We start from the raw sequence: 69,068 nt of genomic DNA, 5'->3' as shown, positions 1-69,068 counted from the left end.
AAGCCAGGTGACTTTATGCAGATTCTTTTTATTTCAATTATAACAAATTTGATTAATATATATATTGCATTCTTAGCCTTATTGGATCATTCTGTGATATTTTTACTTTATAATTATTTTTGATTGACTTATGTTTTGCCTTTCATTTCATCAGGCAAACAGTGTGACGAATTGGTGAATTCATCGAAACGACCACATTTTCCATTCCCAACCAATGACCAACATCAGGACTTGAATTGTCAGGTGACTTTAAGCCGATTTCTTTTATTTCAATTACAACAAGTTAGATGTATACAATTTTTGCATTCTCAATTTCTTAGCCTGTAGCGTATCATCTCAGAGACTTCGTTCCAGCTTCCAGCCAACGACTGGTATCAGGAGTTGAATTGCCAGGTAAAATTTTTCCCATTCCATTTATTTCCATTCGAACAAGTCCATAGTATGTTTCATAGCATGCTTTGAATTCAAAAGTAGTTGTTTTCGACAGTTTTCTAACGAAATATATCCTTCCTTACTGTAGTGATTAGTGTATTCAAATTCAAACATTCACGTTAATGGTTTGTGTCCCAACATGATATTAAGATTACTCCCAAACATCATTGTTAGTTATTCATCTGTTCATGTAAATTTTCTTAATTTTATTGATAAACGTAAGTTCGTATACGTGTATGTATTTTGCATTTTGCGTCAGCCTGTAATGTATCATCGAAGTGACTTTCGGCATTCGACTGGCATCAGGACTTTAATTGCCAGTTACACTTATTGTCAATTTATTTCATTTAAATCAAACACAGAACGATTTAAATATATTTTGAATTCAGTAGGCTGTAGTGTATAATCAAAAAGACTGAATTTCCCTCTACCAGCCTAAGACTGCCACCAGGGCTTTAATTGTCACGTAAGATATTTCTGATTCTATTTTTATCCATTAGAACAAGTCCGTATCAGGGTTTTAGGTCGCTTTGAACTTAATAGTGGTCGATTACAACGATTTTTCGGCGAAATATATCCTGGCTTTCGTAATGTTAGATTTGAGGTTCAAATCACGATCAAAACGGAATCTTATTTAATTTCTTTGATTAAGACTTCATAGTCCTTTCATTATTTATTTGTTATTTTTAACTATTAATCATGTACACTCTATATACACTCACTTTCTATACAAAAGATGAAATGTGACGTTTAGTTTGGCAGAACATAGCTTAATTTTAATAATAAAATTCCTGCCATCGAGAAGCAATAGTGAATAACTTGTGCTACGTGACTTGCGTCGACAGGCTACTCGTTTAACACGAGTAAGAGTTATCAGCTTCTGCTGATGTAAAGAGCATTTTACTTTAAAGCATTTTTTTATAAGCTCGATGTAGTTCAGAGCCTAAATATCTATAATTCACCATGGAATGACTTTGAAAGAAACTTATGAATTAATGTTTAGAAGAAAAATTTGGGGTTCAAAATACGTGAATCGATTTACTTATTTTCTTCTTTTATTTTATTCAATTAATCAAGTTTTTGAGGGGAGGAGGGGGGGGGGGGGGGGGTACAGGATAGAATTTATAACATTTTGTTAAATTTAAATTAGATGTTGAAATATTTTCCAAATTTTATAATTTATCATATTTCAATAAATTTTGAAAATAGTTCTAACGCTAAAAATGTCAATGTGATTTCAATTTTTCCTTCTCCTTGAGTTTTTCTAATATGACGTCTAGCTGTCGGTGGAGCGGCAAGGGAGAGGCACATTTAAACATAAGACGGCGGAAATGCAAATGTAAATGGACGGAGAAAACAGGCATTTCTTCATGGCCTTTATCGACCAGAGGTTGAGTCACGATGCCGTAAGCCACCGACGGCGGTTGTCAGCTAGATTTCCACTGTCACTCAACCTGAGCGAAAAGAATCCAGACTGACTGTTATTTCCAAAACAGGTCAAATCTGGAACAAAGTGCAAAAGTCATTGAATTCGGCATTCAATAGGTGTGGGGTTGTTCTTGTAAAGCCATAGCTACTCAATGGACTAGTTCAACAAATCAGAGTCCAAAAGTGACTCACCCCTCAGGCGATGGGCTCTCAAATGGACACCACCAACGACTATTGGAAATTCGTTGGGCGTTTATCAATACACCAATTTCCACGTAAATGGAGAATGAATAGAGAAAAAATAGGTGTGAGAAATCGTGGTGGCGTCATCGTAAAAAATGTCAAGGTTATCTGATAGGTTATAATTTCTGATAAACGGATTTAAGCAAAATGTTGCTGCTCGTAAATCTTTAGCTAATTTAATCATACATATATATGTTTAAAATCAATAGAAATTTTTAAAAAGTTATTTTGAAAATTGATACGAATTCTCGGTACGACGAATTCCAAATATCCGGCATGTTTGTTTGTTTTCGTTTTAAATTGTTGTTCTTCTTCATCACTTGAAAGCACTGATGTCCATTTGACCTTGAAAAAAGGAGGTAGGGACTGAGTAAACGAAAGCACGGGCGAGATTGGAAAGCTCAGGCTTGAACTAGTTCTGACATGCAAGTTTTGAAGGGAAATTTTTATCTTTACCCTAGTCGACTGGATGGACTAGCTCAGAAGTGATACTCCTACGTAACACAAAACAAAAAGTTTACAAACATGACAGAAGGGGCGAACTATATTTAAGAAATAACGTGTAGTAATGTCTGTCTCCCAGTTCATCTCCCTGAAAATTCGAAAGGCAACAACTGATATTACATTCTCCATTTGAATGACACAAGCGCCACTTTTGACATTAAAAACAAAACAAACAATCAGCACGACAATGCATTTGAGAAAAACTAGAACAGGATAGTGGCGAATAAAAATAAAAAAATGAAATAAAACAGAGGGGCCAGCTACTCTTGCAATTGAAGTCTTTACTTCTCTGGGAACAGAGACTCGAGATCGGCTGTCGGTTCGGCAGGATTTTCAGCTACATTCTCGCTTCCACCATGATCACCAGAAGGGTCCCGAGGAACGCTGCATCCAGGGGTGGTTACCAAACTCGCCGATACTCCAACTGAGGGAACCTCAGAACGCTGACTCACGAGCGCCGGACTAGTAAAAATACTTCTACAATGTTTTACTGCTAGCCCTGCACTAGTTCGGGAGGACAGGACAATTACCGACACACAATAGACGAATTCTATTGGACGATCCGGCCAAAGAAAGGGCCGGGAAAACGAACGAGGTGTCGACATTCTTCGGAATCATTGTCGACATGGAGAATTTCATCGTTACAGCCGGTTCACGACTAGCGTTGCGGAGGTGAGTCATTCGACTGCAATTAATCACCCGGCGATTTCTCCAGAACTCTATTCCGTCATCAGGAGCTTTTACGTAGGAGTTCGGTAGTTAACAAACAATTTTGACGCAACCCAAAAGCCACCTTTTTCCGAATTTTACTCGTACGCGTTGGTTTATAGACAGAATCGAATATGTTGACGAGCAGCAAAAACCGCCTTGGCGTTCCAATTTTTCTAAAACCTGAGCAACATCCCCGCTTCAGACGTTTTGATGCTTGAGGGACTCGGTGGCAAACGGCAAGCTCCCACCTAGGTTCCGGGACTGCAAAAGAACTGAAGGGGACGGGAAACCATTTCCCATTGGAGTGGATCGAATGGCACGCAAGGTGACCTGAAGTGAACGACCATCCTTAATGCACTTGATGAACGCACTTTGGACAGTCTGAACAACACGTTCAGTCATTCCCTTCAACTTTGGATAAAACGGGCTCGAGATGAGGTTTGCTGGCCGACATTTCAACCACGCAGGGCCCACCGCCAACAAAAAAAACCACCGCCAACAATTAATCCTTCCCCGCGAGCTGAACAAAATCGGTGGCGACACGTTGGAAGGGGTATTCCGGAATTTATGCTTGATACAATGATTGGGCCGGATTGTTATGACGTCGTTCCTGACAGATGGTGTAACCAGCAACTAAATTGCGGATTTGTTCGGTGTACCCTGGCCAATAGATAACCGATTTTGCTTTTTCTAAACACTTTATTTCTCCAAAATTACCGTCTTGAATCTGTTGCAGCATGTCCTGCATAAGGGTAAACGGAACAACACCTGTTAGCAGCGAAGGAGAAGGCCACCTGCAGTTGATAGATCCGCTTTCTCCGGCAAAAACGGTTTTGCAGGTACATGACAATCTCGTTTGTGTTCGGGCCAACCATTCTCTGTTAAACCGATCACTAATTGCAGAGTTGAATCTTCCTTCGTTGCTGCAGCATAATTTTCTTTAACTGTTGACCCCGGAAATGCATAGTTGACAACCGCGTGAACGTGTTCTTCTTCATGGCACGGTGACAAATCAGTAGAATACTCCCGTGGTTGCGGGGCTCTGCTTAACGTATCAGCAAGTAAAGTTCTTTCCTGTGCTTATACTGGAGCTATAATAACTATAGGTCTGAAGTTGCAGACGCATGCGCTGAATTTTCGGTGTACATAAGCCAATCGAATTATCAACAAGACCAACGAGAGGTTTGTGATCTGTCTCGACAATCACCCGGTTCCCATGCACGTAATGGTGAAAATTTTGCATCCCAAATTGCACCGCTAGCAACTCTTTTTCGATTTGAGCGTACCAGGGCTGCGTCTCCGGTATTGTCCTTGACGCAAATTCGACAGGTTGGCCTGCTTGAAGTAAGACTGCTCTTACTCCAAAAGGGGATGCGTCAACTGAAACTGTCACTGGCATAGCGGGATAAAATAATCGGTAAATATCCCACTAGATCCTTAACGGACTGAAAAATTTGAGCACTTCCGCTGTCCCTGACCCACTCCAATTTTTAAAAAGTCTACTAACGGCATAGTGACTGACGACAGATTTTTGCAGAATTTTGACAAATAGTTTGCCATCCCCAGTAAACGATGAAGATCTCCATACGGAACTGTAAGCCAGTTCTGTGCTAGAAATAGCTACGAAGTTAGGGGTATTTAGCTAGGAATTTTCAGTTCAAATTTTTAAATTCCACATTGGGAATTTTATGGTAGTTTTGGCTTTTTTTATAGGTAAAATTAGCTTAAAATCTTAGATTGGAGGTAGCATGAAATTTATTGGCTTTATGACCTTATTAAATAAAGAACTGAAAAAAATATATTTTCACACCAAATCATTGTATTTAAATTATACGCTTCTTAAGTAAAAAAGGAAGCAGAGCGCCGGTGGTGTATAGAAACGACACTAATTTTCCGGCCTACGCCAGCTGATAGAGGTTGTAAACCGTAAATGAAGTCTTCTGCAGTCTCTTATTTCAGAAACTCGGGAAACGAATAAATCTGGGAAAATTCGAAAATAATTCAGATCATCATGAAAAACTCACAGTTAATTTATGAAAGGGTATTGTATACACGGTTTGAAAATAAAAATTCCTTCTAGAAAATTAAATATATAAAAAGCAATATGAAAAACAAGTTTGGCCCATAAGATAACACGGTGGGCGTCGGAGTGATCCGATACTTTTGGAGCCATTTTTAGAGGCCTAACCCATGAACGAAAAAATCTGAAAAAAATTCAGACAAAACATAAGAGATTAAATGACATAAATTCTAAGTTTTGTGAATTTATGTCATTTTTTCACTTTTTGCCACCCGAAAAACCAACTAGGAAAATACACGCCACCTTATGGAACGGCGTGGGGTGATCCCATACTTATGGAGGAGACTGTATATAATAATTTAACTCATTTAATCGTTTCAGTGGCGCACTTGACCAAATTTTTCGAAGTCTCATTCTCTCTCAATCGTATTATATAAAGGTATAAATAGCATACAATATGTAATAATATGAAAACCTGAAATATAGCAATAAAGTTATATGATGCGTGCTAAGTAGGTTTACAGTGTAACTTGATCACTCTCATATTGTTGACCCTATACACAAATATATCGTGTACAAATTATTTAGCATTATTGATACATTTAGGTATACTATAGCGCAATCAGTTTATTTCAAATTGAATTGATCAAATTGATCACTATTTGATCATTGTCGAGTGTAGTTAAGTGTATTTTTGTACCTGTATTCAACTTTGGTTTTACTAAATTTAAAATTACCATAATTCGCCACATTCAAGTACTTTCATAAAAACGACTCGGGCCCATGACAAAATAAATGAAAAAGTCAAAGGAATGAAGAAATCAAGAAACAGAAAAAAACGAGGTCGGTAGATTCCTGACCTTTTCAGTTTTTCCTTTTCTTCTTTGTTTAAGTAAACGGACAGGGAGGTGCGACCCAGACAGGGTGATAGACTAAATATTTTCTCAAATTTTCAATCTTGCATAAGGGGTTGTAGGAATGAAAAACGTCTAGGTTGAAAGCTGACCTCGACCGGCCAAATGAAGCTTTTCCTACCCTACTTGTGTCCAGCGAGATTACAAACACGCTAAAGGCTAGCGGGATCAAAATTCTTTGTTAAGCCTTACATAGAAGACGTTTTCCAGATATATCGAGGGAAAAAATTGCCAAGCCCTAGAGCAATATACCCGTTTTCAAAACCCAGCCTTTCTTACAAAACTTTAACCCCCAACCCTAAAAAAAATCGAAGTAAAAGGCCGGTAATCTGCCAACCTCATTTTTTTGTTCGTTAGGTAAAGACACCTAACGCTAGAAATTGACTTTTCTGCTTTCTTTGTCGAAAAGCCCGAGTCGTTTTTATGAAAGGTACTGTACAATATCCTGCACGTTAACTGGGACAGCCGCTAGGTGGTTCTTACGAGTATCCTGCGTAAAACCCCTAGCGGCTGTCCCAGTTTCCGTGCAGGATTCTGTACATAGAGAAACTATAGTTTAATGGAATACGCATACTAAATTACAAATTACTGTAGTGAACTATAACAAATGAATAGTTCACTACAGTACTTTTTTATTAGGGTGCTTGGACACCTTCCTTGAAAAGGCAGGTTTTGCAGGATTATTTGTCTTATCAGTGGGTGCCTTCTTTCCGGTTAGGCTGTGTTTTGACATGAATTTCCTATCCCACAGCTCTTCCATGATAATATTTATCATTTTTCTCATCTCCCTGTGCACATATGTAACAACTAGAGTTATCCTTTATAAAACAAACAATCCTGTAAAAAACTCACCTTTTTTAACATGCCTTCCCATACGAAATCGCGGTTGTTAACGCATTTTGATGAATCGTTGTCTCTTAATCTTCGTGAAGCTTCACTAGGTTAGTTCTTCTACCACTTTCACTTCTTTTTAACTGAACACGTGATTGTTGAGCATTTACTTGACTAATTTTCAAGGTTTCCAAAATGGTGTGTACTAGAACCAACCCTTCATTAAGACCTAATATGATCGAAATAGTCAAGATAACAATAAAAGTGTGAAGAGTTTCAAAGAGAAAACTTACTTTTTGGCCAAGGCTGCAAATTCTATTCTTTCAGGGAGTTTTTTTCTTCTTATTGTAAGCGAAGAATAGTGTAGTGGTATCTTTTTCGAAAATTTTGCGATTGCAATCTTTCTCAATTTTTAGCTCAACGGTAGAATCTCGAATTTGCTCGATGAGGAACGAGATTTGATTTTGAAGCACATCGATTTTATCCTTGTATTCACAACCGCTATGCAACTGGCTCCGTCGCTTGTTCATCCTTAAACGGAAAATAAAAATAAATAAGCACATAATTCTTACAATCATGTTGTTTTTACCAGCACACGCTTTGAGTTTTCTTTTGTTGTGGAACTTGTGCTGGGGGGAGGGGGTGTCAAACATGTTGACGTCTAAAGAAGTCAGAATCTGAGAGTCAGAATTCTTTGCCAATGCTTTCTTGCTTCTTGTTGGTGTGACAAATTTTTCTTGCTGTGATTTGAATTTCTCTGAAAATAAAAATCAATGGTTATTGTAAGATACTATTAGATGTTTTTCCATAAAAAAATACCTTTGATGTGGTGTTACCCACTGATTCGACATACTGATTAGCACGTTTTCTCTTCGCTAGAGGAAAAGGTGGAGTAGGAGGAATCACATCTTCGTCCTCTGATTCTGAAGTTGAATTTCGTTTCTGGTCATCTTCATGATGAAGGCTACTGTCAGCTGATTCATCAGCGTTGTCTTCATCTCCCCCAGTGATAAACTGACAACCTAACCCCTCCATGTCTATTTCGAAGATGTTCATGGTCTTCCTAGTAACTGTGTAGCAGGTTAGAGTACGATGTATTAAATAATAAGAAAAACATTGGTACTACCTGTTGATGAGTTTTCAGCTGGCAAGTTAGGTGGTGGAGAGGTAGATTTCTGGCCAGTGCCATGTTTTTAAGTTGCAGATGATTTGGGAGCTGACTTTTTGGCTACTGTCTTTTGTACACTGATATGGGAGTTTTCATCATGGCATCTCTTACTGACACCACCACATATTTGTCCTCTGCACGACAAAATATTTATGAAAAAGAACACATGATGATGTAATATTAAGTTGTATTACCTGAACACGTGATAACTTTGCATGATCTAATTTCATGTTGAACTGGGGATCTAGATTTGGTAGTCAAGTCAACTGAGAGGCTCCAAACAGGATTGATGTGAAACTTAGGTCAACTAAATAGTTCATAGATATTTAGAACAATAAGAATAAGTAATAAAAAGCTATATGCTTATTTGATTCCGATAACTCTTTTTTTCCTAACAAAAACTCTTAATTTCTCGAGGTGATCCAGGAAACTCTGGCCACGGAAATGTTTTGGCACTGCTATGGCCTCCAATATATGTGCCAATGGACAATTCCTCATTTTGAGTGAAAGTTACAAGTATGTAAACCACAGCACTGTTAAAAAGGGTATCATTTAGTTGTGGTTGACAACCACCGAAAATAGGTGAATGTACGAAATTGTGAATCTTTTCGCCAATTTCGGGGTTTTACGCACCAATCTAATATTTTTCAAATTTAGTGCAAATATTTGGGGCAAATAACCCCGAACTTTTTGGGCATGGCCGGAAATTTTGGGAGTGCATACTTGGGTCATAGATTTTAGTTATTAGCAAGGCAATCCCGCCGGAAACCGGCAGAGACATGTTGACGAAGTTCGGTTTTTCTCTAAACAAGCGTAGGGTCAATCCACGCCGATCCGTCAGATCATGGGCGTGGGTAAGTCACCAATTTGTTTGTTTTTTTTTATTTGAATAGTGGATTCATATCTTTATGAAACACTTATTTCCAAAAATTCAGTGTTTTTGGACCAAATTGCGAGATATCGCAAAATAAAAATCGTTTTTTTTTTCATTTTGCCATAGAGGATTTTTACCGGTGTTTTTTTAATTTGTTTATTTTTTGTCCCTATCATTTCATTTTATAAGAAATATACAAGTTTTTAACCAATTTTTCACTAGCTTTCGTTTGGTTCTATTTATTTTAATAAAAAATCATTTCGAAGTATAGTAATTGAACTTTAAAGTGCATAAAAGCTTCATTGTTCAAAAATCGAAAGCAAAAATCTGCTACTTTCGGAGAGTAGGGGAGAGGGGGCTAGTACGCAGGTGGGGTAAGTTGGCATTTTGCTATTTAGACCCCTTACAGACCAAAACAAATCAAGCCTTTTACACCAAATATGAAAGACAACACCCAGATTGCTCCTACAACATTTCAAAAGTATAAGACTTCCCCAACAGGAGTTATAGCAAAAAGAAAGAAAAAAACGGCAAAAAGTTTTTTTTTTGCCTCTCAGCACTTTTTATTTTTCTAATAGTATAAAACTCTAAGAGTGCCAGAAAACCCAAGCAAAAAATAATTAATGTTTGTCTTATTTTTAAAAGAAACCCGACATTTCTACATTAAAAAGTTATTTCGTTATCAATTTATTTGTTCGAAAAGCACCCTGTGGGGTTAGTTGTCAGTAATTTTGAGGGGCATGTTGGCATACAGATTTCTCACGAGATGCTGAGTTGCAAGTTTTCAAAATTCGACCTAGAAATTTTGGAGCAATGGAGAATCGTCAGCTGCCAACTTACCCGTAGGTGGGGCAAGTTGGCAGACTTTTTTTGCAATTTTTCTCAATTTCACAATTTCTTTTACATTTAATTTATCGCATTATGATACTTTCGTGTGTACACGAAAGTTAATCGCAAATAAATCATTAGTGATATGCGTGCAAACATGGAGCTAGATCAAACGCGAAATATTTGACTTAATTATTTTTCGTGTTGCGAGCCGCCTAAAACAGCGGACGGGCGACGCTTAAATAGTGGACGTATCCGCGATAAGCGCTAAATAACGGACTGGCGAGCGCTAGTCGTCCGACCAGTCACAGCAATCGTTTTTTCTTGTCGCGCCCCTTAATTAAATTTAGTGTGATGCGCGTTAAGTAGCGTAAATTATTTACTTTAGCGGTTTCGTTTTTCGTAAATAATATTATGAAATGAATTGCCAAATTTAGCGTATCGTGCGCCCATATCCTCCGTTCGTAGTACGTTTCATTACATTTTCAATAGTAGTAGGAGCCGAGCTAGAACATCCCCACTTCTTCCAAGATGATAGTGATAGCGCTCCCGTTCCCTAGCTATAAGGGGGCGAGTGAATGAACAATTTATCAAGGTGGCTGCTTTTTTAACAGCTAAAATTCGAGATTAAATTTTAAATTTAAAAATGGAATTGGTAGAATTATTTATTAATTTTTCCCGTCGTCACGTTTGTGGTTCTTTTCCTCGTGTATTTTCGTTAAATTGGTTTGATTCTTGTTTGATATGAATTTTATCGATTTATAAATGTTTAGTTCATGATTGATAAGTATGTCATCGATTCAATTATGTTTAATCAATTAATAGAGGAAGTGACTGTCGCGAATCCCCCCCTCCCTGTTTTGTGAACACACTTTTTTTTTCACAAAACAGAGGGGGTACGCGTCAGTCACTTCTTCTATACGAATAACATGGTTGATTTCTTGATAAAAACGTGTGAATTGGTAGGTTTAATAGGGGAAAGAATTATAGATTTGCCGTATGAAAGCAAAGACGACAACCCATACCAGCCGGTACACGGCAACTTCATTTAAATTCCGGTTTGCATCTTATTTAACAGCCAAGGTCCGGTTTTCGAGCAACAGAACGATTATTTGAACTTTGTCACTAGATGGGTCTGGACATCGGACTCAATTTGACGCTTTAACTAGTCCTGATTCCAATAGGCGCGGCCTTTATTTATGGGGTTGTTCTTGACTTCTGGCAAAGCAGAACAAAACAGATTCGGCGGGAAACATATCAACTGTGACGATTAACACCGGACACGGTGAAATTACTAGGTACGTAGAACGGTAAAACAATAAAACATGAATAGATCAAAATATTACAGAAGTTATATTAATTGATCTTTGCTGTCCCTTTGAACTGGCCATTCTATTTCTCAGTTCTGAAAATGAATAGTCGATTTAAAAACGATATAGTTATGACCTTCAAACTGAACGGCCTGACAGTTAGATCGTGAGTAAATGTTATTTTTTAGTTTGTTGTTAAGAATACGAATTACTGTTACTGATGCTACATATTTGAAAAGATTAACCTAAAAGGCTCAATCAGTTAGTAGTTCTGAAATAGAAAAGCAAAAAGAACAGCTTAGCTAGCTTAAAAGTAAACAAAACAGTGTTAAATCTGCAATTTTTATTAAACTTCTATTTCAGTTATTTAGCTTACAGTTTACCATTTTGTTTTGTGTTATTTCAGGGAAGCTACCAAATATATTATTGGTTTGCTTACACCCTTACACAAAGATGAGCAAGTTCAATGGCTTGAGAAGTTGATTGATGTGATACAAAAACAAGGTCTGTTGAACAGCACAACTGTTGAAAAATCTCATGTTGAAAGAGCTGCTAAGGTATAATCTCTTGATTTTAAATAAATATTTGTTTTGCTTATTTTTATTTAATCCAACAGGAGTGTTGCCAAAATGAGTTTGATGAAACAACAGTTTTATTAAATGTAATATCTGCTTTTGATGTTCCCAAATTTGTCTACAACACTGAAAGAAAGAAGTACCTTTCTTTTGATGCACCTCATTCCATAAACTTGTTTGGTGATCCAAGAGATAAGTCTGAAATGTTTCGCCATCGATATGCCATTCTCCATCAAAGGTTGTAATTAATTATATTGAAACCATCCACTTAATAATAGTCACAAACTCTTTGTCATTCCAGGACTTCTCGTCATAGTCTTTTCACTCCATCTGTGTTAGGGTCAGGTTCAACTGCTTCTCAAAATAAATATCAACTGCAACCAATTGAATATTTGCTGGGAATGTCAACTAAACTTACCAATCTTGTGGTACTTGGAATGTTAACTTATTTAACAGAGGGCAAACTGCATTTAGAAGACATGACTGGATCTGTGCCTATCTCATTGAAAGATACTGTAACTATTGTTATTTATTTTTTTCTGTGAATGCATATTTGATATTCACAAAAAAATGTTTTTCCAATTGAAATATGAAATCCTCTATTCTTTAGAATTTCCATGGTGGACTCTTTACTGAAAACTGCTTTGTTCTGGGACAAGGCTATTTCCAAGATGGAGTATTTCACATTGAACATTTGGGGATGCCTCCACCTGAACCAGCTAAAATCACTAGGTACGTGCAGTTTAAAGTAAAAATCCTCACAGTATTAATATTCATTAATTCAACATTACAGAACTTATTTTGGAAACACAAACTTTTTTGGTGGTTCAAGTACATCAACTTTAAAAGTTTCTGTCAAACTAAAAGCGATAGAAGAACAAAATCCGGATGCTATGATGGTTTTTCTTTCTGATGTGTGGCTGGATCAAACTAGAGTATATAATTTTAGACAAGTCTAATTAACTTTAAAAATGACAACAGTTTTTTGTTTAAATAGGTTATGGAGAAGTTACGAATACTTTTCGCTGGGTACTGTGAAGATCCACCAATATGCTTTGTGTTAATGGGCAATTTTCTATCGGGCACTACGTGCAACACTTCTTCTGGTCACTTGCGCCAGTTATTTAAATCGCTCGCTGAAATGATAAAAGAATTTCCTAATCTCGTTGAGCAAACGCGCTTTATTTTTGTTCCGGGGCCATCTGATTCAGGATTTTGTAATATATTGCCCAGGTTAAAATTTATTTTAAATTGTAGTTATTTGTATTTTCAGATTTTTTCATTTACTGTTGCTGAAGATATTTACTTGTTATTTTTCGGTTTCGAAGTAATTTTAACTTTTCTTTTAGGCCTCCTCTTGCGGAAGTGATCCGGGCAGAATTTGTGCAAAGAATTCCAAGTGGTATATTTACTACCAATCCTTGTCGAATTCAATATGGAACAAAAGAAATTGTAGTTCTGCGCGAAGATATTTTGACTAAAATGTGTCGCAATGCTATTAATTTCCCTTCTGATGATATTCCCCAACAGGTATGACAAGGTTTTTGCTAGTTTAAACTACAAGTTACTAAATTTTCCTGTTTTTCTAGTTTGCGAAAACGTTGACATCGCAGGGACACTTGTGTCCTCTTCCTGGGGAGATCTGCCCTGTCTATTGGCCATACGATCATGCACTGTATCTGTATCCCTTACCTGATGTGGTGGTTGTTGGTGATCGTCTTGGTGGTTTCACAGCTCAAAATATGGATTGCGTCATTTTTAACCCAGTAAGATATTTGGTTTAGGAAAATTCAAAGTATTATGGATATTCTATAGATAGCTAACTGTAATATTAATAGGGACCATTTTCCCGCAACAACTTCAATTTCAAAGTGTACATCCCAATACGGTCCCAAGTGGAAGACAGTGAAATCGGTGATACTTAAATAAATATGCATTGCCTGAAATTCAAATGCTACGGATTTTTTCAAATAAAAATAGAAGGATATCTTTTACTTACGTCTCCCGATAATTTATTTACTTTTACCACACTCTTCCTTTATTCAAACAAATCATCATAATAAATTTAAAGTAAGCAAAATTGTAAACATACAGCCATAGTAATAATGAGGTTTATGTAGGACTGCAAAGAAATTCAACTGATGATTGTAATATTGGAACCAAGTAAATAATTCACCTTTACAATGTAATTGACGACCAAAACGAATAATTCTAGATTTTTTTTTATTAAGTTTAAAAACAAGGGCTTAATATGTAAGGGGGGAAAATGGCTGTACACGAGCCTCGCACCTCCGTATAGTGACAAGGAGAATCCATTTAACATGACGTTAAACCAGATTTCATCGTTTATGTTGACGTATATACTCTTGATCAAGGCGGCAAATCATTGCAAGCAATTTCATTCATTCACTTGGTTTCATTTTTTCTTACAGCGCCTTAAAAGTAATGCAACATGAATCACTGGGAAACGGTGGATGATATGGATAACTTACATTCCCGATTAAATCGTATTCTGGCTTCTTCTCTTTCTTTTGCATCAAAATACCAGACAGTTATGGCATATCGGGTTCGAAAGGCTGGTTGGACTTCGTGAGGATTGCGACGGTCTGACCAGAAGAAAACCATCCGATCAAGGATTGGTTCTATGTCCACTACTTGGTTAGCCCAACCTTGGGGGAAAATTCGCAGCAAACCACCAGTAGTCTGCAAAACAATTATTTAAAAATAAAAATTGCTGTTCTCAATTGCAACGTCAAAAAATGTATTACCTTCGCGTCCCAATCCTTGTTGCAATAGTAAGTTGTAGTAATACATCGACCATCACGGTTAGGATTGTCGACGTGTTTCACGTAGTGAGCGCCACTGCCTGGATAACACGCAATCATCGCCTGTACGTTGATTAATTACATAATTTTAAATTGAATTTACATTCTGTGTTAACTTTTACAGCAGCGACCAAGGACTAGCTGAAAAGAAACATCTACTTGTCAACGAAAAAACTAATGCAAACAATAAGCTTGTAGACCCGGATGAAATTTTACTCAAAAAGTAGCAAGTGACTCGCTTACCTTCGTTCTTCCTCCAATTGTCCGCTGCCCCAGCTGACCATTTCCTTTCATTCGGATCGAATTCATGATGATTGTGTCAACTGTAGATATCAGGTGTGCGATATTGACACAATTATTTTCTGATCCATCAACCCAAGTAATTTTATCACTACGGACCTTTTTCGAGGTATCAAGACTAGAGCTTACTGTTTCACCTTCCACAAAGACCCCAGAACTATACATGGATACGACCGAACGATAGATTGCTTCGGCGCGATCTTTACCCATGAAATTATCAACAACACAGATACCATACTTTTCTAGATCGCGAACCACATACTGACATATTTGCGACATCCACTCCACGGAAATACCTTGTAATTGTTCTTTGCATGATAAATTTATGTTTGACGAACGGTGAAGAAACGGAGGATTTTCTGATTGTTGGTGGGAGCTATTTTCATGAGGTGACTGCCACTGTGTTTCAGGGGTAAGACTGCACTCTGGTTCCAAAGTGACAGATCCCATATCAAATATAGTTTTTGCCAAGTTTTTGTTTTTTGGATAAGGGTTTTCAGGTTTCCCTAATATATCTTTTGGGTCTTCTATAGAGTATTGTTGACTACTGCTGCTACATATCTGATTTAACTCTGACTCCTTTTCCTGGTTAATCTCTTTCTTCAATGAAATACACTGAGATGTACCAGAAGCCACTGGCATACTGCAGGCTGCTACGTCAGACAACGACAACTTCTTAGTAGAGCTATTTTCGTCACAATTTACGTTTAACTTGGAAACAATCGACCAGTTTTCTCCACTTTCAATCGTCGACGATTTTTTCTTGTCATCGCTATTCACTATGTCGTTGGCCTTCTCCTTACTGACAGCCGAAGCACACACTAATTTGTGCACTTTCCAGTCCTGTCTTTGATGCTCTTTCGAACAATAAACTGCTGCTCGACACCTAACGCACCTGTAGAGGTGCTCGCCAAGACCACAGAGATTGCAAACCGAACTAGACGAGATGTTCATTTGGTTAGATCACGTACGCCATTCCACTTTCCAAATTCCAATTCATGTAATGTAAAGCAGGCGGGGGTGGGGTTGAGCTATTACAGGCCGTATACCAATTGGTTTTTGTTTCCCTAAACACACAAATTCAAATAATTTCTCGGTGATTATTCCGAGAGCCTGAAATGGTTTTTGAGTAACTTTTTTTTTAAAGAAAAAGACAGGGCTATGAAAGCATTTTAATATTCATATTTTCTCGGACAAAATGCAAGTCTACCGTGTCGTAGAGGGTTCTCCTGGGCGCTTCCGGCTCCCGAAGTCGGTGGGATGTCCAAATGAGCTTGTATACAAGGTGTAATAAATTTGATTGTCATTCTTAATATGTAGCGTATTAATTTGGTAATATTTTGTAAATTATTTAGGTTTAAAGAATTACTATTACTAATAGGCACAGTATTACATAAAAACATAACACTGAGGTTCGTCGATTTGTTAAAAAGGCGGATTTTAGCACAGAAATGTCGTTATGTAACGAAATGTCTTATGTAACGAAGTAAAAACCGAAAACAATGCATGGTAACGCACGTACGGCATATAAGTGACAAATAACTAATAAGTTATAATTTTTTAACTCTAGGTTCTCTGTTATTGCATTGGAAAATAATAAAGAATAGTTTATTAGCTAGCATCCTCCCCTCCTCCCCAGGAAATTTACGTAAGGATAAAGAAAAATGGCAAAGTTGCGGACCCTTTGCAGTAGCTTACCAAGCGCTGTTATTAGTACTTAGTCAATTCAAAGTTGTTTGAATTCAGAGTTTAATGTTATCAATATCTTAATTTTATCTTATATAAAAATCGCGTTTATCAACCGATGAATATCTCAACTTCCCTAAATTTGAATAGGAACCAGAACCCGAAAAAAGTGCTACGGTAAATTGTTTTAGTTCGCACGCTTTATTTAAAAAATTCGAAACTCTATCTTTTATGACGAAACCACTCTACAAGACACATACAACGCTGTTCGTCTATTCTACATTGTTGCAACAAGTCTTATTAAATAACGGATAACCCATTGTATTGACCGGTAATGTGACACGGAATTTTTCGGGGAATCCGTGATTTGGTTTACTTTACTCTTTTAAAAATCATCCAAGTGGGGTTGCAACTATTACGTCGAGAGGAAATAATAGCGAAATTCACAGAGGCAAAAAAAAACTCCATTTGTGTAGGCTAGTAAAATATTCTGTCGTAAAATGAAGTTGAAGACGGTTGAAGGGCGAGTTGCTGTCTGCTCATAGCCTCAGGCGGATATCAAATTTTAGCTCAAGATGAGAAAGCAGGGCCCACATTTGAATAAGAACTTCGATTATTTTTAGTTGTGCTTATTAGTCATTTTCGTAGTGATAAAACGGCGTTTGAGAGGCATTTGACACTTTTGACCGGGGAAAAACTGGTAAAATCCGTGTACACCCGCGTCTGGTTGTTGTAAAAACCAGATTTTTTTTCTTTAGGTTTGCGTGATCAAAGAATAACTTGCCGCACTATTTTGTGTGTAATCTTATATTCACGTTGAAAATTTGACCCATGCGGACTTACCAAATTTGGAAGCCGGTACCGCCCAGGGGAACCGGACCCTTTGCAGCATGGCAGACTTTCATTTTCGCTGACAACATGTTAAAATGCTAAAATATGCCCTCCCTTTTGTTTAAAAAATTACTCTAAATCGTCCCAGGCTCTTGGACTTAGAGGATAAACATTTTTGTCTCTTTACCTGCAGCCGGCAATAAAATTACAATTACCAACCGATTAACATGGTTGGCGATTATCAGAAATTTTTTTAGATTTCCCTGCTTATAAATGAGCTCAACAGTTAGTCATTTTTATTCTCTTGATTAAATAAAAATTCATTGAACTTAAAGGGGGACGAGTGTCAGTGTAGTTAATAGATAATTCACATTACCCTATTTCATTAAAAACGTCATTTTTATATAACGCTGCATATTGCGCACTTCAACACACTGTTTACAGTCAGGGAAACCAAACTCAAGCGATTATCAAAACATGACAAGCAGCTACTTGGAATTTAAGTTTTTCAACTTAGTTTTCCTCGTAAAAAATCAACCTTAATAAATTATTTGGGGTATTTTAGTGAAAAGAAAGCAGTACAAAGAGTACATGTTAATCCGATATATGGCAACAAGGGGATGAAAAAATAAGTTGGAAAAGGGACAATCAAGACCAATCTAGTTTCAATTTCCAATCGCAACTTTAACAACAGTGAATTATTTGTCAAGTATACGGCATAAATCGCTTCGGCATCAAGTGAGCGAAATGCTTCTCGGCTCTTTTCTCTTTTTCCAACAGTTAGGAGACTAGATTAACACTATGTTTAAGTAAATAAGCGACAAAGTTCAGAACATCTCAATTTAAAAAAAATAATAATAAGAAATTAATGCAATGAACATTGTTCAGAAAAACCCATTTATTTTTTTAAAACTCAAACCAAGAAATGTGATATTATTGAGTTTAATATAAAGGTTTCACACGTTAAGTTTAATAACTACGGCCAAATAGACAGTAGTATTTGGGTTTGTTAGAACACCCGGGGTAAACGCATTTTGCATCAACTTTCAATTCGGCTGGCTGCTTGAAAGGAATACAAAGACTTTTTGCCCCCATCGCCGGTGCCCCTGGATCTGCGCCATCATCACTAAAAATATTTAAAATTGTAATTTATAGATAAATTTCCCGAAAATGAATAATAAGTGAATAAAACTTACCGAGTAGATTCCTTCTTGATTTTCTCTTCGCATGAACCCTCCCCACAGAAAGGAGAAAGAATAATGTTTTTCTTGTCCAACTGAGAAATAAAATCGCCGAAATTTTCCACAACCACTGTGTGGCTTTCCAACTCTTGTGTAGCTCTATATAATAAATGATAGTTAAAAAGTCGCCTCAAATCAAAGAAACAAAAATACATACTTATCAAGAAGGGCTTTCTGAATGGTGTCCAGTAGTTGTTTAATATCTCCAGCGGCAGAAGCCATTGATTTAGTTAGTTTTTCACTTGTGTCACGACGAACTGCAACATATTCTCCTTGTTTTACATCACGAGGGCCGATTTCCACTCTAAGAGGAACACCTTTCAACTCCCAGTGATTAAATTTCCATCCTGGACTGTAGTTGTCTCGATAGTCCCCTGTGAATGATTAAAAATTTTATCATGAAAAAGTCCTGTCCTTTTACTGATAAGTCAATTTGTGCGCTATATACCTTTAACACGAATTCCAGCTGCACTCAAAACCTTTTCATACTCTTGGCAGGCCGTCATCAAGTTATTCTTTTCTTCTTCACTAACATTCACATTTATTCCGCAAGGGACAATGACAACCTAAGTTAATTAGAGAAATGGATAATGGAAAAACGATTGAAATGATAAATATGAACTAATACCTGAATTGAGGCAACATTTGGTGGAAGAACTAATCCTTTATCATCGCTGTGAACCATAACCATAACACCTACAACAAATCGGTTAATAAATGATTTTAAATGAATATTTTGAAATGTACCAATCGTGCGAGTGGTGAGTCCCCAAGAGTTTTGATAAATATGCTTTTTCTCTTTCGTTTCAGGATCTTCAATCACAATTTCAAACATTTTTGAAAAGTTTTGTCCTAAGTGATGAGACGTTGCACCCTAATTTTCAAAATCCGTTTTCGCAAGCATTAATATAATTTAAAAGCTTTAAAACAAGATTAGAAGCCCACTGTTAGAAAAACTTCCATAAATTACCTGGATTCCTCTCCCACTAGCGGCGATAAATGCTTCAACAGTGGTAGTAAAATCTCCACCTGCGAACTTTTCCTTCTCAGTTTTTCTTCCTTTGATTACGGGAATTGCCATCAGGTCTGTGTATACTTGGCTGTAAAGTTCCAAAATTTGAAAAACTTCTTCTTCAGCTTCCTTAGCGGTAGCAAAAGCTGTATGACCCTCTTGCCATAGGAATTCACGCGTGCGTAAAAAAGGTTGTGGATGTTTGAATTCCCAGCGCTAGGGGAAACAATAGATGAAAAAGTTTCCAAAACAATAAGTAAATTAAAATCGCAATTTTTGATTAATAACTTACAACGACGTTATTCCACTGATTCAACTTAAGAGGTAAATCGCGATGAGATTGAATCCACTTTGCATAAGCAGGATACATAACCGTTTCACTCGTGGGTCGGATAGCAATAGGTTCAGCAAGATCGCTGTTACCAGATTTGGTAACCCACGCTACTTCAGGAGCAAAGTCGGCAATGTGAGTCTTCTCTTTCTCTAGGGCATGATGAGAAACAAACATGGGGAAGTAGCAATTTTGAACACCAAGCTTCTTGATCTCGGCATCGAAAAAATCTTTAATAGATTCCCAAATGGCGTAAGCCCATGGTCGAAGAATGTAGCAACCGCTCACATCATAGTACTCGATCATTTCGGCTTTGGTGATAACCTGTTTGTTAAAAAATTAGGAACACGTTTTTACTCAAATTTATATTGGAAAATTCAAGTATATTGAATTACCTGTGAATACCATTCGGCAAGGTTTTCGTCTTTTTTAGCTTCTAAGCCCAAACGAGTCTGCTTTTTGAGTCCACTACTCGTTTCTTCACTATTCTTTGCTTCACTTTTCTTCTCTTTACTCTTTGGTTCTTGTTTCTTTTCCTTAAACAAATTATTTTATTTTTCAAAGTTAAAAAAAGGGAGCTATTGACCTGTTATAAGTATATACCTTTTCCATTTTCTTAACAGGTGCTTCTTTTTTAACAGCAGGATCTACAGCCGATTTATTTTCTGTTGTTGTAGTTGGTTTCCATTCCAATCCAGTAGTAGCTTTGTAGGTAGCCTTCAAGCTCAACAGTTCTTTGACAGCCGTGTCAATTTCACCCTTTCGAAAAAACGAACAAAAGTAATTGAATTTAGTCAACAGTGAATTCAGGAACATAAAGTTCATCTAGCGGTTTGCTAGAAGTGGCCGATTATGTAGTTTCGAGCAGAAGAAAGTTTATTCTACATTGGTTGTTCATTCATAAACTTGTGACCGTAAATAATAAAATAATATACCTTCGCAGCTTTATTGGCTTTCAAATCTCTCACTTTACTCCCACACTCGGTGATCTGCACACTGAGAGAATCACTCGTGCCCGAGGTTGCGACCGGGGTTGGGGCCAATTTATTTGCGGGCGCTGGTACCAAATTGGGATTCCATTCTACTCCGGTTAGTGCCTTATACGATGATTTTAGGGTCAGGAGAGCTTTTACTGCGGAGTCGATTTCGGCCTTAAAAATATAATCAGAAAAGTTTTATTATTTATTAGGAGAAAACTTTTGTTTCAATTTAGTAAGTGTACATACTTTTTCAGCTTTCTTAGCTTTCAAGTCTCTCACTTTATCACCACATTCTTTGATCTGAATGCTTAGAGAATCTTGGTTAGTAGATGTAGGAGTACTAATAGGTGCATTAGCTGGTGCAAGAGAGGAAGCCACATTTGGACCCCATTCCACACCAAAACTACTTTTGAAAGAAGCTTTGAGAGAGAGTAATTCTTTGACAGCTGCATCAATCTCACCCTGAATAAAGTCAAATAAAAAAAAATATTAGGTTAAGTTTTACCCATACACCAACTAATTATAGTACCTTGTCAGCTTTCTTTGCTTTCAAATCTCTCACTTTATCTCCACATGCTTTAATGGCAGCATCAAGTTTATCTACATTTAATGTTGAATCGTTGTCTTGTTTCTCCACTTGACTTGGGATTGCACTATCCGCCTTCCACTCCATGCCGGTTGCCAACTTAAACTTGCTTTTCAATGCAAGTAACTCCTTGACAGCAGTGTCAATTTGAGTCTAAAACAAAGTTGTATGAAGTATGAAGTTTTAACAAAGTTTTTTTTATAGAATACCTTGTCTGCCTTGTTTGCTTTCAAATCTCGAACCTTTTCCCCTTGAGTTTTCACTTGTTCATGTAGAGATTTAACATCAACTTCTTTAGTCTGAACAGCTGCTTTCTCAACTTCCTTGGGTTTGGAAATTTCTGAAATGACCTATAAATATCAGATTTCAGAAAATAATTTGAATTCATTCAACAATTGCATCAACACCTTAGAATACTAAAGATAATACCAGGTGAAAGATTATTTTAAAGCAATAAACTTCAAATTTAAATTATTACAAGACACTCAAACTTGGCAGTTCGTAACATAACAGACACCTGTTATATAGAGAGTGCATGGTAAGTGCATAATAATTGGAGGATTCGGACATTTAGTCACTAGCGCCACCTGGCCGACTGAATAATAACAACAAATTTTTTTAAACACAAACCATGAACTCTGCTTTAGACGTTAAAAAAAATTAGATATTAGATGCAATCCATAAAGAAATCAACAAACGTGGCGTAATGTAAACGAGTCTCTCAGTAAAAAAAATTACATAAAAAGGTACATTTACTAAATCATAAGTGATTTCTGCCAATAAACTTGAACTTTCTACCATTATTGTTAATTTTTAAAAAAATACGTATTTCTTTTAAATTAAATCACCTTAGAACAAATCATCAATCAAAAGGATCACGTTTTAATTTACTAGATGGGTAGGAAGAAAACATTTAAAAGTCCTCGGAAGAAAAATAGTTTTATCTTAAATCGCGGCCACTCCCCTAGATGACGTACCGGAAATGGGACTCGGACGTTATATGTGTACCATGTTTCTACTTGTACCTGATGACGCTACAACAGTTTTAAGACTCTTTTAGTGCCACCTTTTGCCTAACAGATACATCAGTTCTATAATATAGTCGCAGGATTCCAAATTTCAAAAAATGAATCCGAAATCTTGCGCAAAAGCGGACGATTTTCAAACTGGTTCAAAAATCAAAAGCTATTTTTTTTTACTTACTTATTTAACGATAAAAAAAAACAACAGAATTAATGCTAATTAACAAAATAGGTAAAAAAAACAAGAAATTATACATACGGCTTTTTTTGAAGATGCTACGGTAGTAGTTTTTGCTGGTTCAACAGGTTTCGAACCGTCTGGAATCGAGAACAGAATGATAGGTGCCTCACGACAACTATGAGTGCTAAAAAAATTGACAAGTAGTAAAATACAGTAAAAGTCAAATTACTATTATAAAGTTTTTACCTGATAGGCTCATAAGGAGAATCACAAATGAAAAATCCACGTCTCTGGAGCTGAATTATGTCACCTTTCTTCACCTTGATGAGTTCTGGATCGCCCAGCATCAACACCTCAGTCTGTATAAGGGAAAAAAAAATGAAGATCATTAAGATTAAACTGACAAATAACAAAAATTATTATTTAAAAAAAAATTATTTCTCACCCGTGTGTTCGTATTGATGTACTGTTTAAAGTCTTCATCTTTTGCAAGCACTGGTTTAGAAATGATGTGATCAAAAAATACTGAGACACAGGGAATTGGCCTAGCCTTCTCAGTATTGGAAATCCAAGTTAATTTCGGTGTTTTTTTGTAATCCTTGTCATCTAGGTTTGGTTCAGCTTCAACGGACACACCATCTTTGCCTCTGTAAATCAGTCAAAGAATGTATCTCAAATTACTTGTTAAAAATATTGGCATAAATTATAGTACTTGTTAATGCTGACAATTCGAAGATTTCCCCAATTGATAAAAGTGGCATTTTCTCCCACTCGAAGGCTTTCCACGTCTGCTAAATCAATTAATACCTCATCACTCATCCAGACTTCTTTGGAACCAACATCTGGATTCTTCGGGTGCAATGCGGCAGTAACACACGTCTCTTTAACGCCGCGAACATGTACTTTAACAGTGTTTCTTTCCAATGCCGTGTAGCGAGGGGCTATCGGGTCAATGATTTTTTTGTTAAATGACCAAATTTTGTCCCACTCCATTTGAACAACTGAGCGTGAAGATCCTTGAGCTATAATAAACTGTTTTAATCCTTCGACGGTCATTCCATGACGAAGAACGCCACGAACGGTTGGGAATCGAGGATCATCCCATCCATCAACATGGCCGTTTTGGACAAACCATGTCAGTTTGCGTTTAGAGAGAACAGTATTAATCATGCTAAGGCGAGCGTATTCCCAAATATAGGGCTTTCGTAAATTCAGGGCTTCAATGAACCAATAATATTGATCATCTCGATCGTGGTACTCGGTCGTTCTTAATGCATGTGTTACACCTTCAATGCTGTCGACGATAGGGCAAGCAAAGTCGTACGTTGGGTATACTCTAAGAAAATTTAAATAATTAATATCAGATAAAGATCATATTCTTCATATTACGATACTTACTTATATTTGTAACCGGTTCGGACATGGGGTTCTGGTTTGCAACGATACATTGTAGGGTCTCTCATACAACCGTTCACCGACTGCATGTCAATTTTGGCTCGGACACAACACTTCAGACCAATATCAGTTCCGTTTTTCATTTCCTTCCAAAGAGCAAAATTTTTATCGACACCTTTAAAATAAAATAAAATTATGATTAAAAATTTCATTATTCAATATTCGTGAGTTTTTAAACTTACTGTTTACGCGGTTTTTCGACTCCAATTTTTGATCTCTTTCTTGCTTCATGGTCTCAGGATCAGTATTATCGATATAAGCCTTGCCTTCTTTCAGCATTTGCTCGCAGTATCGTTCAATCAAATCGAAGTGATCAGAAGTGTGGGTCAATTTATCATACTTAATCTGCAACATTTCCAAATCTTCAAGGATAACTTTTTCGAACTCGGCATTTTCTTTGGCAGGATTAGTATCATCAAATCGCATAATAAGCGTTCCTTTGAAGAGTTGTTGATAGTACTGATTAAGCAACGCGGCTTTTGCGTGACCGATATGAAGATAGCTACAAAATAAAAGGGAAAATTTAAAAGAATTCATTAAAAAACTCGGATTCTAAATTACCCGCTAGCTTCAGGTGGGAAACGGACAACGACTTTGCCTTCTTCGGCTCCTGGAAGATCCACAAACTTTCCTTCTTCTTTTCGGGTTGAAGTAGAAGAACCGTGGTTAGGGGAAGTGCGACTTGTAACTTTGACATCTTCAGGAAGATTCTTCACGACTTTTTTCACCAATTCCTGACTTTCAATCAATTTATACCATCTTTTGATATTCACATACTGGTTAGAATCCTGATTTCTTAGATGACATTGACCAGAAACTATTTTAAAAATAAATTGTTTGAATTAGATTATTTACAAATATAAATCAACATAATTCAGTAATATTTAAAAATTAATAATTCAAGATCCTACCAAAAAGAGATCCCCAAAGAACTAAATCGGCAGCTGTAATATTCTCCCCAACGATAAATGTGGCCATGAATAATGCCTTTTCAATTTTTGAAAGATCTTCATCACTTCCTTTAAGTCCACTGGCAAAACTAATCCAATGATCAACCTGGAATGAAATATTATTACAATGTCATTTTTTTTAAGGTTTAAAAACCACATTACTTCAGTTCTTTCGAGAAGGGAAGATCCATATAAGTTAAGTGATCCAGAACATCTAGCAAAATAGCGATTACAACTTGATGGACAAGTCAAAACCAAATCATTGTTAATTTTCAAAGAAAAATCCTTTTCCCATATAAAGTTAACCGGTAACACGGGCCTCACATATTCAGTTAAGAGAAGTGTTCCTGTGAACGATTGAAAAATTGTTTAGATAAAAAATTAATGACAACATAAAATCATGTATACATACCAACGGGTGCACTAGTTTTCGAAACGCTTAACACGACAGCCATTTCTATTCGACTTTCTGTTTCTGATGAAATTGAGAATTGCAATCGGGACCATGCAACTTATCTATCCACCGTTGTTCCACGACCAGCAGAAGTCAAGTCAGAAATCAGAAGACTGCAGACTCGGCAGATATACAGAGAATGGAGCCACATACAAAATAGATTTTCGACCTATTCTCTGTTGAGCACTTGCGGCTGCTTGCGGCTGGGACCATGTGAGCGCTTAAAAATCGATCTTTTTGTTTCCTGTCACTTGGCGCCACCGCTGTCCGAGTCAAAGTCTCAAAGATTCCCTCTTGGTTACAAACAAGTCTAGAACGGAGATTAGCGCAATCCAGACTTGCTGTTTCATCATTTTTTTCATTCTGATTCTCACCATGTTCTCACTAACATTATTTTGAAATGAATTGATCGTGATCAAATTTTCTGCGAACACTTTTTCTTACTCCATCTGCCGTAAAAAAATAAAATGTAAAAACAATTAGTCAGTTTATCCTTTTTATGCAGCGTAAAAAAATATTGCGATTGCGATCAAAATGTTATATTTGATTCCGCGATCAATGTAAAAGATTTCTGTCCCGGTAAATCTGCCGCGATAAACCAAACAATTGTACATATCGATCAATTAAGTAAAATTTTGCTCGAGCAAGCAAATTTATTTTTTTGGTTTCTCATTTTTTAAAAGTAAACAGTTTAAAAAAATTTGTGTTGTTCTTTTTTATTTGACGAGAACTTATTTTTAAAACATTACTTGTGTTCGATTTTCATTTTCATTTTGAATTTTGTTGATTGATGATTGGTGAAACTGAGTTGATCATCCTCGAAGCCACCTAGCCTTCAATGGAACCAACTTTTTTATTTTTGACCTTTTTGACTCTTTGAAATTTGAAATTTTGCATTGCATTGAAATTGCAAACGTGCATTTTTCACGATTCACCATAAAAATGAATCTTTATTTCTTTTCTGCAAATGACTAGGCCTTAGGCTAAGGTTTCTTTCTTTAAACGCCAGGTGGCATGAAGAATGATGGCCGAAAAGTAAAAAACCAAAAATATTTCTGTAAAATTTAATTGTTAATATCTCGAGACTCAGAAGCCAGATGACGAAAAACGGTTGAAAACGAATGGCTGTAAGCTTAATTTATAATTAGTTTATTTTTAAATTGTCTAGTTTCCGAGAAAACTGCTACAAAAAAGATTTTTTTAGCTTTTTTAGTTATGTTATGTAAATATTTCGTAAACTAAAGAAGTAATGAGATTGCGATCGGTACTAAGTGATTGTCCGTAAAATTCTACGTTTTTTGATTCAACGACAGTCGTTCCAATTCACCGTGAAAAAAAATTAACATTTTAATTTAAAAAAGAACCCATCCGCAAAGCCCAACCATCTGCACTGTAGTCGTAGCGTTTTTCTTTATGAAATCGGAATGTGAAAGAATGAGGGAATTGGCTACTTATTTACTTATTTCGTGGTGAACAACCGTTTATCTTGCTGAATGCGCACTATTTTAGTTATGTCATACAGAAAACCTCGCTTATTGATAAATCGATTGATTTGTTACGGTATTCTAGTTATTGATATTCCTGTTGTGTATGGCAAATGTAGCTAAACGATCGCACTGCAAGTCTAGCCATCACGACACGCATCTTAAACTAAATATATGAGAAACCTAACCACATCAAATCTTCGCGTTTTAAAACTGGAAATCGTTTACACCTAAATGCTATTTACGATAGAGAGACCAGTCGTCAACATGATTTTTAGTGCTTAATAAAAAAATTGCTTTTTGTTATACTGTGTTAGATGCTGCTGCCCTTTCAAATTAATTTGCCGATTCCATTATTATATTATAATTTATAGGTAAGTAATAAATAAATAAATATACTTATTGAATCTATTTCCCAGAATGTATACGTAGATGTTTTTTTTTTTTAATTAGCGTCGTGCACTGGTCATACATCAAGTCGTTCAACCAATATTTCTTTGTACTGCACAATGTGAGTATATCGAAAAGTCGATATCCCATACCGCACATTCTTGGCACGGCGCTGTACTTCATTTTATATGCAGCGTAACGGGTGTGAGACGACTAAGTGAAATGTTTTTGAAAAATTTTATTATAACGTCCCCTTTTAGTTAAAAATGCGTATTGATATGAAAACAAAATTGTTCGATAACAAAATTGGAACCAAACAAAAATGTAATATAATATAAGCCAGTTTTTGAAAATTACACATGCAATGTAAATATCATCAGTCGTAAAATTTGATTTCATTAAAGTTTCTATGAAATGACTGAATGGATCGAAGAGCAAAAAAAAGAAATGTGGGTGGCAGAAATCTAATAGTAAAGGGAGAGAGGATAAAAGCTCGGATGAAAGTAGTGGGGTATATACGGAGAAGAGTCGAGGGGGGAAAGAATAAGTGAGAAGTGACGACCGTTATACAGTGTGTGTGTGTGTGTGTGATGGACGCTGGAAGCTTTTAACAAATCAGGGCTTCAGCTGCACAACGCAGCGTAGTATCTGTTTTCTTCATCACTTCCCCTGTGTGATAGACCATTTGGGGGTTGGCATATTGACGAAAATTGCAAATAACGTTCGAAACATTTATTAAATAAGATGCTTCGCTCGCAACAAAACGATTTTACGTGTAAAATTACGTCAAATTTTTGAGTTTGCTTCCATAGATAAGTAGATACTCTAGATAGGCCTTCTTTTGTAAACTTGTGATGCGGTTGTATACCGGTGATGCGCATCAATCGACAATCATCGACAGCATATCGTCGTGATACAAGAAAATCAATAAAATAGCTGTAGACACGATAGACTCATAACAAGTGTTATGTCACACATTGTAACGTAACATTTGGACAAATGTTAATATATTACACTGCGTTGTGTTGAAATTTCTCCCAGTACGCGATGAAGCCTCAAAAACAACTGTTTCATTTTGTTTCAAATAGGATGGCCTAGATGTGACAGCGTTAAACTTGAAGAACGAAATTAACCAAAAAATCTTTTTCTTCCTAGGGAAAAAAAGGTTTGTGATCGTGGTCGTACTCGGATGGCTATAATTTATTCTACAGTTAAGACATATCGATTTTTGTTATATACAGTCTATTTAAAAAAATGTCGTAATTAAAATAGCTAGTTTTGAAAGAGAATAGCCGAGTCTGATTTCCAGTTATAATCAAAGCGTAAATAAGTGAGCTGCATACAAAATCACCCAGGAGGAGGAGGAGGCAGCAGTCGCTGTTTTATTCCAAATATAAGAGAAAATGTAATCCAACTTTCTTTGTTGTTTCTGGGAGAGGAGGAGGGGGGGGGGGAGATACCCCGACTTGGCAAGTCGACTAAAGGAGAGGAGGAGGAGGAGGCATTGACATTGAAGAACGAGAGGAAAGGGGATTCCAAATTCCAAGTCCACCATTTGCCACCAGGGGCTCTCTTGTAGCCAGCCCGCCGCTCGCTGTCCCCTCCTTTCTCGTAGCTTTTGTCAGTCAGTATAGCCCCCGCTTGGCTCACAGCTAGTCGCACGTGGGAACGACGGTCGCCTTTGCCTAACTTGCACAAACCCCCCACCACTACCAAATTTGTTGGTTCTTTTTTTCATTTTTGCCCAGATTGAAAAGTGTGTTGTAGCATGTGTGCCAAATTAGAAACATGACCGGAAGAACATTGTTTTCATCATTTCACTTGTCATCTTTTTCGGATTAGCAATCAAACGTTCGTCGGATCTTCGATCGAATCAAACCTGGAAATTTCACTTCAACTTTTTCCAAGGTAATTTTCTTTTTGTTTCGGCTGATCTTTTGGTAGTCGTCGGTTTCATTTTTTTGTTTCAAGTTAAAACGATCGTCAGTGTCAAGTTCGGGTCTTTTTTTCTGGGTGACTTGGTGAAAACAAATTTGGCAGCTCTGAAATGAAAAAGCTTGTAGTCCACTAGTAAAGTATTGGCGAAATTCGAAACAAAAGATTTGTCACATTTCCTAGGCTTTTTCTCCCCTCCTCATGGGCCCGCCATTCCCTGTAGACGCCCATAATTCCATATGGCGTTTTTGGAGCATTTCGGTGAATCGCTCGTCAATTCAGCAAAAGCATCTCGACAGACTGGATAGAAAGAATAATATTACAAATCACTTGTCTCTCGACCAAGGAATCGCTACCGTTGCACCTTTTTATTTGTCATTTGAGCGAGAGATGGAAAACATCTGCCCCACTTAACTGCTGCTGCTCGTCCATGACGGGCAAAAGTCTTTTTTAGCCGACCATGTTTTTTAAACTACCACGATTGTTTTTGGTGGGCCGGAGAAACGTGATTGATTGACTAAAAAATGGTTCTATTGACTCTCGAATCTGTTTGAAATAAAAGTGCAGCTTCAGAAAAATGGGGGGGGGGGGGAAGTTCATTTTTTAATCTCGGCGTGGTCGTTTTGTGAGCGCCGTTCTTCTCTGCTGCTCTCCCATATTATTTTTTTAGTTGGCCCGTTTTTCCCCATTGAAGAAAGGTTGATGGTTGTTCCAGTACACACACACACACACATTTTCTATTCTTTAGCCTTCCCCCCTCCTCTCTCTCTCTCTGGAACATAGGTCTCCTCCTGTCCAAATGGTGCCCTCGAGGGATTCTTGTACTCTCACCAGAGGCGCACTTGAGAAAATTCCTATCTATCAAATGTTTCTATATCCATGCTAACCAATATATATACGTATATATATGTACTATATACTAGACACACCCAGCGTGATAACAGCCCGTCTCATTAATATCGATCGTTCATAGTTGAGAATCTCCAAGGCGTCTCCCTCCCTCCACCCTGATTGTTCTTTGAATGATGTACAGCAGTTGGCAATCAATTGCCTTTTTCTCTTTCTCTCTTTCTTTCTCTTGTAACATATGGCAGATTAGTTGCAGGAGAAAAACATGTGTGAACTTTACGCCGAAACCGTTTTCCCGTAATCAACTGGCTGCATTCTTACGTCTTTTAACGACTTTTTGTGTTTTTGTGTTTCGGCCTTTGTTTCTATTCCTCCATTTTTATCAACAAACGACACAGCTGTTTTGTGTTCATTTGCAGATCAGCAGAGTTTACTTTTATTTCAGACCCAAAGTGTTGTAATCTCAAGTGGACGATAAATGTCGCACAATCTCTCGTCGTCGTTATGAAATATCGACTCGCCATTAGTTACGATGGCTGTGTAAACTGTAAAGGGATCAAAGTAGGGGGCGTAGTGCATGTTATTCAATTGTTCTGTGTCCTGAGGGGGGGGGGGGTGTTCTAGAAAAAGGGGGGCCCCTCAACCCTTCAAGCCGCCAGAAGCGATTTCAGCTTTTTTTTTTTCGTATGAACGTCACGTCAGTCACTCGGTCGCCTGTGTTACATTAGCATCATTATCTACTGACACTCGGATCGACGCATAAAAATAAGATTTCTTTTCTTTTTTTCTTCTTTTGGGGTTGAATAGAATTCTTAGCCTTTTAAGAACATTTTTCGTTGGTTTGGCGGCCGATAATTATAGAATTATGTCGTAACTTGGATGGTTGGTTTCAAGGCGAGTAATGCAACCCAACCAAAATGGCTTAGTTGTATTAATGAAAATGGCTACGGGTAGTACACCTTATCGGATATTTCTAACGGGATTCTACTACCGGTTTCCTTGATCAACACTGTCAAGAGTCTACAAGCAATGGGCTTTTTTTGGCCGTTCGACTTGTACGTATGTGATGGTCTCCGAATTTTGTAGAGATCCCCCCCGTTGAAAGCGGAAAAGGGTGGGCGAGCGTGAGGAATCGTAGATAAATAAAAGATAAGTCTTTTCTAACAAGTTTTTCGCCCAGGAATGTTTTCAACTTCTACAAGGGATTTTAGACATCCTGGATAGAAAATGTTGTCTCCACTTCCGCTGTCGTGTTGACTTGGAAATTTTACTTCCTGTTCTCACCACTTTCGTCTCATTTCTTGACTCGGATTAGAAGCTCTTTTCACGCATACTATATTCGTTTTCCTCGGGCAAATTTGTAACCTTCATTAACTTTTTGTTGGCTGTTTACGCCCGAGATAACGTGTACGTCGAACAAATCTTATTATCTTGGCCATCAAATATTAAAAAGTAGTGGCTGTTGGCGAGTGAACGCGATCGATAATCGTCGTGTCCTTTGTTTTGTTTTCCCCAATCGAAATAGTTGACTCTAACTCGACGACAACTACAGTGATATGTCAGTTGTTATCCTTAATTCAGTGTAGCAACCAAAGCAACAAAACTTTACATAGTTTGGTTTATACTGTGACGAATGTGGGGGGTTCCAGGAAAAACAAAAAAAGAAAAAACCGCGTTTCTTTTTTTCCTTGTTATTGTCCAAAGTCTCGCTCATTGAATCAGAAGAAATAAAGATGCCAAAGGCCAGCTGTTGCGGTTATTCTCTCCTGGCAATGGTCACTTTCTCACATGTTTAGATTTTATCAATTGGTCTCTCTTGGCAAATGATTTGTAGAAAGTCTTTGCAGCCTTGCTCTATCTTCATCCTACTCTAATCATAAATAGCCTTCTCAGAAATCGATCCCAACTAGCCCATGAATTCGAGTATTAACTTTTCATTCTTTTTTCTATTCCAGGTACGCATGTAGTTGAAACCGTCGAAAGAGTCGATTGGCAATCGGAAAAATGACTTCGAATGGAGCTAGTGCCGGTGAAATAGTGTCTTCTTCTAAAACATCATCGCGTGTGGTGGCCGGTAAGAGCAGTGCCGGAACCGGAAGCGGGCTATCATCAGCTGGTCGTGCCATCCAACCGACTAATAGCGACAGTGTCAACAATAGCAGCAAGAGCACGCCGGAGAAGAGAAACTCTCCGGCGGCGTGCAGCAATGGAGAGTCGCCTCGTAAACTTTTGCGGCGTCGCGGAGTGAAAACGGAAGAAGAAGACGATGAGGATTTAGTAGAAACTCCTCCCGAAGTTGTTGACGACTGTCCAATAGAAGACGAACGAGGAGGAGGAAACGTCGACACGATCTGCGAGGACGTTTCGGTGGCCGTGACGGGAAAAAAGAATATTCGCGGAAAAGTTTGGCGGGCCCGCAATGGAGACTACGTCAGATATCTCTGCGTTGACGACGGAGCCGATTATCGTCCAGGAGGTATGTTTGTGTATTTTTTCTCTCATTTTTACTGCGTGAAATTCGCTCCGATCAAACGGGGGCCGAGTTGACAGACCGTTCCATTATTTTTGACTTGTAGAGCAGCGGAAAGAATCAGTCGTTGTTTGACATAGACTCGTTTTGAAATTTCTTATCTTCCGTCAGGTCTTCACCATTTTGGCATGAAAGTCGTGACCAAATTCGTTGCAAGAAAAGTGATTTTCTGGGTATTAATCAGGGCCATCAGTGGTGGTGATTCCTGTATTGTGGCAACTCGTTTGGTGCACGGCCACTGTGTAAATAGACGTCGTCGACACATTGTGTAATACGTGCAGTGGTAGCTACTACTTCCGACTACTTGGTGATCTTTCCTCAAACGAGAAGATTTTGTGGCAAAGCTGAACGGAGTTGACGACATTTGTGGGGCCCTGAAACAATGACATCAGACGAGATATTGACGGACGCACATCCGACAGTTTATCGCACCGAGTCATTTCGATAACGACGGGGTTTGCACGCTGAGTGATTGCACAATTATTGTAGCACTAAATGTGTGTGTGAAACAGAAAGAAAGAAAGGGCTCAAGTGGTGGGACAAGCAGTCGTAATCGTAATAGCCGAAATATTTGGTGGGAGGGAAACAAAGAAGTGATGATAAAGCTTGCGCACCGCACACACATATCGGATCGATGATGCCAGCCAGCTCTCGCTGGATTCTCATCGATGTCGAATTAGAAAAAAGAAAGGAAGGAAGCAATCGTGCTGCTGGCTTTGAAAGCGTTTGATGCCATGCCAGCCATGTGGTTCTTGTATATTTCTGCATTTTATTGATTTGTCTATGCGATTTGTTAAGTGTCGGAGAGTTAGTGAACATCTTTCACTGATGGCGACCGCGTATATCATTTCCGATTTTCTACCTTGTTGAGGCAATCTTGTCTACATTTCACTGGAGAAAAAGAGAGAGAGGGGGGAGAAGAGAAGGAGGAAAGAGAGAAGGAGAATAAAAGGACAGGAGAAGAGGAGAATATAAGAAAAGAGGGGGGAGACTCGGCAGAGAGAAGCACAGGCTTCCGGCTCTTTTAACACACACACACGCACATTGCGACTAGACTATTAAGTGACGCTGACTGGTTTCGGTTGTGGTGACAAGCTCGTTTCCTGTTGACTTGTCAGTTATCCCACCCAATTCAATGTCTTTGACAATGAATTAAATTTCCCATTTCTTTTTCCCTTTATCGTGACACCAACTGGGGATTTTTTTTCGGGAAAATCAAACGAGCCCCCCAAAACTATCCCGCCGAGACAATGTTTTTTTCCGCGTATAGGATGGATGGGATGCTGTCGAATGATGAAAGTTGTTGCCAGTTAGTGCTGCACTCGTGTCAACCGTAGACGTATAGTGTTTATGCATAAAGGCGTATAGGAACAAGCGTGATGATGTCGAATACAAGGAGGAGGAAACTTTTAAAATTCAGACTTGTGGTCGATATCCAGTTCATCGACCGGATATCTGGCGGGCAACGACGATCTGATTCAAAAGTTAGACTTGTCTATCTAGGCCTTTCCAGTTGTATTACGTTTGGCTATTGTATAACTCAACTTGCTGCCCTTGGTTGGAAGACTGATTGGCCGCGTGAGCCATCGTCCAATTCTTTTTTCCTTTTCTTTTCTTTTTCACCAAGTTGAACGGAGAAGAAGAAAAAAGAACAGCGATGGCTGTGTCCTTGTTTGAACATGAAAGAATCTCGTTCGACTCTTGGACTGATTGTGTCATCATCTTAGTAGTCGCTTCTATCACACCATCCGACCTGCCGGTGTTTGATCTTTGTCCTTTTCGTACCTATTAAACTATTCGCCCACCCTAGTTCAAGTCACGCGAGAGTAAAAAAGAAGACATTTATTCCACCTGATACGGTCTCATTTTTTGTGTGTGTCACTCAACTCCTCCTTCCACTGCTAAACCATGTCCCTCTTGCATATCTAATTAGCTCTGTGCCAATAGAATTCCTAGTCCACTTGATTGAGTGTCGAGAAAGAGAGAGAGAGACATATTCACTCGGGGTAATAAAGCGGATCCATAATGAGACCGGGGTGCGTGTTCTCAAAGGGTGTATGTACTGTGTAGAATTGCCATCGATTAAAGGCGAATGCACAAAGGACCTTGCCAACCAGTGACATCTAGTGGATGTCACTAATAACGATTACTTTTCCATTCAATTTTGGCCAAAAAAGGATAGTTTTTTTCCCCATCTATTAAGGCACACTGTGGATGATTCAATTAATTCAAGTCCCCGCTGACAGTATATTTTGTCTAATTAATTAACGACACGAAATAATTGCCATCTAGCGAGGGGCCGAGTTATTTTGGTCTACCAACAACAACTGGTGTAGAGAGAGAGACACGCACAGGAGTAAGAAAATGGGAAGGTCAATGACAAGAGAGCTCAAAGCCTTCTTTATTTATCGTAGGATGAGAGTCGACCAGTCGTAAATCAGGAAGTCAAAGATTAGCCCCCAACAGGAGAAGTAGCAGCAGCAGCAGCAGTTTGGACCAACGACAGTGCGTGACTTGAGTTTACTCACGCAAAGATACATTAGTCGTTAACGAGAGAAAAAGGAGGTCTCTCTCTCTCTTTCTTGGTCACTGGGCTCCTCTAATAAAATGAGACAAGTCCCTTTGCTTTTTCATTCATTATAAATCACCCGACATGGGCAACTAGACGCTTGATCCTCATCGAATGCGATGCGTTGCAAGTCTGAACAATTCGGTTGGGGGGTCCATCTCTCCTCCGGGACCGCGTCGGTCCAACACCTCCATCATTCCGACCGACTTCTTTGTGAGAAAGGCAGACAAGAGTTGGGCATGCACACGACTAGCTCAGGAAACCTTTTATTATCATCGATTTGGCGGGTGTTTAGCTCTAGATCACCAGAGTTAACCAACGCAATCATAGACGTGTGAAGTATTTTGTTGGCCATTTTGTTGGGATTCTTTACGGCTGTGTTGTTGGCACGGGAGCTAAGGCCAACTTGAATGTTGGGTTTTTATTTGTCTTTAGGGGGTAGGAGAGAAGTTCCAGATGTCGCTTTGTGTGCAGACCCCCCCTCTCTCTCTCTCTCTCTTTGGCTGGGCCCGCCCGTCTCCCTTTTTTTCTCGTCGAAATTATCGATTGACTGAGCGCTCCATCTCTTTCATCTTTGCCGAGCCATTGGCAAGACCCGAAAATGGCTCTCACAAGCTTAGCCGAATTGTGTCATTTCGAGTTTCAAAAAGACTGGGGCCCCATCTCTGCCATGGTCGCGTCGTGAGGGCTTTAAGTCGGGAATCACGCTAGTAAATTTTCTCGTTTGTCAACGGTTTCCTACGCAGGATCCGCATTACTTTCTATCTCGGACACGAACAACAAATGACTTTTATCAGAGATTAGACTGCTGTGCATCAAATGAATGTCTGAGCAAACACGAAAGCTAGTCCAGCATATTTGTGATTTAATACTTTAGCGATTGTCTCCCATATTTTGCTGTTGTTTAGTTTTCTTGTTATTTAAATTCCCTCCTGCGTGATTGACAAACACACTGGGGCAATAACGAATGGCGGAATCTTTTCTTTGTACAAACAAGCGCCATGTTGACGGATCAAATCTGTTGGCGACTGTTGAAGGGTCACTGGTCTTGGTGAACCGTCACCTTAAGTTAAATCCGCCGCTGAGGCGAAAATAAGACGCACACAGTCAAGTGGTTCCGCAGCAATGTGGATCGATCCGTCCCTTTGGCGGTTGCAAAGGGGCTCTTTCCTTCTTTTTCCTTTTCTCAAATCAAGATGGATGTTATTTTACGTCATTGGCAAACGTTTGAAGCCGAGATCAAACATGCGTGAAAAGGGGCGATTTTGTATTTCTCAGCATTATTTGATATCATTTGATACATGTCTCATCATCGTTTGGAAAGCCGACTTTGTTATTATTATTGATGCTACTATTATTATTATTGCTATTGAGTGTGTGTGTGGCTTGTTTGTTGATGATTCTCAAATGTTAAAAACTATTTCTCCTTTTCCCATAACAGATGCCGCTTACATAGAAAGCCAATCAGCTGATCAACCCTTTTTTATCTGCACCATCCAAGAATTCCGGCGGGTAAGAACAACTATTTTTTCCCCCCTTCTTTTTTGTTTTTCTATCTACACGCATTAAATAAGTTGAACGGTTAAAAAATCGTGAACCAATTGAGCCGGAGAGGGTCTCTAGGGAGTTGCGTCCGGATGTTTTGTACGTGTGCGTGATGATAATCCGGTCCCGAAATCCACTTTCGCCAAATAGGAATATTTATTATCAGGGTTGTCTTGTCAGCCAATAGATGGAACTCTTCTTGGATCAATGAACGTTAGCGAGTGGGGTGCCGGGAATGTTACACGGGTGTTAGCACGAAGGTAGGAAAAGAGGGCGGGGACTGGTGGGTCGGCTACTGGTGCTGCCCCCTATTTGCAGTACCCGCCTTGTTTTTCCTGGCACGGCCAGTCTTGCGTCAAACATGGCGGCTGCCTAGTTGTGAACCACATACACACCCCACCAGTGGAACGAAAACAAATCCACCAACTGCCTGTTTTTTCGTTTACATGCCAGTTGATTCAAGTTAAATCTACGTCAATGTGTTGCTAGTGTCTGGGTACGTCTCCCCAATCAACTTTTTTCTTTCTCCCATCAAATAATATTTCATTTAGACATTTTGAGTGTTTTAAAAGACGGAAAATCAACAACTGTGTGTATGCGTTTTGTTTTTGAGTCGAGTCATTTGAGCAACAACAGTCGTCGAGTTTTCATTTTGGGTAGCCCAGGGGCTATCAAGTTGCCTAATGTTTTGTTCGAGCAGCTGGACGTTTGTCCGCGGCTCCTAAAAAGCTCAGCCGGAATTAGCTTTAGAAATTAATATGTCAATATTTAGATTGCGTTAAAATTGGTCCCCTCCTTCCGTTGTTGTTTTTTCTTTCCTCTCCAACTAGTGTAATGGGTCTAAAGATACAGTTAACTTGTATCCCTTTATAGAAATCAATGTCGATAAACAGTCGATATCGGCCGGAGATTTTGCGCTGCCTTTATTAGGTAAATATGCTGGGTTTTTCAGTTAGACGGGTAGTTAAAGTCAAAACAAGATTCGTCGAGTGTTGAAAGCTCGTAAAAATCGATTTACTGTAGTCTGAAAGATATAGCCTAGTAAAATTTGACGAAGCCTCGGTGCCAAGTGTTACGTGTCTTTTTCTCGTGGTTGCGCCCCGAGGGCTCTTTCACGTTTCTCTTCTTCTTCTTCTTCCTTTTTGTTTTGTTTCTCTGCCGTGTTGGTGGATCCTTTGGTCGTCACGGTGGATTACAAAAGCACTCGGCGAGTTCAGCTCATTTTCTTTTGAAAGAAGCCAATTATGAGAGGAACAGCCACGACCCGTTACGACTTGATTATACGGATTCAAGTGCAGTTTTCTTAACCTATTCGCCTTGTTGTTTTTCTTTCTTTTGGCTTGAATCATTCCTGTCACGTTAGCCCAGGCTGTGAATATAGCAGCTGGAACGCCGCCATTTTTTTGCCTTTTTTTCCAAATCAATTCCGGTGTGTCTTGACTTTATAAGGGATGTGTTCGTCCAGGTACCAGGTGTTTTCCCTCCTCTCACATTCTATGCATACATAATAAATAGGCTCGTGATTGATGATTGCCGGGGAATCACATTCCGACGCCCCCACTCACGCCGATGCCCACATAGAACCGATCGTTTTCCAAACAACTCGGTAATTGTCAAGTTAATCATCAAGATTTTGTAGAGCTTCGCGGCTTATGGTACACAACACCAATTGGCGTTTGTTTGGTCGTCCCCGATAAGAAGAAGCTCCCCCCCCCCCCCTCCCTTTAGAAGGGCATGACGTGACCATGTGATTGAATTCAACAATTTTCTCTTTGTGTACTCGTTTTTCTTTTTTCACTGCTGCGGTACCCCCCCGTTGCTCGTTTCGTGGGAAATTGTGGGATGATCAATGCCCTCCGGTGTGTCTTGATTACCTTGTGTGCTTGTGTACTAATCCTTTGCTTTTTATTTTATATCTCAACAGAGCAAGCGGGACACCTTGATGGTCAACATTAAATGGTATTATAAAAACTCACCGTCGCCAAGTTAGCGGCAACAATATTATATTTTTGGTTACAATTGGCTTTTATTTGTCTTCTCTCCGTTCTTCAGGTACTATCGACCCTGTGAAGTTCCGGAAACCGTCTATCAGCTGCTGGTGCAGGACCGCAACACAGAACAAGGTGGTGATCCAATGCTAATCGATTGCAATGACAAGACTGATAAAATTGATGGATGGTTGACAGGCAACAAGATCTCGTTTCTCCATGATCCCGTGATTAAAGGCCGCGAGCTGTTTATATCCGACGCCACTGATACCTATCCCGTTTCCCTGCTCAGGTATTGTATTCTCTCTTTTCTTCTTCTTTTTTCTACATTCTGCATAAATTATAGAATCTACGAGAGGAGAAGGAGAATTTCACTTGTATCCACAGCAACTCCCTTGGGATATGTCGAAACATTCAATGGCGAACCTATTTTGGCAGAAGCACTCCTTGTACATTTTTCTTGTGAATGATTTCAGTTTCCCTTGATTGTTGAATCGGGTTTTTTATTCTTAGTAGCCGCAAAGGAGATTGATTGGCGTTTCATTCGTGATTTTTCAAATTCTTTCTGTTAATTTAATTTACTTTTTAATAGTAAATGTACAACTTGATTTTAATAGCTGGGGAAAATCTTGCAGTGAAGTCATTTGGGTCTAGATTTGCTGTAGTTGAAAAAGGTACATGCTATAAGGCAAGGTCATCAAATGGATTCATGTCGATTTTCTAATCTATTGGATAAATGCAGATGTTTATCTTATTTACCTATTTATTAATTATTTTGTTTGGTGTAAACAGAGGCGTGTGCCGAGTCCAGCATTTCACTGACATCCAGGGCGCTGAAAAGTTTTCGCCGTTCAAGGATTCGTTTTTCTACATTTTAGGCTACAATCCAGAAACTCGCAGACTGGCGTCTACTCAGGGTGAAATCCGGGTCGGGCCATCCCATCAGGTTAATATTGACTTTAATTTTAATTTTACAACCATAACCTGAACTAAACCTGGGAATTCTTTTTGGTTATAGGCCCGGCTTCCGGAATTGCGTGCCCAGTTGGGATTGGACAAACGTCCCGAGAAATGTGAAGATTGGGAAGAGCCGCGTTGGGTGCCGCCACCTAACGCTCCCGGCGTGCGCGACGGTGACCTGATCGTCTACATCCAAGCTGCCCGTTCGGTGGCCGCCTTTGTCGGGATGTGTGATGGCGGATCCCCAGACGACGGATGCCTAGCCGCCTCCCGTGACGACACCACCATCAACGCCATGGACGTGGTAAATAACATTCGCTAAACTTGGCACCAGGTCCCCTGTGAAAGAAAGGATGAAAGTATTATTCCGCACCCGCCGAACGAGTGCGGAATAGTCTTTATTTCCTTCACAAGACGATAGAGTTGATGGTTAATTATTTCGCCATTTTTATTTCTTTTGATTGTATCGTTTTAGCTGCACAATTCCGGTTACGATCTGGGTAAAGCGCTACAAACTCTGGCCAAGTGTCCCGTACCTAAAGGCATCGACAAGAAATGGTCGGAAGACGAAACGGTAAGTTTCACTCGTTTACTTATTATTATTGAAACCGTTTTTTTTGTGTGTGTAGTATTTGTATTATTTTTTTTTTTTCGTTGCTGTGAAACGTTTCGTAAGTTTGTGCTTGTCCGTGTGGTTGCAAACGGCCATCAACAACGTGCCCCTTTGTGTGTTGAGGAACGAGTTCAATTCCGTTGAATCACTGATGCAAACGACTGGCTTGCGTGCGCTATTTCTTCCTCGAATTCTTCGCGTTGGCCTTTAACTCACACGAGACTCGCCTTAACGATCCCGAGACCCCGTCCACTAGACGGGCTTCCGACTCTGACTATGTCCTGGAGGGTTTTACACCAACAAATTTGGAGTCGACATGCAACACAATTTTTTCTTTGGTGGAAAAATAATAAAAAAAAGACCAGTTTTCTTTCTTTTTCTTTTTCTTAAAAAAGAAGAAGAAGAAGAAGAAGAAAGAAAAGGTTTGTGCCGCTGACGGAATTGGAAAAGATGGGTGATGACGAGTGATCCATTACGGTTCCATGCAACCGTCTTCTGGATGCGATCTGTCAAACTAAATCACTGGAACCATCATCCATTCCGGCGTGGTCGAGTCAATCGTGCTGATGCCCGGGCTGGAAGGAAGCCATCGATCGAGTGTCCATTCCGGCCCTTTTTAAGGCATTAGCTTTTCAAATGTTGCATTGAATAATGGATGCGATTTCTTGCTGCTTGTTCTATCTCTTTGTTGGTTTTTTTTTTTGTTTTTGTTTCTTTCATTTTTTCCTCCCTTCGGGTGGTGCCACCCTGTTTATTTCGAAGAAGAAGAAGAAATCCACTTTTCGGCGTCAATGGTGGTGGATGTTATCCAGCGACCTGGCAAATGCGATTAGGTTTTAGCTTTTGTCTTGTGAAATCCGGCCCCATTAGTGTAGGTTGCAGAAAATGACTTGATTGTTTATCCGACTGCGGTCGTCATTGTCGTGTGTTGATGGAGTGAAATGAGCCGTTGCTCAACGACTGTGCAAGCGCCCCCCATTCCGATAAATAATCATCCGCCGTATTCGCCGTCATGTCGGTCGGTGGAGACGAGCATTAAAATGCCTCCGGGGCTTTTAAAGAGCGGACGGGAAAAGGAGGAGGGGTGAAAGAATGAGATTGGGACACGACGAGACTCACGACACGCATGCTAACGAAGTGATAGCGTGCTGGGTTGTAAAGCGTTGCCAAGTGGCTCCTCGTGTTATATGCGGACACCGCGCCATGGTAACTAGTCGGCGGCGGCGGCGGCAACGACTATCTCGACTCGCAAACAATCCGTGAAAGAGCACACACACAGCACAACATTGTAACTTTAGATATTTGTGTGTCTGTGTGTGTGTGACGGGGGCCGACCCGGCCATCTCTGCATTCACAGCGCCTTCCTTTTATAGCGCAGCTCCATCCATCCATCCATCCGGGTGTGTGTGTGTGTGTGTGTGTTGCCGCCCGCGGTCGTTTCAACCCAAAGTGCCTGTCAGCTCCAATAGATGGCGCTGACTGAATGTGACAATAATAGAAACGGTTGGTTGCTCATTGTGTGTGGAAACGGGCAGATTAGGATCGACGCAATGCTTCGCCAGCTGCCGAGTCAAGTGACGTGGGGGATTTCTTCTTTTTTTCCTTTTTTCAACAGAGAGAGAGAGAGAGAAAGAGAGGGATTGAATTTCGAGGAATAACACCGGATACCGCCACGTCGTCTTTATATTTATTTATGGATTGGCCATCAGCGGGATTTTGCGGAATGGTGACGCTTCAATCGACCGATCATTGGATACAGTTGAATTCGATGCCGACGACGACGTTCGTTTTCCAGTTTGACGCACTCGTCTTTAAGTGAATCAGCCGAGCATGCAATCACTCGGGTGATGAAGTGCATGTGCTTCTCGAATTATATTCTTCCACACGAGAAGCAAAAGAGAAAACTCGTAAAAGTCGATCAGGCGTTGTTGTTGTTCGCATCGAAACAACTGCCGTTTACACACGAAAAAAGAACAACGCCCCACCAGCGAGGAAATGGTCAACCGCATTACACCAACCTGTTTTCATTTATGCATTTAGCAGCTGACATTTTTCCCCCTCTTTTTTCCTAAAAAAGAAACATTGGTTGTTTCAGGTTTGAACCTTTTTCGTCTTTCTTACAAGATGGCGTTGATTGTTACTGAGCTGTCTACACAATCTTTTTTACTCAAATGCTTTCATTTGTCGGGTTTATTCCCAGCTAATTGATAGTTTTTTTCCTTTTTTTTCTAGTTAAAGATTATACATTTGATATTTTGAGTTTCAGCTGAAAAGGTAATCATGGTTAAAGTAGGCGATTTGGGTTCTCTGGTTGAGTTGTTTGAGAAAGTCGTTTGGACGTCAATCACTGCATACACACACACAAGTCGCTCGGTGTGTTGTTCGTGGAATTGTGTGTCGCTGTCAGAATCATTTACTAGTCGTTTTAGTGAACAAGAGAGAAAGCCGACCACCCACGGTCGTTGTTGGTTGGGTTTTATATTCAGCCTTGGTTTATTACTAATTTCAATCTACCCTTTTTTCGCATCTCGCAGTCTGTGCTGTGTGTCTTTTTACAGACACGCACCAACACGCGCAACTCGTTTCATAGCTCATTACTACGCTCCTTGACGGCTTGTTGTAAAAACATTTCGCCAATTTTTTTCCTTTTTATTTTGATTGTTATTCACCAAGTTTTGGTATGTAATGGGATCCCTTTTGATGCCCACCTTTTTTGTTGCTGGGGACCGTTGATTAATCAAAAGAGGCAATTGGTAATTCGAGCCATCCAACCATTTTTAGATTCGGGGGCTCCAACGGGATCCGATTACCGTCGTCCATTACTTTTTTTTTCTTTTTGGAATAAAAAAGAAAGTTGTGCAGTAGCACACAAAACCTGATGGACGTATAAATTATGTGCGTTTATAATATATTTTAGGGGGGTTGATTCTCTTTTTTTATGACATGTGAGTTGATCTTTTGGGAGACCCTTGAATGCCAATCCTTCGCGCTGATCCGTCGCAATGGGGCCAGTTGCGTCTCTCGCCATTTTCTTATCGTCTCTGATGGAGATTTTGAGAATCTGTCTCGACTTTTCCCAACCAAAGAAGAAAGCAGTTTTTATCTTTTTAAATAGTTGTTAGTTTGCAGTTGCCGCCCAATTTCTAGAACCGGCGCTCCTATTTTCCGTGATGCGCTTATAACGACTGAAATATTAATTGAAATGTTCACACGGTGAGAGGGACAAACAATGGGAAAGAGTTAAACTGTGTTTTTCAGACGTGCATAATAAAAACGAAGGAAAAACTGACGACGAATCAAGTTGATTTTGTGTCAACTAATTGAGTCGAACTGGTGGGGATGATTTCGAGTCTGGGGGGAGAACTCTGTGACAAACTCACGTCCTGTGGCGTGACAAGGAAAAGACGGGAAGCGGTTTGAACTTTAATGTCAAGCAGTTGATGTGTAATAATGACGACGGGGAACACCAAAAAAGAAACGGCCTCTTTTTTAGACCCCTTTTTCTGTTCTCTTTTTTTAACGATCTAATTACGAGCCGCGGTCGTGCCGCTCCTGTTCGTGTCAAAGACGAACACAATCTCGTATTTGAGAACCCCCTGCCGGATCATTAGGATCGTTAACGTTGTCAAACGAATCAAATCAAAGATGATGGCGGCTGCAACAAAAGTGACGCCGGCTGAAAAATCGGTGTAGTAGGGTTTCCAGTAGCAGCAGCAGAGCTCTAAGCTATCCATGTCCGCTGACGAAATTGACTACATGCAAGAGGTGTGTAACTCGATCTACACGTGTAAATATGACATGGTTACATGTGTGTGTGTTGACAGGTAAAAGTTATAGACACGGAGAGTCCTCTGGTGATGGAGAGTGTCGCTGTGGTTTCGTGTCGATCCGCTCCGTCGAACAGATGCCGGAAACACAAAAGCTGCTTTTCGGGTGTACAAGTCTTCAAGTACACATAATCACCAGGTGTTTTGTGTGTGTGTGTGTAGTCGATTGTTATTCGTCAAGCCCTCTGGCGTTTGTCTTGTTGATCTTGCGCGAGCATCTTTTTGCCGTGGTGGCTGTTTATTATTCCGGGCCGTCTCGACAAGAGCCAACTTGAATTTCCAGCTTTTGTCTTTTGGGGGGTTTTATCGGCGGGGGTTGGTAAACGAAATGCAACGACAGGCAAATCAACATGTCTGCTGTTGTTGGTTGGTTCTTACGAGGAGCAATAGAATGAAAATAGAGGGCGCGGATCGTTGTCGAACCTAATAACAGCCATCGCCAGTCGGTAAAACAGAAAAAAACGAACACACGCACACACACACCTCGGGTCTATACAAGAAACATAGGAGGAGGAGGAGGGGAGCTTTAGCCTGGATTGGGCCGGAGGGGATGTGTAGACCGCGGTTTGTTGAACCGCTTGTTGGCTGCACACGTAGCACACGGCCGGCTGGGCGAGAGCGGGTCGGTGTAGCGCCTCTGGTGGCCGCTGATGGCGTTTTCCCAAGCTCTCTTACTGCAAGCAGTCGTTGAGCGGGCCGCTCCCGAATGAGAGGCGACGCCGTGCGTGTGTGTGTACATGTTCCGCCATTTTTTCACTCCCAACTCTTTTTTATTTAAGAGTCTCTGTGAGCGACGAGACGCCAAACAAACCAAGACAACAAATTCTTGTCCGCACAGCTGTGAATCGACTGCGAGTCAAGTTTATTAAAGGTGATTTCAAGTGGCATCTCATTGGATTCGGTTCTTCAGTTGGGGGACGAGGGCTCAGCAGCGTCATTCGGATCATTCAGTGTGCGGCCATTTTGGGTCTGTTGTGTGTGTGTGTGTCTAGTGTGTGTGTGTAGTGTGTATGACGACCGACGGCTTTTTTTCTCTCTTTCTTTTGGGTTAAAATACGCAGCTAGAACGTAGTGACTTTTTGGTTGGGCATTTGCGAGTCGACGACCAAACTCTTTGTGGGATTTGAGCCATTGAAGAGTCGGTGAGGAAGAAGACTAGCAGATATTTTGATTGACCTGGATTATATAAGTGCAACGTGTGTAACCGGATCAGTTGGGGTCGACATATGTGACAGAATCCAGTGGATTACGTGGGCCACGTGGATTTGAATTGTGTGTTGCAAACGTGTGTGTTGTTACGACGTGTTCCGTCTCTCGAAAGCCCATCAGGTAGGAGGAAACTGGAAGAAGAAATGCTTAGGCGGCCATATTTGATTCTTCCACTCTCTCTCTGGTCGAGAGAGAGAGAGGGGAGAGAGTTTGGTTGAATATAAAAAGGAAGAAAAACCTTTCTCTCTCTCTCTCGCTCCCTAGTGCGGCTTCTTTTCTTTCCCTTCTTTCTCTCTCTGGCAGCCAACTATTTTTACGCTGATGGACGAGAAAACAACTGCCTATGGGGAGGAGGGACATTGGAAATGTTAAAAAGGAGGAGGAGAAGATGGCCGGATTTGAGAGTTCGGTCAAGAGGCCCATGTCAGATTGCTGCCTGCGCTTTTGTTCCTTGTAGTGGTGGTGGTGGTGGTGGTGCTGTGTGTGTTTTTTCACGCATGGCGTCTGGTTAGACCCGACTAGAGCAGAAACGCCGTGGGTGAATCCGTGCGTGTCATGTCGTCGTCGTTGTCGGGAATGGCCACGGCCAACAGCTTTTTCGTCCGGCAGCTCGGCAGCTCCAGCATTCTTTTTTTTTCTCTCTCTCTCTCCCCTTCTCTCTCTCTCCATTCTCTTTCGATTCATCCACTCCCTTTCACACCAGCGTTTATATGATCCTCATCCTGTGCTCAACTCACGCTGGTGTGAATTTCCCCTTCGGGCCATTGGATCCGCGCCCAAGTTCCCGACATTATTTATATTTATACGTCTATAATCGTAGTCGTCGCTATCTTTACTGCCTGTTTGCTTGTTGTGTGTCTCTGTCTCGCTCTCGCTGTAGCAGACGACGTATCGATCAATCAAATGTTCGTTGTTTTATGAGCAGCCGATGGTAGGCGAGCGAAAGCCATTCAACGGCCGGCCCTCACGTTTCCCGCCTCATCCCCACGACAGTCGAGAGTCGATGTTTTCTTTTTCTTCCTTTTTTCAAAAAAGAACGTCACACTTGCGGTCACTTAACCCGTCAAGGTTTTTGTTTCTCACGATCCAGCACCACCACCACGGTTGTGCTGGTTGGTGGACGGTGCGGTTTTCCAGACCACCACCACACGGCCATTGAGGAATTTTATGACCCGCTTTTCTTTTCTTGTTGCGCCATAAACTTGTGCTTCTTGATTCTCCTCCGAGATGCTAATTGTCTCTTAATCTTTTCTCTTTCTCTCTAGAAACGATTCGTCAAGGGCCTGCGACAGTACGGCAAGAACTTTTTCCGCATCCGCAAAGACCTTTTGCCCCACAAGGATACGGTGAGTTTTCCCCTTTACACCTGCACGTTTCCATGCCAACCGCCTCTTTTTCTCTCTCTCTCTTGGCCATTTTTAAGTGAAAGTTATACATCAGAGTGTTGCCCAAGGTTGAAGACCTGATTTGATCCGATCGGGCCATTTTGATCGCCTTGTTTGTTTTGGTTTTGGGTGGGGAGGTCTCGCGCCCCACAGATCGATAGATTGTTATGATGATGATGATGTGCTCAACACCAGCGGGAGGTGTGTGTGTGTATATTTTGGTATATGTGACCTCCCGCAACTCAACTCTGTAAGGATCTCGGTACTACGGGCAATCGGAACTTGGCGGCGGCCAAAGGGACCGGACCTCCTACGACCTCCTACGTCGTTCCTTTTAGTTCCTTTTAGTTTCGGGTAACCGAATTCGACTCTCCACCGGAAGCCAACAACAATCTAGATTTTCGATTCGTTTCCCCCCCTTGCTGCCAAAACATGTTTGACTCATTTGAGAAGCTCATTGGCTCTCCTTTTTTATTTGTGCTCCTAATTTCTAGGGGTTGGCCAGTAGTTGGTAGGGGGGAAAGAGAGTTATGTCAAAGGAGGGGAGAACAGGACGAGTGGGTGGTTAGGGTGAGTGAGAAGAGGCGAGTATAAAAAGTAGGTGCTGCTGCTTCTCTGGTAAGCCTATTAATGTTAATCACGGTACTTTGTTGCGGGATCGATAGCCCAGGCTGGACTGGGTCACAAGACATTACCGACTTGGTGGTGGTAGTAGTTGGGCCGGCGGATGGTGGAACGTTCTTAGGGAAGGGGCGGAGGAAGAGAGAGACGAGATGGGCTACTAGGCTACCGGCTCAAGTGGAGAGGCAGGATCAATACTGTGTTGGCTGGTTGACGATCCTGCCGCTTTCCTCTATGGCCCTTGACAATTGTTGGCGCTAAACATTGAGACTGCCAACCCCCCCGTTTTCCTTTTGTGCCACACGGCACCTCGTTTCATCCGATTTCTCGTCGTTTTCCTCCAGCTATTCTGCTCCAGTTCTCTCGGCACTCTTTTTTTTTTCGCAGAGATCAAACGATTCTTCATAGTGTGTCTCTCTATCTTGGACAGACGGTCAATGAACGCAGCTAAACTACCGTTGTTCTTTACGTAATTTAGCCGGGAAGATTCATCGCCCTTGTTTTTTTTATTAGAATCGATTTGGTTATTCATCGCATTGTGCCGTTAAAAGTAGACTTTTTCCTAGAATAGATCCGGATGATGATTATATAGCCGTCGTGGCGAGTTGGTTTATCAATTTTAATTGGCAAAACTTGCAGTGGACCAACCGTTGATTAACTAGTCGGTAGCATTCGGTCGAGTTGGGTGGTCTACTATAGAGTCTGGATGAACTGTAGTTTTGGCTGCTACGAGTTTACCACCGACACGTGTGACGCTTTCCTGCGGTTCGACTTGCTTTTGTCGTCGACACACCACACACACCTTAGAGCTTCAACTTTGTTCATGGATTAGAAAACTGATGTCGAACAGTCCATTTCCCCCTTCTTTTTTTCGTCTCCTCACTTGTGAAAGTCGCGTGTTGTGTGCACGACGGTGGCGTACCGTTGGGAACGTGCAGTGCAAGACCAATGGACTCCTTTTTTTCGCCTTCTCAAAACTCTGCGGTTCCTTTTCAGTGGCTGCTTAATGGGTTTATCACGCGGTTCTAGCTCCCTAGTCGGAAATGCAGCCAAGAATTTAAATCATCATCTTGTTTTCTTCTTTCCTTCTTTTATTAATTTGTTTTGTTTTTCCAATTCTTGTCTCTATCAACGGGGCAGAGAGAATCGTGAGGGCTATTGGTGGAGGGGAGAGATTTGTTGCCCTTGCTCGATATCGCTCGCGATGCATTCAGAAAGAAACAGCTGGAAATAATGGGCTTTGTGAGGTTTTCCATTTGGTTTCTTATTTATTCCATTTTTCTCTGTGTGTGTGTGAGTGGCCCTTTTCGGAGAAACGAGTTGTTGCCTTTTAAACCAGTCCGCGGAGGAGCTATTTGATTATTCATTGCCTCTTCTCCTTCTCATTGGAATTTCTTGTTCGGCTTTTCCTTTTTATTTTCGTTTCTCTTGTGGCCCAACTACCGGCGGCTCGCGCTTAATATTCGACGCACTTTGGGACCTTGTCGTAGACTCCGACGGTCATCATTACAACAACAAGATGGTCATTTCTTTTGTGTTTGCCTTTTCCCGCCTCTGCCCAAGTGGCACGAACCAAAAGTTTGGGTTTGTGGGGGGGGGGGGGGGGGGAAGGAGAAGGAGGAGGAGGAGGAGGAGGATTTCGTGTCACGCCATTCATCTTGATAACTGCCGGCTACAATCAATGTCGGTAGTCTTCTTCTTCTTCTTGTGAATATATATAAGAGCTAAAGCCGAGCATTGCCCTCCAGCCCGTTTGACGCAAGAAAATGTCTTTTATAAAATAAAAAGACTAAATGTCGACTTGGCCGCCAGGTGGCTCTTTTTGTTTTCTCCTCTTTCATGTGGGCTTGTCAGCAGTTGGGGTTTGTTAGCATGTGTGTCGCAGTGACATCTATTCATCTTGTCATCTTAACCCATCGTGCCTCTCTCTTTCTTCTTCTCGTCCGATTGCTTACTATCTGGGGTCGTAAGGAAATCCTGGAGAAATCCTGACTCCTTTGCCATACGTCCTTGTTTGTTTTGTGGACAAGTTTTAATTATAGACACGACGCGTGTGTGGTTTTCCAACGTTGGGCGCGTGTATTTATAAACTGTGAACTGGCGCGCACGACTGTTGGGACGTTTGTGTCATCCGTCAGTCAAAGCAACTGCCGTGGTAAAGGATCGCGTGGATCAAGCAGACGAGCACTGGAATGCTCCAAGTCGATGACTTTTGTATTTAAAAAACAAAAAAACGAATTTTTAGATGATGTGATCGTATTTTAGATCACGGTGATATTCTATAATTTGGGGAATTTAAGTGAGTCACAATGCAGATAGCTAATCACATACTAGCCCACAACTCCCTTTTGCAATCTAAGCTGATAACCCTTGGATACGTGTTGGTGATTCAAGCGATGGCATGCTGTGCTCCTTTACGTCAGCTCGTAGTTGGAATCTTTGTCCATGTGTCATCTGGAAGCTGGAACGTGGTGTTGATCGTAGGGATGCATGCTTTCAGTTCTGCTTGACGTTTCAGCTATTTTTAACAACGTCGTGGCGCCACCGACATGCGTCGCAAATCTCGGTTGGCCAATATCTAGTTTCGTTCTATTATTCGGTTTTATTTTATTTCGTTTTTTACTCAATCGCTTTTACTGAACGTTTGTTTTTTTTTAAGACAAACTCACTAAAAAATTTGATTATCGATAACAAAAAACTTTTGAATCAATTTTCGACTCTTTTTTGCAATCTGGCAAATGCCTAATCGGACAATCCCAGATTGCAAATTTTAACTAAGCGAACGACACATGAAAATTCTTTTTCTTTTATTTTTGAGAGTCTTAGAAACCCGACTGTAAATTATTTCGCAGTGTAAAAAGCCAGCAGACACAGACATAGCTTTCTTTCTTGTCAGAGACCAGGCTGAGGCCACCATAGCCGATGGAGGGGAAAAAAACTTGGAAGAATCTCAGAGTTTTCTTGTCTTTTGAGAGAGAGGAAGAAGATTTACTGGTAATTTAGCTTAAGATGCTTGTCCGACTCAAATTGATTTGTAGAGAATGGGGACTAATCATGCGGGGCAGTTAATCAAAAGGATCGGACAAACGTCTGGTGGAAGCTGTTGAAACGTGCACTCTTGTGCGCTGTGTAGCCATTGGAGACGCAGCTAGGCCAAAGGAGAAAAGTTGTGCCAAAACTAATTTTGTCGTGATGGGTTAGATCGGATCCTTTTTGAAGATAGCCAACGAGTCGGCGCATGTCCGATTCCGTTTCCTACTCCTCTCTTTAAAGAGAATGAAAAGAGTCAGATAGGAGCTGTACTAGCTCCGGGCTCGTTTATCATGACTCTCATTTACTATATATTCCCTGCCATATACATAAGCCCGATTGTTATCCCCCCATACAACATGAAAAGAGATGGCTGTGCAAGTCTTGTAAATGGGAGCAAGTTGATCAATGGGGCTGCACATCGTTTATCTTGTGTGTGTGTGTCTGTGTGTGTTTGTTTGTTCTTTCCATGGCTTTATTTTTATTTGCTAATTGATTCGTCTTTTTTATTTTTCTCGGTGCCCTTTTCTTGACACGAAACAGTCGGACTTGGTGGAATTTTATTACTTGTGGAAAAAAACTCCAGCCGCAGCTAATCAGCGTCCTCATCGTCGGCGTCATCGGCAGAGCGTTCTCCGACGGATTCGCACTACTCGCAACACAAGAGTCGCCAAGGAAGAACCCGGTTTGTTGACGTTTTTATTCATGTCCGCCATCTTCCATCTCTTTTTTTTTGTTGGGGCGGAGGGAGAGAGGCTAAAAGTATTTTTCATTGATCGCTGGTGGGGATCAATCGATTGGCGAGTCGAGCCCGATTGAAACATCATTGGCTCACCCCGTGACGACGATGCCGGGCGATCTAATTACAACGGCACTGCTTTTCTTGATACCCGATGGCGATGGGGTGTCGGTGGCGTGTGCGGCCCCGCCCCGATGGCCAAGTGGCGATACGGCGTCGGAGCTTTTTTAGCGGCGTGAGTAGCCAGAAAAAATGGTGCATGGAACGGCTCATTCGTATTCCAGGTTGGGCCAACGTATCGAGCTTTTGCCCGTGATTTGAATTTCCAACCTTCTCTGCATGGCAAACGAGCCATTTTTTCTTTTTCTGTTTTCGTCATGTTTGGCCCGTCTCCACCTTGATGTGAGTGGGTGGCTAAGATATTTATCGTCGGGTGTTGCTCTTGTCCGACTCTTGTTCACTAGTTTGAGCGATATCCTCTCTGGCTCTGCAGTTATAGGTGCTGCCCCCCTCGAGTATGAATGGTTGATGAGCTCGTTCCGTGGGCCACGACCTGGGAAGGTTCCGGGCTTTTGGCTGTTGGTGTCGAATCGATGTTGGCGCCATCTGCGTGTGTGTGTGTGTGTGTGTTGGGCGCCATCTGCGCCCCGACCCAATCGATTCGCTACGAATGAAAGGAACGCGACTCTGTTACGAAGGGAACAGCTGGACGCGAGGAGTCGCTGCCTAGAAAACGGGAGCCTCAAGTTTGTTGAGCTTCTAAAACGGAGAAATGGGAGGGGGGGGGAGTGAAGCTAAACGAACAGAGAGGGAGTATTTCTGTGGTCATGCGGAACATTGCTGACTACACACGAAGCCAGAATCTCTTTTTCTCTCTTTTTCTATTTTTCGTGACGTTGCTGTAGCTCGAAAAACGCCACTGTTCACCTTTCATTAGCCTCTTGTGTTCTTCTTCTTCATGGCTCTTGTCCATCAGCTCCGGCATTTGCGGATTGCCATTATGTACGACGCTTCGAACCGGCTCCCTTCAACTTTCTCGTTGGCTGGGAAACCAACAGACCCAACACACGCAATGTTTAGAGTTATTTCACCCGCACACAAGGAGTGCGAATGATGAATAGTTGGGGAGCTTATTCATGACTCCACGAAATGGGGGATGAATGTTTGCCATGTTGTTGGATTGGATGCTGATCAAGTCGACAGGAAGAAAAAAAGTGCCGTCAAACGGCCGCTAGGTGGACACGCTACTTGTCAGGGGAAGAATGGAAGGGAGATCTTCACCAAGCTGGAATTCCGTCGCCTCGGGCTCTCTCCCCATGCCCTCCTCTCTGTCTTTATCTCCTCTCTGCGGGGTTTTCTCGTTGAGAGAGAGGGGCTTGTGTGTGAACGTGTAACCGCACCGACCCTATCGCTCCGTCATTCTTTCGTCGGCTCTCTCTCCTTCTCTCTCCTTCTCTCAATGTATAAATACATCAGGTGGGTTCCACTCCACAGCAGAGGCGCCTCCTTCCCGGTCCAGATGGTTGAGGAGTCGTTTTACCCCTCTTTCCACCGCATTCTCTGGAACCTTGTCTGGTTGGAGTTTAAATTAGCGTTTTTCGGCCTTATTTTTCTACGCTCTCCGCGTCTTCTTGCCTCTTGATAATTGTAGACTATGTCCTTAAAATTTTTTAATGCTTTTTCGTGCGACACAAAAATGAACAACATAAATATTGTCAATTCATTTCGACGTTCGTTTGCTTTTTATTGTGTGCCACAGGAGATTTAAGCTCGGCCAGCGAGGATGATAATTCTGATGAAGACTCTGATTCGAGAGATTTAGCTGCCTACCACTGTCGTCACTGTTTCTCTACATGTAAGTATATAGTCAAAACGTCATTTGCAGTCTTAACTTTTTTCACAGTCTAATTTGAAATGATTTTCTCTCTCAGCATCGAAAGATTGGCATCATGCGGGCAAAGACAAGGCCCTCTTATGTACGGATTGTCGAGTGCACTTTAAGAAATACGGCGAGCTTCCCCTGTTAAAAACTACTCAACAAGCGCAGGTACACAATCCTATCTATCCCATCTCTCTCTCTGCATATTTTTCTCAATCTTGTGAATTTCTTTGACGATGACAGGTCAGCGAGAGTGAGGCTCGCTCAGAGCCGCCGTACATGTTTCGCCCCGTCCAAAATCCTGACGATGAAGAAGTGGAGGGCCGTGTTCGCACAAGAACACGCACGAAAGAATTGGTATACTTATTACTTGAGTTGTCTGGCGTAGACCAGCGAACGAGCCTGCTTGAACTTTTGTTTTTCTTTTCATTTTTTTTTCCTCTTCTCTGTCGTCTTGTTTTGCGCTAACGATGGGGGTACAGAACGCGCGGAATCGACCCAAGCAAGACAGCGGTAACAACAGCCCGGAACCGGAGGGCAACGAGCGGCGAAGTCACCGCAAGTCGCCCAGCTCGGCCAGCAACTGTTCGTCATCGTCTTCTTCGGTCGTGCATGAGAAGGTGCGTCATCTTTCTCACTTTTTTTAAATCGCATTGGCTTCTCGATTGTCTTAATTGGTTTGATTGACTCTTGTTACAGGATAAAGGCAATAACGGCAACAAAGCCAAGTCGATGGTGGAAAGTCCGAGCAAAGGGCACAAGAGACGCCACGGAGGCGGAGGAGCTGGTGGGGGCACTGCTGGTGGGGGCACCGGCGGTGAAGTGCCTGGCCCAGATCGCGAGCAGGCCGGCAACGGCAACGAAGATGAGCGTGGCCAACCCCGCCAGAAGAAGAAGAAGAACGACGCCAATTCTGAGGTGAGTCTATCGATCGCTACTTATTAGTTTTAAATCAAAACAAATGATTTGATTTTCCCAATCATTTTGCCACAGAGTCCGTCCGAGAGCGTCTCGAGCGAAAGCAGCTCACTGGAGGATAATGGCATGGATGGATTGGACGGTGAAGTCGATCAAGATCTCGAACCGAGCGAAGCTCGTAGCGCTGGTTCCGGATCCGCTGGCGGTGGCTCCCGAACCTCATCTCCAGAAATGCCGGCCGGCAAGAGCACCGATGCAAATGCGCCAGCCATTGCCGAGCAAGTGGCTGCATCCAACGAGTCCTCGTCCGCCAATCCCATTGCTACTTTGAACAACGCTTCTTCCGCCATTTCTGCCTCAGCCACCAGCGCCGTGCTAGCCAATGGAGTGGCATCCAGCGATGGGGCACCAGACGAAAAGGAGAGGAGCGACTCTCCTAGTCCCCTACACACATTGGCTGGCCCTCGTCCAGGAAGCTTCGAGGCCGTGAAACCCAACCAATCCGACGATCTGCCACCCATGGTCAAACTGGAACCGGATTTCAATCCGGCCACTGCCGGTTCGACAGCGAACGAAGATATGAAAAGTCGTCCGGCAGCGCTGTTGTCGCCCACTTTGCAAGACAAGGCAGTGACTTCTGGGGCCATTGAGGGGGGCAACAAGATGCCCACGCCGGCCTGGATGGGCAAAGAAGAGATGTCGCTCTCTTCGGGTTTCGGTGGCCCTTCCTCGCCCAAACTGCCGTCGCCGACCACGTCGTCCTCGTCTTTCCCACCTCCACTGGACATGTCGATCGCCACTGCCGACGGAGCCCTCAGGAATGCCAATAGCAGCGGCCCACCAGGGTCTGGTCTGCACTCGTCGCCTTTTATGGTGCCGCCGGCTCATTCCGGCTTCATTCGACCCTACGCTCCGCTGGAATCCACCTCAGCTATGGTCGACGCGGTTCCTTATGCGATGGCCTCCCCCGCCCCTACGACGACAGCTAATCATCCGACTATTGCTCCTGCATTGGGACCGTTGAACCTGGGCCCGTTGCCCATGTCGGCCCCGCGTGACATGCCCGAACAGAGTGAACCGCACAACTTGAAAATCAAACAGGAGATGGTGGACCCGTCCGCAGTTTCGGCTTCTTCTTCTTCACCGGCTGTTTCTGCTGCCTCGTTGCGGGACATGTCTTCCATTCCACGAGATGGATCAATGCCATCCATGGGAAGTGGATTTGTATCGTATCCCCCCAGCGTCCCAATGGCCTCTCTGATGGAGCCCAAGCGCGAACCTGGACTTGCTCATCCGCACCCGACGGCCTCTCCTCGGCTGGAGAAATCGTCGAGTGGGAGCGGCCAGGGTGGAAGTTCCTCAAACAGCGGTTCCAAATCGAGTCCTGCTATCAAAAAAGCTTCTACTCCGACTCCGCAGCAGCACCAGCATCAGCAACAACAGCAGCAGCAGCAACAACAACAGCAACAGCAACAAACGCCGGCGCAACCGCAGCAATCTCAGCCGCCTCCACCTCCTCCACCGGCCCATTCTTTGCCTTATCCGCCCCATTTCCTGCCTCACGGGTTGGGATTGGGACCGCCTCAAGGGCTGCCTCTGTCACCGTATCACCAGCCGGGAGCGCACGCCTATTCTCCCTACTACCCGTACCCTTTTGCTTACCATTACCCTCCTATGCGGATGCATGCCCCTCCGCCGCCGGCCTCGGCTGGACCCCGACCTCAATCACCGCCGTCGTTTGTTGTCGTCTCTTCTGGATCGAGCAGCTTTCCTCCGTCCTCGGTGGCCAATTACCACCAGAGTTCTCTGAGTTTGGGTAACTTCCACACCTCGCCTTCCGGGGTGGTTAATCCGTTCGCGCCCAGTGTTTCGGGCGGAGGCAACGGAAACGGAAACGGCCCACTGGCGACGTCGATGCACCCCTCACCTCCGGTCACGTCGACCTCGGCTTCGTCGTCTTCGGGTCACGGCGGTTTGGGCGGCGGTCGCCCTTACAACAACAACAAAGGGCCGTCTGATGGGTCTCAAATGGGGCCGTCGCAGCCGTCGCGATCCCGCTCGCCGCCACCTTCTTCCTCGTCAGCCATGGTCAATGTTGGCTCCATCAATCCTGCGAAGCGAGGGCCGAGTCCGCCACCCAAACGACCGCATCACCCATCGTCAGCAGCCATGCCCCCCATGTCCCATTCTATGTCTTCGTCCTCGCCGTACTTGCCCATTTTCTCGTCGCCGGCCTCGACGAGTGGCGGTCTCGGCAGCGGATACCCTCCCACTTCAGGTTCGATGCCGACCTACTCTGGCGTGGGGCCGGGTGGGCCCTTTGGTTTCGGCGGTCCGTCGCTGGCTGATTTGCAAGCCAAATCCGAGTCCCCCTGGAATCATCACCCTCATCATCCACACTCACTGCCTCTGCCGCTATCGCATCCGCATCATCATCTCCAGCCGCGCTCGTCCACACCCATCCAACCCGTGGCCTCGACTTCGACGCTATCGCATCCAGTTGCTGGGCTGACCTTGCCGTCGGTTTCGCCGACTGTTGGCAATCACATGATGCCCGGAATTGCTCCTCCACCGTCGGCCTCCTCGGTGGCGGCAGCCATGTCGGCTGCCCACGACGAAGCCAACAACACCATGCACGAGGACGTGGATGAAGATGCTCCCAGTCCGGTGGCCAACACCATTCCGCGCGGACCGAGTCCCGAACCAAGAATTGAAGATTCCGAGTGCCATCGCAGCCAAAGTGCCATGTAAGGAAATGGAATTTGGCTTTTTTTTTTTATTTGGAAATTTGTCGATTCATTTTTTGGTTTTGTTTTAATTGAATTTTGGCTTTGTGTAGTTTCTTGCGTCACTGGAACCGCGGCGAAGGTAACTCCTGTGCTCGAACCGATCTCACTTTTAAGCCGGTGCCCGATTCCAAGTTGGCCCGGCGACGGGAAGAGCGTCTGCGGAGGCAAGCTGAACGCGATCGTGATGAAAGAGAAAAAGAGAAAGAAAGGGAAAGAGCTGCTGCTCACGCGGTAGGATTTCGAGTCGCCGTCTTTTTTTTTTTTTTTGCCCCATTAAATGTTAACTGGCTTTGATTACTCATTTTTATGATTACGATTATTTTTATGTTTAGCGGAAAGCTGCCACGCCGGATAAGCGTGAAACACCCAAGCCTTCAACATCTGGAGCTGGGCCTATCGAGACCATCACTTCTCCTGGCTTTGATCGATTTGGCCCCCGCCCATATCCTGACACTCCAGCTTTGCGTCAATTAAGGTTGATCATTTGATTTGATTATCTTTTTTTTATTATTTTAAATCAAGAGAATTGAGTCATTCAATCTTTTTCTCTTGGCTATTGCAGTGAGTACGCCCGACCTCACACAGGTTTTTCTCCGGGTGGAATGCAACGAAACGTACCAAGTGGACTGGGACTCGGCCCGCCAGCCATGGATCCCATGTTGCATTATCAGCTTGCTAGTATGTATGGTGCTGGAGCCCGAGAGCGTCTAGAACTGGAGCTGGAACGCGAGAAGCGAGAGCGGGAGCTCCGCGAACTCCGCGAGCGTGAGATATCGGATCGTTTTAAAGAAGAGATGCTTAAAAATGGAGCCGGAATGCCCCCTGGAATGGGAATGCCTGGTGGTCCTGGAGGTCTTGGACCGAGACTCTCCGGCCCTCTTGATCCGCATTGGCTCGAACTTCATCGCAGGTAATAAGAGATGCAAATAATCAACGTTAGCAATGGAAGTGTTGTCTTAACAAACATGACCAAACTCTCGTATCATTGGTTGCCATCTGCCGATGTGATTAATGCTTTGGCGCATATTTTTCTCTTGTTCTCCTTTTGTAACAGATATGGTGGAATGCCTGGTGGACCGCCTCCTGGTGCGGGATTAGGTCCTCCTCCCGGTTTTAGTTTGTATCAACTGGGAGGAAATCCGAGTGGAGGCGGAGGCGGACTGAATCCCATGGAACGAGAACGACTCGAGCGTCTCGGTTTGCAGCTGCCCAGCGGCATGGGGGGATCGATCGGCGGCCCTCCGGGATCGGGTGGAGGCGGCGGAGGAGGTGGACCTGGAGATCCCCGTTCGGAGGCCCAAGCGCGGGACCACCAAGCAGCGGTGGATCGGCTGCAGGCGGAGCGCATTCATGCAGCCATGGCGGACCAACTTCGACTTCAAATGGCTGGTCTTAACCCCGAACTCCACACTCACGCTCACGCCCACACTCACAATCACCTCCATCTCCATCCCTCAGGTCAAGACATGCCACCGCCGCCGGGATTCCCTCTCAACGCCGGATATCCCAGACCTCCGCCGGGAATGCTACACCAAGACAGCGCGCTGGGACTGCACCCCGCAGCCGCTGCTGCCATGCTGGGTCGTCCCTACGACGAACAGTTTGCTCGGCAGTTTGCAGCCGAACAGCAGCTCCAGCGGCAGATGATGGAGCAGCGATTCCCTCACCCCGGTGCTCCACCCTCTGGCCCGCCGTCTGGTCCTTCCCTACATCCCCATGCTCATCCCAATATTGTTGCTCAACACGAAGAGTACATTAGGTATAGTAATATTGGAACACGTGATGACGGCTTCTTCTGGTTCGGCCAGTTTCTTAATGAAGTATCATTGTCTCAATCCAGGCAACAGCAACAACGTGAGAGAGAGATGAAGGTGCGAGCCATCGAAGAAGCTGCACGTGGGGGTCGACCTTAGTTGGAGATCTTGAACGCCGAAAATGAATTTAAAACAATATTGTCCTTTTCTCGCGCTTTTCATCCCTTTTTAAAAACGATGGCTTTTAAAAGCAACAAAAAGCATGTTTTTTTATTGTTTTTTTTTTTTTTTTTTTCCTTTTTTTTAAATTTCTTTTCTCATTTCCTTTGTGTACATACTACCCTAACAAGTTTTGCTATCGTTTGACATTTTAAAGTAGTAACTGGCAATGCTATTAAGAGTGGAGTCCCACTGGTGTTTGAGCCAATCTCCCTCCTCTCTCCACATCTTGAAATTCTCGTGTTCTTGTACTATTGCGTGTGCAACTACAGTAATAAATATGAAGAGATTTTCTCTTACGGTTTCAGGTTTAGTTCAATTTTCTTTGTGTTATCTTGTTGTGCTTTAAAATGTTGTCGATCGCGGTTGAATTCAGCTTCAATAAGAAAACATTTCAACTTTGTCATTGAACTAGGTAAGAAAATCTCAGCCAAGAACATTTAACATGATTTGAGCTAATAATAATTAAGTTTACATTTATAAGGTAAATTGATGATTTTTTCGTAAATTCCTTCGCAATAAATTTTAATTGCATCTAGTGAATGTTGCAGGATGCAAAAAAACTACAGGATGAGAAACCGAATTTAGGCAAGATAATTTAGACACCTAAATAAATGCTGAAATGACCAAAGAACGTGCAGACATTAATTCAATTTGCCATTTACTTCATTTATTTAAGTATTGACTTCGTTACTAATTAATTCTTGCTCAATTTCATGAATATACATTTCCTGATATTTCGTAGTATGGCCGAAGGCAAAATGCTTCTGTCGTGATGGCCAAATCTATGTTGATACTCTTTTCAGTTGGTTTCAAGAACCACTAAGCCATTATTGTCCGTTTGCCCTTGCACTTAGACGAATAACGTCGCCAACATCTCAGAAATAATCTCGGAAATAATTTCATTTACATTGTTGTTCTTAAACAAGTAGGGGCAAAGCGCAAAGCAAAGGATTACAATTTATTTTCCCTATGTTTTTTAGATTGTCATAATACGTCTATAGGACTACAACAAATCGCCAAGCTGTGATTTCTCCTGAATCCTGATTTAGATCATAAGATAAAAATAACGGTGAAAATGAAATTAAAGAATTAGATAAAAGATAATATACTTGTGGTTAGTGGTTATACTACATATTCTCATCTAAAAATAGTTCATCGAATACGGTGCAAGGAAAAAGATTGACCGGAAATGGGCGGAAAAGAGGATCGGAGAAAACGAAATTCTTAAATTAAAATGTCTTCCAAATAAAAATACTCCAGAAAAATGGTACTTCACTCAATTTCAATTTTATTTATTTCAATCAAGGCTGATAATATTTACCGAACCAATTCCAACCAAGATTTCGAACCTAATATCAGTAGGCAGGCTCAATAATCATATCCAGCAATGAATGGTGAGAAACACTGCCTTTTATTACTGATGATTCATAATTTATTCACACATGTCTATTTCTATTATCTAATCTTCCTTATTATCTTTTTAATGTCTTTCAGATAATAAGTGCAATATAGGATACCGTAATAGATTTTCAGATTTTCAGGATCATCTGGGAAACCAGCGAATCAGCTACTTCTTTTCCGACGAGTTGCTCCACCAAAGACAGGGCGAATTCAAACGCCGTGCCAGGTCCTCGACTTGTTGTCACGTTACCTGAAAATGTGAATCAGTATTATTGTGTTGATCACTAAAAAACCTTAAACTATCAATGCTTACCATCAACTACCACTCTGTCCCCATCATTATATTGATAAGCATCAACCAGTCTTTCTTTCATGCTTGGATAAGATGTTATACTTTTTCCACTGGCAATGCCATGAGATTTAAAGGCAATAGGAGCTGTTATTCAAATATAAACATGTGGATTATTGGTTCCACAGGCTTGCATTTAAATGTAAGCACCTGCACAAATTGCTGCAACAATTTTCCCTTCTTTTTCATGTTGCTTTAAAATTTGACCAACTAGTTGGGATTCACTTAGAAGTTCAGCTCCTTTTAACCCCCCAGGTAAAATAACTACATCATAGAGTGAGTTCTTTTGAGCTTCTTCAAGACTTGTATCTGGAAGAATTGACACCATCCGACTGCATTTGACAACTTCTTTTCCAGCAAGACCAGCAACCACTACATCTATCTACAATTACTAAGAATTACTGGCAATGTTATGTGATATTTTAAAAATTAAACTTACTCCCCCACGACGAAGAGTGTCAATCGTTATAACCGCTTCCATTTCCTCCGCTCCTGAAATCCAAATGAAAAAATTTAAACTTTTAAATATGAATGAATTAAACAGAAGACAAACAACAAATTGCTTTTACCTTCTGCAAGAATGATAAGTGCTTGTTTAGTCATTGTATACAGAGAAAATTAAAAGCTTATTTTCAAAGAAACAATTTATGAACACTTTTGGGACGAAACTACTGCTATGATAAGACTCAAAGTTGTATGTTTCGAGCGACAAAAGAACCGGCGTTTGACAGCAAATGAAAACTGTAGATTAATTCAAAAACGTTAAAACGAGAGTAGTGAAGGGGACTGGAGGAAAGGATCTTATGGCAATTCCGATTATCAATTCAAGCCTGGAGCTTGGGACTCCGAAAGTGTCCAAGTTAAAAGTGAAACTTGTATTCTTTATCAATAGACTGCGCTGGCGTCTGTTCAGGCTGTACTTACGTATGGCAGGGGGTTCGTCAAAATCAATGTATAAACTATAAAGCAGGGCAGCACAGTTTATTATAGGAACAGGGAACATAGGAATATTAGGGAAGCTTCAGCTTGAACCAGTGTCAAGTCTCAAGAAGTGGTCCGAATCCCCCATTTTTTATAAGCTGCTTTTGAAAAGGAATTCCAAGAACGTATACTTCAATAATCCGGAATCTGTCTATTTCGACAAAACGCAATGCGATTTAATGCTGCCAAAGACCGCAGACGGTTTTTAGGAATGTCCTTTTCATAATGTCTGTAAGACACTTATTTGTCTGTACCTTTAACATTTTTATTTTATATTAGGGAACGGTTTATTTATCTGCGAGGTTCGCAGATTCTTTCGGGGACGCGGGACAATGTATGTAATGGGATGTAAGGGTTGCGTTGGAAACCTTCTTTCCAATATTTATAGACGACATATTTTTTTTCGAAATTCGGCCCTGTAATCCAATGACATAAACCACCGCCACCCAGAAAAAATATTGGTCCATATCACAAAGGAAAGTAGATCGGAATAAGATTCCTCAATTCTCTTGTAGACTATGACGTCACCAACAAGACAGAAGCGATTGAGAGAAAGTACTTTAATACACTGCTGAAATTGTTTTCTCTCGATATATAACTCGACTTTTTGGTCACTGAGAAAATCTTCGTAGACGCAACCGGTTGATGGCCACGACGCCGGCATCGTTATAGTGAGTTGACGTTGGATATTTCATATCGGGAGTTGGGCTTTCTGGGATTTTCAGGACTGCTTTGTGAGATCCAATCCGAATGCTCATTAACCAGCTATCGATGTCTCCGAGAATCGCGATTCTTTGCCTTTGAATGGCCAGAAACTGATGTGATTTTCGTCCGTTTGCAGAGCGGTATATCCGAGCATTTTAATTGTTCACCGTTGGGAAGCCAATAAATCATAAAGTTGGGCATTTTGCTGGTAAAAAAAAACAACAAAAAAACAAACAAAATAACTCATTTGCTCACTTTTTTAACAATCAGAACTCAGAAGTTACGACTCTTACAGAAATAATTGATAAAAAAATAAAAACATACCGTGCCGGTGCTCAAGTCAATTAGAGCAGCGAACATCACCACCTGATTAAGCCTATCGATTGTGGCCGATTGTGGCTTCACAAAATCAGTTTCAGTTCCAACCACGCCCAACCACTCAGGGTTGAGCGTGGTTAGAATTAGATGTTTATTTCGCTGAAAAGAACTTACAAGAACCAGAGCAGCTCGTGTAGGAAAAGGCTTTCTTACTTTAACAGCACGTAGTGGTTAGTAGTTATCAAAAACCATAATTCTTAATGCGTTCTTAATGTTTATTTTTTTATTTTTGAGTTCAATTGAGGGTGGGTGATGGGAGGAATCCGTTTAGCGATGTGCTGACATGTTTCCTTGTCCCTTACTACACCATGCAGCACAGTAACTGCCCCGAATAACTATACTGAATCGTTACTACCCCAGCACTGCTGCACCGTCTTACTACCCCGACTCCCAAATTCCATCGATGACGTTTTGGTTGCTCTTCCTTCACCTCATTATTAAATTAACTTGATACGTCAGCATGCGTCCATGTCGAATTATAGCAAATAATATTCGGTGATTAAAAGAATCGCCATAGTCATTTAATAGAAGAAACGTGAAATAATTGAATTTTTGCTGTGTGTATTTTCTAAATGTATCTGCATCTACATGGGAAAAGGGGGCCAGCCAATGTTTAATTTATAATAGGCTGATGGGCTATAGATAATCTAATAAGCTAAACGGTTAACTTGTCATAGCATTTTCTGCTTGTCGTTACCAGCCAAGTTACAACTGCATCGTCTCGTCATTCATTCGCTATATATTATTCATTCGGCTTCGTCATCCGGATCTCCAAGGGATGAAACCGCAAACAGCGCACGAACTACACGGTGTTCTCTTGAAGTTTAAGCGGTGTCTTTTCAGGAGACACGCGCCATCCAGGTAGGTGAAATGATTGCATCCCCTGTGATTGATGCAAGCCCTGCCGCATTCTTCCACGGGTAAAATAATGCCGACAAGGTCTCCGCCGAAATAGTCGCAATTGGGCAGAAATTTGACGCCACCGTCGCCCGTTTGGTGTTTACGTTGAGCGTCGACCACCATCGCAGCCACACCAACAACCAACAACAGGGAAGCGATTGAAATCAAATTCATTTTGAGGCTGGCTGATTGATTTAAAAAGGTAAAAAAGTCCAGGATTAAAGCGTTCAAAACAGAAAAGCAATCATTCAGTTATAGAGCATCGATAGGCCTACTTACATAGAGTTGAGAAATTGAGTTAACTGTTGCAGAGTTAGAATGCGAATGATGATGCCTCTCGTTCACTTCCCTTTTATCTATCAGTGGCCACACCAACAAAGTGAAATTGAGAGACTATATTGTTTCTGGGGGGAGGATTCTTTGCTATTTTATCGCGGTAGACTTGCCTAATTCAATCTGAAATATTTCTACATTTACCCTGTCTTCCGTTGGATATGGATAGGCCAAACCAATTTCCCGTTGATTAAATTGAATGCACAGCATTTGAAATATTTGCGGCCATTCGTGGCGTTGTATATAACGTGGAAAGGATGTTTGGCATACCGCGCTTCCGCTCAAAAGATTTCTTCTAGGCCTATTCAAATGATAAAATGGTAAATGAGAAATCATTTCATTGGGGATGCAGTTAAAGAAATGAGGTTGATAACGAGGAAACCAGCGACTTTTCATTTACACTAAACAAACTAAATGCTGACCTGTCGATTTTGCCGCATAAATTTTCTTATTAGAAAATTTCCCAAAGCTGTTTCCGTTGAACTTATTCATTTGGGGGGAAATTAAATTAAATTTATATTCCGTTTTGATAATATTTAAAAATTTAAATGACCAATATTGGACGGTGTGATATTTTGAAGGGAAACCAAATTTTGCGTCGATTAAATTTGCGCTGAAATTTTGAAAAAATTCATTTGCTAATTTGATTATTGCGACACAGAACAGCAGACGATCTGTAAAATTGTTAAATGACCGCGCTGCGGACACTCCCAACATCCAATTTAAGGCAGTTGCACTCAGATAATCGAAGAGTTGCGACATAATCTTTATTTCGCTGGCACAGTTATCCCATCCACACACAGTTGTTGTTTTGCCAAAAACTGATGCCCGACAGGAAATGTTATAGCGTGAATAGATTTTGCCACATTCCCAGATTTTATTTTTCTTGATTTTTTTAATGAGTTACTAAACCTAGGGAATTTATATAGAAGGGAATTTGATGTTTAAAGAAATGATCCTGTCCTACATACTATTTCATTGTTTATTTCCTTAGTTGCTTATAATTCAAACTTTTTTCCAATCAAATTTAACAGGCTATAAACGATATAATTGGGCGGATTTTCATTTTTCGAAACTTCTACTCTCCGTCGTCGGTTCCTTCCTTTTCACCGGATGAATTCAGCCGGAAGTAATCCACTGCATCGTCCTCATTTTCATATGTTCCGCCGGATGATGAACAACAGTTCCACATGCTGCATGTTCAATCACATCAATGCGGTGAGTTTCATTTTCTTATTTGTTTGGATCCTGGATCCTGGATACAACAGCGCATTATTTACCGTTTTTGATTTATAATTCCGCGCGCATGCTGACCGATCCTGACCAAGTTTTCTATTCTTTCTATTGGTTGTCGTCCTCTTTTTTTCCTCCCTATATTTTTTAAATGGTGCGCAGCTTTTTGAATCAGTGCCTTACTGGGTTGTCCACGGGTACGTCCTGTATAGTACAACAGGATTCATTTTTCCTTTTTTATTATTATTGGAGTTGCAACCAAAGTGTATAAGGATGAGCCCTCAGTTGATTGATTCGAAATTTGTGCTGGCGATTTTTTGGGGAAAAGGGTAAAAGCTAACCGTGTTCTGCTGGGTTCCGTAAAATTTTGCATCTCTCCTTCTATTTACACCCGTCGATTCAAAAACCAAATCTGGTTCCCATAGACAGGAATCTTAGGAATAATTTTATAAGTGATTAGACGTTGAATGAATTTCTTATTTCAATTGAGGATAAGGGAGGAAGTTTATTCACCTCATTTTGGGTCAGGGATTGTAAAAGTACAAACGTCAATTTAAATGAAAGCTACAACGACGCGAAAAAGGCTAATATGACGCACTTTATGTCATCTTTACCGATTGGCTGGCACTTCTGCACATTCGAGTTGATTTCACATAATCAAATATTAAGGAAGAAGAAGAAGACGAATAAGAGGCATTCCATGGAATTCATCAAATGGAATGCAATTTCTATTATCCTCCTCCTACATATAGCTGCTGATGTATTAATAAAGAATTGAGGACTTACTGAGAACACGTTCAGCTGCTCCGACGATGATGATGTTATAATAAGTCACGTCGTCCTCGTAGATTTGTCGGACAAGGAAATGACCTTCAATGTTGACTTCGGCTTCTTTCCTTTTATATTGGACCAAGCCAAAAAAAAAAAGAAATCTTTAAAATAAAGTATAATACGTAATAATTTGGATTCCTACTTGATTTGCTCCCAGACATCTTTTCCTGATTAGTTTTTTTGAATTAAAAAGGAAAACGATTAGCATAATGATAATAAAACACATTACGATGGAATTGTAAAATAGTCTACCGTAATTCTCGAGGACGAGAAGTTCAAGGGCGTAATTAACGAATACGTACTAATAAAAAACGAAAAGGTCACGCCATAAATTCACTAAGCAATTAAATCCATTCATTCTTATCTTAGTAGTAGGTATAAATTATAGTAAATCAATCAAACTTACCATAATAGTGCCAAAGACAAATGAATTGGCGGCTGCGGTAAAAAAACGGCAAATTCTAAAAACGTGAAAGTTGGCCGGGAAACAAATGAATTTCTATCAACGCGTCGTGGAGCGCCAGCAGGATATGTGTCGATAGAGAGAGACAACCAACCAACTGTGTGTGATGGTCGACTGTGTGCCCGGAGAGAAGCTGTACAAGTTGCATCCAACCCCGCCGTCCCTTTTTCCGTTCGTCCTCCTATTTCCCGCTTATATCAAAGCTCTCGTCTCCCTGCTGCGCTTGCTTCCTCTTCTTCTTCTTCTTCCTCCATCTTCCATCCATCAAACCATCCTATCCGTGAAACCCACCCACAACCCCCCCATGCGTACGTGAGTGTCGCTGTTTTTGCTCGGCAGCATTCAAAGTCGCCGGCCGCACATGTTCCTTGGCCGGCCGCACATGTTCCTTGGCCGGCCGCACATGTTCCTTGGCCGGTCGATATCCGGCAGCAGCCACCCAGCAGCACCTTTATCGGATCAGGAGGAATCCCGAATGCTGCTGCACGTACGCCACCGCTCCTATATACCCGCACACACATCGTCGTCGTGGCGGCTAACGTCTCACACTCGAGAAGAGTCTCGCGGAGCTGCAGGGCCATCAGTGAGCTAGGGACGCACTTGAGATGCCAAAGGGAGAGGCAGAGAATATACAAGTGCACGCAACGCCTTTGACAGAAAGTCAACAATTAAATTAAAGATATATATCATATATAAGATCTATACAAATAATAATAATAATGGCATTGCGGAGCGTTGTTGATTCCCATGGATGACAGAAATCCATTCGCTGATGATGTCCAAAAAATGACGGGTTTTTTTCTTATTTCGTCGTTTCTTCCGATCAATAAAATAGAAAAGAACTTGATAAAAACTTTAGTTTAGTCATTTTAGCCGAAAAAGGGGGGTGTACCTCAAACAATTAGTAATTAGAACTTTTTTTAATGAGCACTATTTCTACTTACTTTTTAAGTAAGTGTGTAAAAAAATTCAAAAATCGTACGTAAGGATCACATATAAATTTTTAATTAAAAATTAGAAAATAAGAAATGGGGGTCTAATTTTAAATATTTTTTTGTTTTTATTGCATGTGATCAAACTGTATGTGTTAATAAACGTGTGTTTCCAATTTAAATGTTTTTTGTGTAGGTTTACTATTTTTTTTTTAATTTTAAAGTTACTGAAATTGGTTTCCGCGTCGAAATTTTTTCGCCGTGTTTAACACGGCGCTTATGGCGCTACGCGTCTTGTTAAAATTGATGCTACATAAAAACTAAATAACCTAAAAATCCCCAAATAGTCTAGTTTGAACACCGCCAGGGTGAAAAAGGTGTGTTGTAAAAGCAACTTGAATTTTGCGGAATTTGGAAAAACAAAAAAAAGGGTAGTTTTTTTTTGTAATGTGAATAACTTTTCTACTGTGCTATATTCATAAGATATAATTAATGAAAAGTAAACTAGGTTATATTGGCTACAAAACTAGACTATTTGGGGATTTTTAGGTTATTTAGTTTTTATGTAGCATCAATTTTAACAAGACGCGTAGCGCCATAAGCGCCGTGTTAAACACGGCGAAAAAATTTCGACGCGGAAACCAATTTCAGTAACTTTAAAATTAAAAAAAAATAGTAAATCTACACAAAAAACATTTAAATTGGAAACACACGTTTATTAACACATACAGTTTGATTACATGTAATAAAAACAAAAAAATATTTAAAATTAGACCCCCATTTCTTATTTTCTAATTTTTAATTGAAAATTTATATGTGATCCTTACGTACGATTTTTGAATTTTTTTACACACTTACTTAAAAAAAAAGTAAAAATAGTGCTCATTAATAAAACTTCTAATTACTAATTGTTTGAGGTACAACAGCTAAAATGACTATACTATTTTAGAAATATAATGAGACGACAACGATTGAGCTCCAATTATTTCGTAAATCTCCTCAGCTCCTGTCATCGATTCTTATTCATTTCGAAAAATAACGATGACATGAAATGAAATTGATAGACAACATTTTATGACCTGATGGTCGCGTTCCTTATGATGCAAAAAGGTCATCCATTCGATATGGCGCTGTGCAATATTGCCAAGCGTAGGGCGGACATCGGGAACGGCATTCCGACTAATATATTTTCGGTTTTATTGACTTGTCTTTTGATGAAGGACAAAAAGAAGAAAGATAAGTATATATAATATTATAGTCTACTGATTTAGGCCTCAAAACAAATAGTTAAAGAGTAAACAGAAAGTAAAAATTTACGTAACGCTCATCGGCAGCTCATCGGTCCTTGTATTATTGAATTATTGAGCATTCCCATGCAATATGCATTGGCGAAAACGAGCTTAAGTCGAAGAAATGCAGTATACAGAAAGATGTGAATTATGCAGGACGCGGGGCATGGATAACGTATGTACATAATAGTACTTGGATAATCTCTCTCCTGGTGGGCAATTTTCGATGCCGAGCAGGATAACGAAAAAAAGAATAAGAGGCCAACATCAACAGTAGGGCGGAGTTACACATTTACAAGGTTTCAAACCACGCACCACTGCCCTCCCCCCCACTAGTCCGGCTTT

The 69,068-nt window shown here is 41.1% G+C and overlaps 5 protein-coding genes and 2 long non-coding RNA genes across 14 annotated transcripts; 2 read left to right on the top strand and 5 right to left on the bottom strand.

Moving 5' to 3' along the window:
- Positions 1–11,119: 11,119 nt before the first annotated feature.
- LOC124207016 (DNA polymerase epsilon subunit 2-like) lies at positions 11,120–13,832 on the top strand. Its single transcript, XM_046604251.1, has 11 exons — positions 11,120–11,251; positions 11,357–11,429; positions 11,670–11,820; positions 11,880–12,076; positions 12,140–12,353; positions 12,449–12,570; positions 12,632–12,773; positions 12,836–13,071; positions 13,188–13,368; positions 13,428–13,604; positions 13,677–13,832. Exons 2-11 carry the CDS (start codon positions 11,365–11,367, stop codon positions 13,761–13,763), a joined length of 1,572 nt encoding a protein of 523 aa, XP_046460207.1. The 5' UTR covers positions 11,120–11,251; positions 11,357–11,364; the 3' UTR covers positions 13,764–13,832.
- Position 13,833: 1 nt separating this feature from the next.
- Positions 13,834–16,003, bottom strand: LOC124207017 (egl nine homolog 1-like). 2 transcript variants are annotated; one of them, XM_046604253.1, is made up of 4 exons: positions 14,907–16,003; positions 14,607–14,726; positions 14,331–14,541; positions 13,834–14,273 (listed from the first exon to the last, which is right to left on the bottom strand). In XM_046604253.1, the coding sequence occupies exons 1-4, from the start codon at positions 15,915–15,917 to the stop codon at positions 14,245–14,247; spliced, it is 1,371 nt and encodes a 456-aa protein (XP_046460209.1). In that variant the 5' UTR covers positions 15,918–16,003; the 3' UTR covers positions 13,834–14,244. The 2 variants fall into 2 exon arrangements, with proteins under 2 accessions (XP_046460209.1, XP_046460208.1); XM_046604252.1 differs by having other exon boundaries at positions 13,834–14,541; positions 14,907–15,986.
- Positions 16,004–18,363: 2,360 nt separating this feature from the next.
- LOC124207714 (bifunctional glutamate/proline--tRNA ligase-like) lies at positions 18,364–25,902 on the bottom strand. 2 transcript variants are annotated; one of them, XM_046605301.1, is made up of 24 exons: positions 25,651–25,902; positions 25,401–25,585; positions 25,200–25,344; positions 24,850–25,105; positions 24,471–24,790; positions 24,232–24,403; positions 23,546–24,169; positions 23,279–23,480; positions 23,080–23,192; positions 22,912–23,017; positions 21,840–21,980; positions 21,574–21,783; positions 21,291–21,506; positions 21,000–21,215; positions 20,668–20,823; positions 20,460–20,600; positions 20,026–20,388; positions 19,692–19,949; positions 19,469–19,595; positions 19,350–19,417; positions 19,170–19,287; positions 18,879–19,095; positions 18,677–18,820; positions 18,364–18,606 (listed from the first exon to the last, which is right to left on the bottom strand). In XM_046605301.1, exons 1-24 carry the CDS (start codon positions 25,691–25,693, stop codon positions 18,450–18,452), a joined length of 4,698 nt encoding a protein of 1,565 aa, XP_046461257.1. In that variant the 5' UTR covers positions 25,694–25,902; the 3' UTR covers positions 18,364–18,449. The 2 variants fall into 2 exon arrangements, with proteins under 2 accessions (XP_046461257.1, XP_046461258.1); XM_046605302.1 differs by having other exon boundaries at positions 20,460–20,594.
- Positions 25,903–29,216: 3,314 nt separating this feature from the next.
- LOC124207592 (arginine-glutamic acid dipeptide repeats protein-like) lies at positions 29,217–59,224 on the top strand. Of its 6 annotated transcripts, none has more exons than XM_046605136.1 (23): positions 29,217–29,474; positions 32,306–32,826; positions 36,891–36,961; positions 38,919–38,953; positions 39,047–39,117; positions 39,181–39,274; positions 39,775–39,928; positions 40,001–40,246; positions 40,418–40,516; positions 46,857–46,937; positions 51,171–51,312; positions 53,126–53,221; positions 53,298–53,413; positions 53,489–53,601; positions 53,715–53,865; positions 53,945–54,163; positions 54,239–55,565; positions 55,677–56,910; positions 57,003–57,183; positions 57,285–57,427; positions 57,515–57,862; positions 58,007–58,711; positions 58,793–59,224. In XM_046605136.1, exons 2-23 carry the CDS (start codon positions 32,355–32,357, stop codon positions 58,863–58,865), a joined length of 6,171 nt encoding a protein of 2,056 aa, XP_046461092.1. In that variant the 5' UTR covers positions 29,217–29,474; positions 32,306–32,354; the 3' UTR covers positions 58,866–59,224. The 6 variants fall into 6 exon arrangements, with proteins under 6 accessions (XP_046461092.1, XP_046461088.1, XP_046461089.1 ...); XM_046605134.1 differs by having other exon boundaries at positions 29,218–29,474; positions 54,239–56,910; positions 58,007–58,341; positions 58,411–58,711; XM_046605135.1 differs by having other exon boundaries at positions 29,218–29,474; positions 53,489–53,602; positions 53,728–53,865; ... (1 more) ...; positions 58,007–58,341; positions 58,411–58,711.
- A 975-nt stretch (positions 59,225–60,199) lies between these two features.
- Positions 60,200–61,548, bottom strand: LOC124207596 (protein dj-1beta-like). The gene is made up of 5 exons (XM_046605142.1): positions 61,248–61,548; positions 61,118–61,170; positions 60,829–61,060; positions 60,643–60,765; positions 60,200–60,579 (listed from the first exon to the last, which is right to left on the bottom strand). Exons 1-5 carry the CDS (start codon positions 61,279–61,281, stop codon positions 60,458–60,460), a joined length of 564 nt encoding a protein of 187 aa, XP_046461098.1. The 5' UTR covers positions 61,282–61,548; the 3' UTR covers positions 60,200–60,457.
- A 1,738-nt stretch (positions 61,549–63,286) lies between these two features.
- On the bottom strand, positions 63,287–64,201 carry LOC124207597. The gene is made up of 2 exons (XR_006880057.1): positions 63,922–64,201; positions 63,287–63,827 (listed from the first exon to the last, which is right to left on the bottom strand). It is a non-coding gene; the product is annotated as an uncharacterized LOC124207597 (long non-coding RNA).
- Positions 64,202–65,693: 1,492 nt separating this feature from the next.
- LOC124207598 lies at positions 65,694–66,642 on the bottom strand. Its single transcript, XR_006880058.1, has 4 exons — positions 66,446–66,642; positions 66,292–66,340; positions 66,182–66,206; positions 65,694–66,104 (listed from the first exon to the last, which is right to left on the bottom strand). It is a non-coding gene; the product is annotated as an uncharacterized LOC124207598 (long non-coding RNA).
- Positions 66,643–69,068: the final 2,426 nt, after the last annotated feature.

The sequence above is a fragment of the Daphnia pulex genome, chromosome 11 (genome assembly GCF_021134715.1).
Source record: "Daphnia pulex isolate KAP4 chromosome 11, ASM2113471v1".
Lineage (NCBI taxonomy): Eukaryota > Metazoa > Arthropoda > Branchiopoda > Diplostraca > Daphniidae > Daphnia > Daphnia pulex.
Note: the sequence above shows the minus strand (reverse complement) of the source record. Positions and strands in the feature narration are given on the sequence as shown.

What these genes read in the sequence shown, in the direction of transcription:
- LOC124207016 (XM_046604251.1), top strand. Translation starts at nt 11,365, where the DNA reads ATGAATAGTCGATTTAAAAACGATATAGTTATGACCTTCAAACTGAAC. An exon ending in TGTGGCTGGATCAAACTAGA is followed by an intron (nt 12,774 to 12,835) that starts GTATATAATTTT and finishes TTGTTTAAATAG; the next exon opens with GTTATGGAGAAGTTACGAAT. An exon ending in CTGATGATATTCCCCAACAG is followed by an intron (nt 13,369 to 13,427) that starts GTATGACAAGGT and finishes CTGTTTTTCTAG; the next exon opens with TTTGCGAAAACGTTGACATC.
- LOC124207017 (XM_046604252.1), bottom strand. Translation starts at nt 15,917, where the DNA reads ATGAACATCTCGTCTAGTTCGGTTTGCAATCTCTGTGGTCTTGGCGAG. An exon ending in CAATTGGAGGAAGAACGAAG is followed by an intron (nt 14,727 to 14,906) that starts GTAAGCGAGTCA and finishes ATCAACGTACAG; the next exon opens with GCGATGATTGCGTGTTATCC. An exon ending in ACAAGGATTGGGACGCGAAG is followed by an intron (nt 14,542 to 14,606) that starts GTAATACATTTT and finishes ATTGTTTTGCAG; the next exon opens with ACTACTGGTGGTTTGCTGCG.
- LOC124207714 (XM_046605301.1), bottom strand. Translation starts at nt 25,693, where the DNA reads ATGGCTGTCGTGTTAAGCGTTTCGAAAACTAGTGCACCCGTTG. An exon ending in CGAACCGGTTACAAATATAA is followed by an intron (nt 24,170 to 24,231) that starts GTAAGTATCGTA and finishes AAATTTTCTTAG; the next exon opens with AGTATACCCAACGTACGACT. An exon ending in CTGTTAAGAAAATGGAAAAG is followed by an intron (nt 20,601 to 20,667) that starts GTATATACTTAT and finishes AATTTGTTTAAG; the next exon opens with GAAAAGAAACAAGAACCAAA.
- LOC124207592 (XM_046605132.1), top strand. Translation starts at nt 32,355, where the DNA reads ATGACTTCGAATGGAGCTAGTGCCGGTGAAATAGTGTCTTCTTCTAAA. An exon ending in AGCCGATTATCGTCCAGGAG is followed by an intron (nt 32,827 to 36,890) that starts GTATGTTTGTGT and finishes TTCCCATAACAG; the next exon opens with ATGCCGCTTACATAGAAAGC. An exon ending in AATGGTCGGAAGACGAAACG is followed by an intron (nt 40,517 to 46,856) that starts GTAAGTTTCACT and finishes CTTTCTCTCTAG; the next exon opens with AAACGATTCGTCAAGGGCCT.
- LOC124207596 (XM_046605142.1), bottom strand. Translation starts at nt 61,281, where the DNA reads ATGACTAAACAAGCACTTATCATTCTTGCAGAAG. An exon ending in TGTTGCAGCAATTTGTGCAG is followed by an intron (nt 60,766 to 60,828) that starts GTGCTTACATTT and finishes TTTGAATAACAG; the next exon opens with CTCCTATTGCCTTTAAATCT. An exon ending in GGACAGAGTGGTAGTTGATG is followed by an intron (nt 60,580 to 60,642) that starts GTAAGCATTGAT and finishes TCACATTTTCAG; the next exon opens with GTAACGTGACAACAAGTCGA.